This window comes from Gopherus flavomarginatus (genome assembly GCF_025201925.1).
Source record: "Gopherus flavomarginatus isolate rGopFla2 chromosome 13 unlocalized genomic scaffold, rGopFla2.mat.asm SUPER_13_unloc_2, whole genome shotgun sequence".
NCBI lineage: Eukaryota > Metazoa > Chordata > Testudines > Testudinidae > Gopherus > Gopherus flavomarginatus.
Genome location: NW_026114610.1, coordinates 4,521,297 through 4,591,476, shown reverse-complemented (window position 1 = coordinate 4,591,476; position 70,180 = coordinate 4,521,297). Strand labels below are relative to the sequence as shown.

The 70,180-nt window shown below is 50.8% G+C and overlaps 9 non-coding genes across 9 annotated transcripts; 4 read left to right on the top strand and 5 right to left on the bottom strand.

The window, feature by feature from the left end:
• The first annotated feature begins 2,779 nt into the window (after nucleotides 1-2,779).
• Nucleotides 2,780-2,861, top strand: TRNAS-UGA (transfer RNA serine (anticodon UGA)). The gene has a single exon. It is a non-coding gene; the product is annotated as a tRNA-Ser (tRNA).
• Nucleotides 2,862-10,347: 7,486 nt separating this feature from the next.
• On the bottom strand, nucleotides 10,348-10,441 carry TRNAI-UAU (transfer RNA isoleucine (anticodon UAU)). Its single transcript has 2 exons — nucleotides 10,404-10,441; nucleotides 10,348-10,383 (listed from the first exon to the last, which is right to left on the bottom strand). It is a non-coding gene; the product is annotated as a tRNA-Ile (tRNA).
• Nucleotides 10,442-28,402: 17,961 nt separating this feature from the next.
• Nucleotides 28,403-28,566, top strand: LOC127041356 (U1 spliceosomal RNA). The gene has a single exon (XR_007771640.1). It is a non-coding gene; the product is annotated as a U1 spliceosomal RNA (small nuclear RNA).
• A 5,820-nt stretch (nucleotides 28,567-34,386) lies between these two features.
• On the bottom strand, nucleotides 34,387-34,458 carry TRNAQ-CUG (transfer RNA glutamine (anticodon CUG)). The gene has a single exon. It is a non-coding gene; the product is annotated as a tRNA-Gln (tRNA).
• Nucleotides 34,459-37,213: 2,755 nt separating this feature from the next.
• On the top strand, nucleotides 37,214-37,286 carry TRNAF-GAA (transfer RNA phenylalanine (anticodon GAA)). Its single transcript has one exon. It is a non-coding gene; the product is annotated as a tRNA-Phe (tRNA).
• Nucleotides 37,287-42,382: 5,096 nt separating this feature from the next.
• On the bottom strand, nucleotides 42,383-42,454 carry TRNAS-GGA (transfer RNA serine (anticodon GGA)). Its single transcript has one exon. It is a non-coding gene; the product is annotated as a tRNA-Ser (tRNA).
• Nucleotides 42,455-44,303: 1,849 nt separating this feature from the next.
• On the top strand, nucleotides 44,304-44,385 carry TRNAS-AGA (transfer RNA serine (anticodon AGA)). The gene has a single exon. It is a non-coding gene; the product is annotated as a tRNA-Ser (tRNA).
• Nucleotides 44,386-57,982: 13,597 nt separating this feature from the next.
• On the bottom strand, nucleotides 57,983-58,055 carry TRNAV-GAC (transfer RNA valine (anticodon GAC)). Its single transcript has one exon. It is a non-coding gene; the product is annotated as a tRNA-Val (tRNA).
• Nucleotides 58,056-65,715: 7,660 nt separating this feature from the next.
• On the bottom strand, nucleotides 65,716-65,787 carry TRNAG-UCC (transfer RNA glycine (anticodon UCC)). Its single transcript has one exon. It is a non-coding gene; the product is annotated as a tRNA-Gly (tRNA).
• Nucleotides 65,788-70,180: the final 4,393 nt, after the last annotated feature.

The following is a 70,180-nucleotide window of genomic DNA, read 5'->3' as shown; positions in this document are numbered from 1 at the left end:
TGGGTACTTTGTTCCAATGTTTAATCACCAGATTGCAAATGTGTCCCTTATTTCTCATTTTAGTTTCTCTGCCATTAACTTCCAGCCACTGGTTCTTGTTCTGCCTTTTGCTGCTAGGTAAAAGAACCCTTCTGTACCCAGGATTTTCTCTTTGGGAGGGGATTTACGCATTGTCATCAAGTGATCTCTTGGTCTTCTCTGTGATAAACTGAGCAGACAGAGCTCTTATCTTGCACTGGAAGGCAACTTTTCCGCACTTTTTTTTCTCTTCTCTGCCCCCCATCCAATTTTTCATTCTTCATCTTAAAATGTGGCCAAGATGACTGTGTGCAAGAGTCCAGTGTTGGTCTGAACAATCTTGTACACAGAGATAACACTAGTGCCTGATATCTAGTCACTGTTCTCCTGTCTGTACATCCAAGGACGACCACAGCATCGCACGGGGATTTCATGCTGAGTTGTTTGTCCATTATGACACCTAAACCCTTCTCCGAGTCACAGCAGTCTGGCATTGCTCATTAGTAAAGCTCAATGTGTTTGAATGGCCACAGCTTCCCAAGTGCTCCGTAACATGCACAAGGGATTCCCCTCCTCAGTCACCTTCACCTGCTGCTGGTCTCTTGTCTCTTTTTTCTTCTCCAGGATCCGCATGTGTCATTGTGAGAGGAGTTCTCCTCCTCTCTTTGCCTGGGAGCGATGTGACCCCCCGGATGGACTGACCAAACCCAGGATTCCTTCAGCCTGAAAGCAGAGGGGAGCCTTCACCCGCTCCCTCTTTAAGGCTCCAGTCCCAGGTCCTAAATTCCCTGCCAAAGCACAAAAATCCACACTGAGCCAAACTCCTCTCTCAATGGTGATTTCCTTTCTCCCACAAATCTGTCTTGAGGACACAGCCCTGGGAACAGGTGAACACAACCCCTGAGATTTCCCTTCGCAGCCTGCAAGGGGCAGTTCGCCCTATTAAACAGCTCGGGAATGTCGTCTTTTTCTTTTCTCCTTTCAAAAGTAACTTCTTGTATTTCTAGTCTCTTTATATGATCCCCCTGATTTGCCGCTTCCAATTCTCTGCTGTACACGCCAGCACTGGAGCGGGTGAGGTGCCTGGACCCATCCTGTACTGAGTACGCGGGGGACTTGCAGGATCAGACCCTAAGATCACTTTGGAGGGAAATTCTAACCCCATTCAACCCAGACCTGTTTCTGGGAGGTGTCAGTACGGACCCAGGCCGCCGAGCACCATGGAGTGAAGTGATCAATTTTATCAGTAAGTCAGACCCCCCGGCTGCCCACTGCCTGGATCACCTCCCCCCAGGTGACGCGAGTCGCCCTCCAGAGCCATTGCTGGGCCCCGGGGGGCAGCCACACAAGCCATGGGGATGGGCAGCTTCCAGGAATCTCGGCAACGAATCTCCAGGCCGGAGGGTTTCCCCTAGTGCCGGATACACCCTCAGAGTCCAGCCAGCCAGCAGCTTCCACCCAAGGCTAGAGCGCTAACAGCAGCAGCGTGGCTGGGGGGCTCGGCCGGTGACTGGGGCCAGTTGCCTGAGCATGAACCCAGCCAATCTCAGGAGATGGACCCGGGTCACCAGCCCAACCCACCACGTGGCTGCTGCCGCTACCCCATTAGTGCATGAGCTCCCATGGCCACGCTGGGGAGATCCCCCAGCTGCAGGGTAGATGCCCCTGAGTGCCTGGCAGGGCACAGCTCCTGGCTGACCTGCCCTGCTGAGTTCTCTACTAGGCTGGGTGGATCCGGGGCCAAGGGTGCTCGGTGACAGGGGGGCGTTGGCTCTGGGCTCAGACTGTCAATTCCCCCCCACCCATCCAACAGGATCACAGCAAACGAAACCAGCTCAGCGTGCAGGAGAAGAGTTCAGTCCAGGGCCTGGTGCATTCTGGGAGCAGGGACGGTGCAGAGAAAGGGCAGATACAGGGCACCTCTGAACACTCTGCGCAGAACTGCTTGTCCTGACCCACAGCTCCTGTTATCCCAGCCCTGGGCTCCCCTCTCACTGCTCTGCCAGTGCCCCTCACTCCCGATCCACAGACCTCCCTGCTCTGTATCTGTGACTTCTGCTACTGAACCACTAGTGCGCTGACTCCTATTGTGAGACATTTCTCTGCACAATACTGCTGCTATTCCAGTTATTGACTCCAGGAAACATTTTCCTTAGCCTGGTTCCACATGTCACTGGTTTCTATAGCAAAGGCCAGTCCCTGGCCCCTTGGTCCAGACATCCTCATTCACATTAAGTTTCAAGTGGAGAATCATTTCCCATTCCAGCTCTGTGGGAGGGGAGACTTTTAAACGTGTTCTCTGTGCGACTGCACATGGCTAAGGCCTCGTCCAGACTAGGGGGGGAAAATCGATCTTAGATACGCAACTTCAGCTATGTGAATAACGTAGTTGAAGTCGAATATCTAAGATCGAATTACTCACCCGTCCAGACGGCGCGGGATCGATGTCCGCGGCTCTCCGTGTCGATTCCGGAACTCCGTTCGGGTTGATGGAGTTCCGGAATTGATGTAAGCGCGCTCGGGGATCGATATATCGTGTCTAGACTAGACACGATATATCGATCCCCGAGCAATCGATTTTAACCCACCGATACGGCGGGGTAGTCTGGACGTGGGCTAAGCAAAGAGAACAAACCCAAAATCCCCCCTGTGCTTTGGGAGCCAGGTTTGCGGTGGGAATTCTGTAGTTCAGATGACTTCATGCCTGAGCATTGTGATTCTTTACCAGTTTCTCTGGCAGTGGGGCAGTTTTGTACTCACAGCTGTGATGGCTGAGTGGTTAAGGTGTTGGAGTTGAAATCTAATAAGGTTTACCTGTGCAGGTTCAAATCCTGCTTACAGCAAGGCCAGTATTTTAGCCCGTCTCTAACCCGGGCAATACCTCTCTACAACCTCCTGAGGCACTCTCAATTCTCTCCCCAACCAAGTGAGTCCTGTTCTGCTCCTTTCATAGAGATCCCTGGGACACCACCTTGCACTGTGTCCCTGAGGTGTCAGGCAAACTCTCAGCACCTGAAGCCTATGCTGCTGCTCACCTGATGCCCCATAGATCAGCCATAGCCCTGGTTTTGCTCCTCTCTCTAGCGTGTGAAAGGAGCCAAGTCAGCGACTCCATGGGTGCTACAGGGCTGCAGAACCAACAGAGGAAAAAAAAAGGTGCCCAGCAAACACCACTGCCCCTGCACCTCCCACCTGTTAGCAGGCCTGGCTGACAAGCTCCTCCTCTTCTCCTTCAGTGCCTCCCGCCGGCCATTGATGGGGTGTGCTGGAGGAGTGAGGAGAGAAAGAAGTGGGGCAGGGTGGGGTGGGAAGAGATTTGATGGTTTGCGGGCAAGGCTTGAGGTGAAGCAGGCATTGAGCACTGCCCGGGAACTCTCAAAGTCAGCGGCTCTGAGTGCAGAAGCCTTCCCTGAGTCTGAGCTGCCAGGATCCCTGCCACAGGGCAGGTGCCACAAGTCTCAGCCTCTCTGGCCCACCCATGGCTCTGGGCACCATCAGGAATCATTTGGCTCCTGGCACACAAGGCAACTTAAAAGCTGATTCCCTGGACAGCAGCTCAAACCCTGGCCTCTCCCATTAAGAGCCAGACGCTCTACTGACTGAACTAGCCAGGCTTGCTAAAAGCCTCCACCCCTCCTCTTCTTCTCCACGGCCACTGCCAATTCCTCCTCCTCTTCCTACCTCCTGCACCTGAGGATCACTAAATCTCCTCACCTAGACAGCCAGCCTGTTCACTGCACCCCACTCCCCCATGCCTGAGCCTCCCTGCCAAAGTCCTGCACCTGGCTCCATAGAATTAATTCTCACGTGTCACTGGGAACTCTACATGTTGTGCCCAGAGAGTCTCGGCCTCGCTCAGTAGAACACCCGAGAAACACAGTGTCTGCCTTTTCTAAAGAAGTGCTTGGAGGAGGCTTTTCTCCCCTGACCATGTGGCCTAATGCTTAAGGTGTCTGACTTAAGATCAGGAGATTGAGGGGTTAAGTCTCTTCATGGTTGTGTTGCTACAGTTTTACCTTCGTGCTGAAAGTCCTGCTTCCTTCAGAGCTGGAACCTCTTCTTGGCTGCTCAGGCCAATGCTCTGGCTTCAGCTAGAGCCCCGGGAAGGAGTTGGGGTTGGATGTCACAAAGGCTGGGGCAGGAGCCCCAAGTCCTTCCAGTCTAGCCTTTGCCATTCCTGACTTGCCAAAGAAAATGGGCAGCTTCCCGGGCTAGCATGTAGAGCAATTTCCCTCTTCAAAGTGTGTGCCTGTCCCTCTGCTTGAGGGGGCTTGGTAAATAGCACCTTGGGAGCCTGGGTGTTTCTCTGCGTCTTGCCAGCTGGGTAAAAGCCTCTTGGGGTAAAATCTCCTGCCCCACTGCAAAAGTGAGCACTGTGAGTAGGAACAGACAGAGGCCACACCAGGGGACTGGTCCTGCTTTCCTACCTTCTTCTTATGTTGGCCACAGAGCATCAGCAGCTGCCCTGCACGCTGGTCTGCGGGTCGCATTCAGTGGGTGTTTGGCATGGCAGGAAGCAGCCTGGCTGGGGGTCTTTGTGGCTGTCTGCTGGCCATGCATAGGCATGGTCCTCCCCTCCTTTTGCCCCACCTTCAGTTGCTCTGTGGCTTATAAACCTTCCCTTGGAGTTGTCAGCACCAGCCGCCTCTGCTCTAGGTGTGCGGAGGAGGGAAGGTGTGAGGGGCTTCAGGCTGGGCTCCACGTCCCTCCTGCCAAGCCCTGACTATTAATCCCGGCCCTAGCACTCCTTTCTTCAAGCGCCGTGTGGGTCAGAGGAAAGGTGTGGCAGGAAGCACAAGGGCCAAACTTGTGGGCATCAGGTGAAGCAGTAAGAATCCCAACCAGGTCAAACCACAGGATTACAGGCAGCCATAGCCACCTCTACACCCCAATCCATTGCAGCCATCCCAACCAAAGACCTGGCTCCAGTGAGTGTGAGTCACCCAGCAGGAGGGAAAAGACTTACTCTTAAACAACTGGAGACAGGGAAATTGAGCACTTTGAGCTCCAGGGCTTTACCACAAACCAGCACAAGGTCCCACCGACATTTGAACTCAGACTGCAGGATTTAGAGTCCTGAGTGTTGCCTATTACACCATTGGACCGGCTTATGCTGCCTTCTCTGGCCATCAGTGACCCTCACGGGGCTGGCTCGTGTAAGGGACTGTGGGCTCTTTACTAAAACTTAGTGGGGTTTTTGGTTGGCTCGTTCCCAGTCCAAATAGAAGGGGGAAGGGTCAATGGGAAATCAGGACCCTGAGACTGACAGGCCCCTGGGGCAATGGTCACCAACTGGTAGAGAACAAGTAAGAATTTGTTAATGGAAAAAAATTCCTGGTGAAAATTGGCAAAGCTGTGGAGATTTTGAAAAGTTCCAGTGAATTTACACATGAAGATATAAACAGAGAGACAAACACACACAGAGAGAAAGAGAAAATCACACACTGCACAGACCCACACAGACATAACAAAAACCAAACCCACACAGCGCACAGAGCCATATACACAAAAGGGAAAGCCACACAAAACATAGAAAGAACAAATCCACACCAAAAAATACAGCAAAAGCCCACAACAAGAAAGCACAAAACCCACATACCAAAAGAATAGTGAGCAAAAAACCAATCTGCATGCAAAAGTCATACACACACACACCCAAAACTATGCCAGGCATCCACCAAAATCACACAGGACCCACATGCACATCAACACGACAGACGAAAACCACGCCAACATACAGAAAGCCAGGCAGAGTTTGAGTCTCACAGCAAAGAGGGTGAGCACAAAGGTGGTTTGGGGAGCAAAGATTGAGGGTGAGTCAGGGGCAGTGCTCTGGGCTCTGCTTGACCCCTGCTGACACAGGCGGCTGGTGGAGAGCAGAGCCTGGTAGATCTGTGGAATCTGCCCTGCTCTCTGTAAAGCAAGGGGACCTCGGTGTCTTCTGAGCTGTAATTGTATTTTCTGTAGGGCAAACTGAGTGGCAGAACCCATTTGCTTAAAGAAAGCTAGGGCTCCATGGGAGGTTTGAACTCACAGCTTCAGCATCACTCCACTCAGCACTGCTACTATTAGTTCTGGCGCACTAACCCATTGCACCTCTACTGCCTGATTGAGAGTCTTGTCTCCTTGATTCATGGCTGGATTAGGGGTTGAGGGGGTTGCATTAGCTAAAACAAATCCATATTAATGGCTGCAGAATGGCAGCAGCAGAGGTGGGGAGTCTCCTTCTGTGTGATAGAGCTGGTCCCCCCTTCCATTGCTGAGAGGAAGGTTGGTGCTTTGAACCCACCTGGTGCTGGAATGTCCCATGGGTGAGATTAACAAGACTTTTGAGAAGAGAAGGGAAGGGAAGTCTTTTCTAGTCCTGCCTAGCTCCATTGGTCTCCTGGGGCCCTTTTGGCTCTCTGCTCCCCTGCTGGGGAGATGCAGAGACAAGCCCCCATCTGGGTGAGTCACCGAGAGGCTGTGTCCCATGGAGTGTGTGTGGGAGAAGGGGAGGGTTGGATTGGGCTCAAGGGGAGAAGGTTGTGTGTGACAGTGTGTGGGGGAGGGGGAGGGTGTGTTCCTTAGGATATAAATGATGGAAAACACAGGGGCAGTGACAGTGAAGCCCCATGTCTCAGTGTTATGACCCTGTGTGGTGCTGCCGTTCACCTTCCTCTCCTATGGTCTCATCTTTCATTGAATCCAGCATTTTTTCACCTGTCATCATCCCAGAGGTGTCCCACATGCCTCAGATACAGTGTCCCTCTTAGAGACGCCGAGGACTGGAACTGAATTCAGCTGCAGGACAGCTCTGCAAGGTCTTTATTCATTTGAACAGTAAAATGCTGAGTGTTTAAATTCATCTCAAGCCCCCTGCCTCCATTCAGCAAACTTCTGAACATACTGGAGATGGGTCTGAAAATCGATTTTCATTAGAAAAGTTTTTCAAGGGAATAACTTGGATGGGAACTAGGAAGCCATTATCCTGCATAGGAACATTCACCCACTGATCTATACTCTCAACAGAGAGTGTCATGTATAGCTCAGAGTAGGAACAGCTTTGAACCTGGGGGTTAGTAACTTTCTCTCTATACAAACACCACAGCTTACAAACTCCCACCCACACTCTGTGTCACCAGAGCATAACAACAGCTCTCCTTGGAGCACACACAGCTCCCCAGCTCCATGCCCGTCAGTCTCTCCAGCATTGCTCCAATACCTTAAAGCAGGGCCTCAACCTCAATTTACCTTAGGGCCAGTGCCAATCCTCCAATCCTCCCAGTGGTTCAATAATGTCACTCATACCGCTCAGAACCTGCCCCCCAAAACTCTGCCCCTCAACTGCCTAAGGCTCTAGGAGGGAGTTTGGGTGTGGGGAGGAGGTCCAGGGTTCAGGCCCTGGGCTGGGGTTGGGGACTGGGGTGCAGGAGGGATGCAGGCTCTAGGGGGAGTTTGGGTGCAGAAAGGGTGAGAGGCTGGTCTCTGGGAGACAGTTTGGGTGGGGGAGGAGTTCTGGGTTGCAGGCTCTGGGATGGAGTTTGCAGCGCCATAACAAGGGCGAGGCGAGTGAGGCACTTGTCTCGGGTGCGCAAAGCGGAGGGGCACAGCTCTACCACGATCAGCGGCACTTCGGTGGCAGCTCTACCGCTACTGCTTCTTCGGTAGCAATTTGACAGTGGGTCCTTCTCTCCGAGAGGGACTCAGGGACCCGCTGCCGAATTGCCATCAAAGGATGAATGAAGCAGAGGAGGCAATTGGGCAGCAGGTCCTTCCCTCCAACAGGGACTCAGGGACCTGCCACCAAAGAGCCTGGAGGCGGCCCTTGCCTCGGTCACAAAAATTCCTTGTGATGGCTCTGGGAGTTTGGGTGCTGGGTGCAGGCTCTGGGCTGGGGCAGGGGGAACAGGAGGAGGGGTGGGGGTGCAGGCTTTGGGAGGGAGTTTGGGGGCAGGCAGGAGGGGGTGTAGAAGGAGGGAGGAGGTGCAGGCTGTGGGAGGGAGTCGGGGCAGGCATGTGTGGAGGGGGGTGCAGGCTGTGGGAGGGAGTTTGGGGGCTGAGGGGGTGTAGAAGGAGGGCATGCAGACTCTGGGAGGGGCCGGCAGCCACTGGAGCGAGCAGGCAGACACTGCTCAGCTTCGCTGCACTGCCAGGGCCCCTTACGGGGAGCGCCTGGGGGGTGGCAGGTGGGGCCAAGGGAGTGACCCAGTCCCAAAACTGCTGGAGCCCCACGGGCAAGACCTTGACTGCCAGCCAGACAAACACCTTTAAGAGGAGGCGTCCCTCTCCCTGTCAAAAGCTGATCTTCCTCCTTCAGTTCAGTGACAGCCTGAATTGTTCCTTATCCCGGCAGAGCCAGAGGACTGAAAGCAGCAACATCAAATCCGTGTGTAGCTCGCAGGGATGGACATAAACACTCCCTGGTATCTGAGGAGATGTTTCGCTTTGCCCTTGGTCAACTACAAGGCTAAAGGGAAAGGAGGTGGCGCCAGGTATAAAGAGTGAAACATGACACATCATAGTTATGCCCATGGTGGCTGCAAAATCTTTTTATATACCTCTTCTTATCATCAGTGTATTGTTTTCTCTGGAGTCTAGGCCTTGACCAAGAAATTTGTACCTCGATAAAATAATCAACTGCCCCTGGTGAAGGCAATGGACTTGACACCCACTGGGGTGTCCTTACACAGATACAAGTACTAACAACAATGGCTGCCTTTTAACCATAGATTTTAGCCATAAATTTTAATCAGGTCAATACATTGAAACAAACCCCGTTAAATCATTTCTCAGCCCGAGTCCTTTACCCACATTCCCTAGAGCATTGGGCCACCATGTGGACGTTTCATTTCCCTCCTCAGTTTCTCACAGAGACACAATTTCCTTTGCACAAATCCGTGAACAGCAAAACCTCCCTGTGTCTCTTGTCTGAGCCAGAGCATTCGATTCCAGTGAACCCTTCTCTCCTGCGATGGCGATGGGCAGACAGAGGGGTCGTGGCACCTGCATCCCTGCCAGGGAGATATTAGCTCAGCTCTTTCTTTCTGCTGCTGTTGTTAGTCCAGGAAACATCAAGGGTGAAATGCAAGGCTGAGTTCGCACACCAACTCCCTGAAATATTTCAGTGCCCCAGAGAAATCCTGCCCCCTGCTGTTGGAGTGATGTGCTGGAGATCTGAATAGAAAAACGACTGTCTGAATTGTCAGAGTGGGGAATGAACAACACTCTACAGCAATGTCGTTAACACAAACACACTCTCATCCTGCTCCAGCCGGAAGGGAAATGGGCAGGAATTCTCGCTGTTCAGCCAAGGACACACGTACACTGATGTGCAGCCGTGAGTGTGCTGGGGAAGCTGGTCTGAGCAAACAATTTGAAGTGACAATTCAGTGAGAACAGAATTATCGTCTTGTGAAACAATTGTACATCAAGTAGTTGTGGCCGAGTGGTTAAGGTGATGGACTTGAAATCCAGTTCAGAATGTGAGTAGTGACCTCGTCTCCTTCCTGCACCTGCTCTACATTGCTTCCCAGCAGCTTCTCCCCCTGCAGAGTCACCCCAGCACTGCAGTGTGACTGCCCAGGATTCAGCAGGGGCCCCTGGCAAGGACAGTGGGTGCAGCTAACAGGTCAGTATGCCTAGCAGTGAGGCAGCTGTAAAAAAGCAACACTCCCCACAGAAGTAGAGAGACAGAATTCTCCAACTTTAACATCATGATCCCCTGTAGAAAGCCACGTGAGTCAGTTGTATTTTCACAGGGAGATGCAAAAATCATGTGACACCAAATTTTAAGTTGAGTAAATAACGTTGGGGAGGTAGTTATTAACCTCATAAAAATATACAAAAGATCCCTCAACATAACACCTGAAAGCGAAATATGAACAGAGACAAACCTTGTCAGCAAAGGCTCATTTCCCAAACGGTCCTCAAAACGTTACTAATTCCCACCCCTCCTCCATAGCAGCTCTGTGCAGTGCAACTGTTCTGCAGGCAGCTTCCCATTAAATGCTGTTGTGGGACATTCCCAGGCCTGGAAATGTACCAACAACAGAATTTGAAGCCAAACCTGGCTCCCTGCACCAGGCGGGATTTGAGCGTTTTGTCCCCGTTACTTTGTCTTTGTCAATAGTACAGATGCCATGGTGGACTCTAGGCTCTTCTTGAGGGATCCTGACTCAGGGGCTGATGGGGGAGAAAGGATTGTAGATTCTGACCTGTGCTCTGGAGAAGAGGTAATAATTGAATGGGGTATTTTCAACTTCTCCCCTTCTCAGTGTCCCAGGGCTGGAATTCTACATTCTTCAGGGCCAAATGAGGGGGTGATGCCACTTGGGTAATGAAAACCAGTGCTCCAGGTGAGGTTTGAACTCACAACCTCAGCATAGCTTCTCTCAGCACTGCCCTATAAGTACTGTGCGCTAACCAATTGCACCACTGGAACACCTGTTAATTAGTATTTTCCGAGACCCCTAGGCTGATGAAACCAAGGAGTGACCCCAAAACATTCTCTGTGGAGCTGAGAGCAGGTAGCGACAAGTGTTGTACTCGGTAGGGTGGATTCTTCTTAAGGATTCCAGGCATTATTTGACCCTTTTGTTGTTCCCTGTGTAATAACAGAGCTGATTAAGACTCAATGTAGAGTCTTGCTGCAGACCAACAGATCTGAAATCACTGTTAACCAGGTCTAAGCATTAGTCCTGCTTTGGGACAGTGTTTCTCATGCAAGAAACTGCCGAGACTGTGCTAGCAGTGAGGCTTCCTCACTAACAGCTGAAATCAGGGAGAGCTGTGTGAAGTGCAGGGCCCCAGGGGTGCCTGACCAGGGGGGAACAACACCCCAGGACTTTTCAAAATGGAAGGGCTCTGCCTTGCCACTTTGTAATGACTGTAAGGGTGAATGATGAGGGGAGGGGACGGAGAGCAGTGAGAGGGAGGAGGGGTCTTGGGGGAAGAGGCAGCGTAGGAGCGGGGCCTTGGGGAGAAGGGGGAGCATGGGCGTGGCCTTGAGTGGAAGGGGTGGGGCTACTGTTTGGGCTCTGGTGGCCGCCACTTTTAGGCAGGGCCACCCGGGGGGGGGGCAAGTGGGGCAATTTGCCCTGGACCCTGGGCCCCGCAAGCCCTGGCTGAGAATTCCTTCCCTGGCTAGAGGCGCCTTTTTAAATTTTACTCACCCGGCAGTGGTCCGGGTCTTTGGATGCACTTCCGCGGCGGGTCCTTCAGTGCTGCCAAAGACACGGAGCGAGTGAAGGACCCGATGCCACTGAAGACTCGGACGCCACCCAATAAGTACAAGAGCCACAGGGGGTGGCCCCTTTTTTTATGTCCACTACCCCGCTTTGCCCCAGGCCCCCAAATCCTCTGGGTGGCCCTGCTTTTAGGGAGCCTGTTCCACTCCTGGTGGGACCACAAGATGTCCCAGAGCAGAGAGGGTGGCCAGGAGAGCGGTGACAAGGTGGAACGGCAAGTGACCGGCAATGTGGCCAGACAGCGGAAGGAGAAAGGGGCTATTCTCCCAGGAGGTAAGAGGTGAACTCTGGGTTTTCATTGACCCAGGACAGTAGCTGTGGGTGAGGTGCAGTGAAGGGAGGGGCACATCCACAGAGCTTTTGGTGTCTGGATTTAAGAGCCCGGGCCAAAAGGCCACTGCCCAGCACACTGTGGGGCAGGTGTTTTGCTCATAGTGTTGTGTTATGAATCCTCATTGTGGTGGAGTTTCCTCCTTTTTCTTAAAGTTTCTTTTCTACACTCAGTGGTTGTGAATGGGGAAAGTATTGCCTCTTAGAGGCACCCAGTGGCCAGGGCTAGTTTCCCCAGGTTACTGGGTGGGGGCTTAGGCAGATTGTGTGTTGTATTGTTGAAGAGGAGCCCCAAGGACCCAGACAGGGAATTGTAACTTCAACCTTCAGAGTAAGAGCCAGAGGTGTTGCCAGCTGAGCTAGCCAGGCCACCTAAACATATTAACCCCTTTCACCGCAAGAGCAAAACCAGGTACTTCTGTGCTTCTCAGCAGCTGGGAAAGAGCCTCTTGGGGAAAATATCTCTTGCCCCACCGCCAAAAGGAGCCCCTTGAGTGGGAACGGTCAGAGGCCCCACCTGCTTTCCAACCACCTTGTGATGCTGGCTGCAGAACGAATGCTGGTCTGTGTGTGGCCTTCAGTGGGGGTTTGGCATGGCAGAGAGCAGGCTGGCCGGGTGTCTTTGTGGCAGTCTGCTGGCCACACATAGGCATGGTTATCTCCTCCTCTTGCCCTGCCCTCGGTTGCTCTGTGGCTTTTAAGCCTTCCCTTGGAGCTGTCAGCACCAGCCGCCTCTGCTCTAGGTGCCCAGAGCAGGAAAGGTGTGTTGGGCTCCAGCCTGGGACTCTTCCTCCCTCTTGCCTAGACCTGACTATGAAGCCTGGCCCTGGCACTCCTTCCTTTGAATGCCATGTGGGCAAGAGGAAGAGTGTGGCAGCTGCAGGGACCAAAGTTGTGGACATCAGGTGAAGCAACGAGAAACAACCATATGGTCAACGCGCAGGGCTCTCCAGCCAGAGTGTTAAGGACCCCAACCTATAGCAGCCAGCCCATTGAACCGGCCGGACCAAAGACCTATCTCCAGTGGGCATCAGTCACCCAGCAGGAGGGAAAAAACTCACTCCAGTTCACCATGAGAGAGGGGAGCCAAGCACATTGAGCTCCATGGCTTTGCAGGAAACCAGAATTGCTCCAGTAGGCCCCACTGAGATTTAAACTCAGATTCCAGGATCCAAAGTCCTGAGTGCTGCCCATTACACCATGGGACCTGCTGCCATTTCATTTTCTAGACCCCTGTGACACTCAGCTGGCTGGTTTGTACCCTGCACTTATTGCTTCCCACTAGCAGCTTCCTCTTGCGGGACTCTCTCTCCTCCTCCATCGACTGTGGTCCTGCACTATCAGATCCGCAGGTCCTGCCCTGAGTCCCCGCATCCCCCTGCTTTGTCTCCATTCCCTGCAGGCAACAAAAATGTTAGGGGAGCTGCCTCTCCCTTCACTCAGTGCTCCCGCTCATATCGGCCAGCTGCAGCCTCATCTCCTGGAACTCAGCCAGCTGTCATTTGATCCGGTCACACAGTCACATGCTGACTGGCTCCTCAGCATGGATGCTCTTGTGGAAACCCCACAGGTGACGCTGCAGGACTTGGTACCATTGGTTTCTTTAATGTTGTGTTATTTACCCAGCAGCTGGAACAACGCCGCCAACAAAGCAGGGGGGGCGGTGGCAGGCTCCGGGATGGAGTTTGGGTGTGGTGCAGAATCTGGGCTGGGGGAGGGGGTTGGGGTGCAAGGGGGACAGTGGCAGGCTCTAGGAGGGATTTTGGGTGCATGAGGTGCAGGTTCTGGGCTGGAGCAGGGGGTTGGGATGTGGCACCTATCTCAGGCAGCTTCTGAAAGTGACCCACACCCCCATTTGGCACAATTCCTACATGGAGGAGGCTGGGGGAGTCCCCTGGCACCACTGCCCACAGGCACCACCCCTGCAGCTCCCATTGTCGCAGTTCCAATGGCAGAGTTGGCACTTGGGGCAGGCGCAGCGTGCAAGAGACACACCCCACAGGGGCCGCAGGGACGTGCCAGATGCTTCTGGGGGTGGTGCGCCGTGTGAAGCGAGGGTGGGCAGGAATCTGCTTTAGCCCCACTGTGCTGCCGGTAGTGGTGGCAGGAACCCCCAGGCCCTTTCCAATCACCTGGGGCCAGCTGCTCAGGCTTTCTGATGGGGAAGGAAAGGGAAGCCACAAGAGTGGTCATGCATCCCTCGTGAGCAGTTCTGGGGAGTCTTTTGGGAGCTCCTGGAGTAGGCAGCAGAGAGGTGCAGCCTCGCCACAGAGTCTGTTTCCCTGGAAGGGAGAGGAGGCTGCAGGGTGATATCCCACCTCTGAGCATCCAAGAGACTCTGCTCCCCACTGCCATGCTGGAGCCTCTACATTTATTTATTGGCAAATAAAATTTGCAGAATTTTAAACTACTGTGCACAGAATTTTTATTGTGCAGAATCTCCTGAGGAATGAAACCGACTCAGGGAACCTCCTTGAATTGTCACTGCTTGGTTAACCACTCAGCCACCACATCAATGCAGAGAGAGTGCCAAGCCCTACTGCTATGTGGGGGTGGGGGCTGGGGTCAGGTCATACACATTCAGACTGTACGCTCCTGTGATGCAGTAGGGACTGTCTGTGTGGGGAGTGGGAGAGCAGGGGAGGACTTTAGGGGATGGACGATGCCAGGGCCTGTAACCTGAGCTAGGTAAGGGCGGGGAAAGGTCAAACACCTTTGCCCGGGAAGGGGAACAAAGGAAGGGAGAGGCAGGAGGGAAGCAGTTGGAGTTTGGGCTTGGGGCTGTGTGGGTGGAATTCAGGGTATCCTAGCTAGGATCCAAGCACCCTGAAAGCCCAGAAGGACTCGGTGGAGGGGTCCTGACTGTGCCTGCAAGCTCTGCTGTAACCTGTGTTCCTGTTGTCCAATAAACCTTCTGTTTTACTGGCTGGCTAAGAGTCACTGTGGGTCCCAGGAAGAGGGGTGCAGGGCCGGACTCCCCCACACTCCGTGACAGCTCCCCCAGCTACAAACCACTGCTGATTTCCCATTTAGGACATTAGCCCTTACTGACAAGGTTTGTCTGTGGTCTCTTTTTATCTCATGTTGCTAGTTAGAAGGATATTTATTTATTTATTTATTTTTCAAAAATACACAACTCCCTAAACCTGCTTTTAGCAATCAGAAGAATTTAGTGTCACCTTATTTTTGCCTGCCCCAATACAAAAGAAGAGGCTTTTGTGGGTTTCCTGACTGAGAGGATGAAAACAAACGTGTCGGTCCCAGGGGTGGCTCTAGGCACCAGCAAAGCAAGCAGGTACTTGGGGCAGCCCGTTTGCAGGGGCAGCAGCTAAGAGAGATCGAGCCTGGGAGCGGTGACCTACAATCCTACTTTTGTCATCTCCGACTCAAAGAATACTTTCAACTCACCTCTGAACAACATCGTAACCCACAGAATCCTTCCTACCAACGTTATAATAAAAAGGATTCTGCATGGACTCCTCCTGAGGGTCGAAACAACAGACTGGACTTCTACATAGATTGCTTCCGTCAACGTGCACAGGCTGAAATTGTGGAAAAGTAGCATCACTTGCTCCATAACCTAAGCCGTACTGAACACAATGCCATCAACAGCCTCAAGAACAACTCCGACATCATAATAAAAAAGGCTGACAAAGGAGGTGCAGTCGTCATCTTGAATAGGTTGGAATATGGACAAGAGGCTGCTAGGCAGCTCTCTAACTCCACATTCTACAGGCCATTACCCTCTGATCCCACTGATGATTATCAAAAGAAACTACACCATCTGCTCAAAAAACTCCCTGAAAAAGCACAGGAACAGATCTGTACAGACACATGCCTAGAACCCCAACCAGGTGTATTCTATTTGCTACCCAAGAGCCATAAACCTGGAAATCCTGGATGCCCCATCATCTCAAGCATTGGCACCTTAACAGCAGGATTGTCTGGCTATGTGGACTCTCTCCTCAGGCCCTATGCTACCAGCACTCCTAGCTATCTTCAAGACACCACTGACTTCCTGAGGAAACTACAATCCGTCGATGATCTTCCAGAAAACACCATCCTGGCCACTATGGAGGTAGAAGCCCTCTACACCAACATTCCACACAAAGACAAGCTGTCAGGAACAGTATCCCCGATAATATCATGGCTAACCTGGTGGCTGAACTTTGTGACTTTGTACTCACCCACAACTATTTCACATTTGGGGACAATATATACCTTCAAGTCAGCAGCACTGTTATGGGTACCCGCATGGCCCCACAGTATGCCAACAACCTTATGACTGAATTAGAGCAACGCCTCCTTAGCTCTCGTTCCCTAACGCTCCTACTCTACTTGTGCTACATTGATGACATCTTCATCATCTGGACTCATGGAAAAGAACCCCTCGAGGAATTCCACTGTGATTTTAACAATTTCCATCCCATCATCAACCTCAGCCTAGACCAATCCACACAAGCGGTCCATTTCCTAGACACTACTGTGCTGATAAGCGATGGTCACATAAACACCACCCTATACTTGAAACCCACTGACCTCTATACTTACCTACATGCCTCCAGCTTCCATCCAGGACGCACCACATGATCCATTGACTACAGCCAAGCTCTAAGATACAACCGTATTTGCTCCAATCCCTCAGACGGAGAGAAACACCTACAAGATCTCTATCAAGCATTCTTAACACTACAATACCCACCTGCTGAAGTGAAAAAACAGATTGAAAGAGCCAGAAGAGTACTCAGATACCACCTACTACAGGACAGGCCCAACAAAGAAAATAACAGAATGCCACTAGCCGTCACCTACAGCCCCCAACTAAAACCTCTCCAGCGCATCATCAAAGATCTACAACCTATCCTGAAAGATGATCCCTCACTCTCACAGATCTTGGGAGACAGGCCAGTCCTCGCTTATAGACAGCCTCCCAACCCGAAGCAAATACTCACCAGCAACCGCACACCATACAACATAAACACTAACCCAGGAACCTAACCTTGCAACAAAGCCCAATGCCAGCTCTGTTCACATATCTATTCAAGTGACACCATCATAAGATCTAATCACATCAGCCACGCCATCAGGGGCTCGTTCACCTGCACATCTACCAACGTGATATATGCCATCATGTGCCAGCAATGGCCCTCTGTCATGTACATTGGCCAAACTGGACAGTCTCTACACAAAAGAATAAGTGGACACAAATCTAACATCGGGAATCATAACATTCAAAAACCAGTGGGACAACACTTCAACCTCTCTAACCACTCACTGACAGACTTGAAGGTGGCAATTTTGCAACCAAAAAACTTCAAAAACAGACTCCAAAGAGAGACTGCTGAACTTGAATTAATATGCAAATTAGATATAATTAACTCAGGCTTAAACAGAGACTGGGAACGGTTGGGTCATTACACTAATTGAATCTATTTCCCTATGTTAAGTTCTCCTCACACCTTCTATGGGTCATCTTAATTATCACTTCAAAAGGTTTTTGTTTTTCTCCTGCTGACGATAGCTCATCTCAATTGATTAGACTCTTCCTGTTGGTATGCATACTTCCATCTTTTCATGTTCTCTGTATGTATAAATATCTCCTGTCTGTGTGTTCCATTCTGTGCATCCGAAGAAGTGAGCTGTAGCTCAGGAAAGCTCATGCTGAAATAAATTTGTTAGGCTCTAAGGTGCCACAAGTACTCCTGTTCTTTGCGGATACAGACTAACACGGCTGCTACTCTGAAGCCTGGGAGCTGAGAACCAACAGGGGGCCCTGGGAGCTGTAGTTCCTTGGTTAGCTCCCTGCCTATAGAGCCAGCCCTGGAGCAGGGAAAGAACTACATTTCCCAATATTCCCTTGGGTGCTATCAACAGGGAAGGGAGGTGGAGGGAGTATGGTAGCTGAAACCTCATGCTGCAGCTTGCTGTGAATGGAGAGCTCACTGCTAGAGCGGGGTGGCACTATGAATGGGGAACAAATGTGCCCAATAAGTAGAAGGCTTTGGCCCAGATACTCCCTTCATAAGACATCCCCAGACTGGCTTAGGGACACTGGTGTGACCTCACCTTGCAGCCCCCAAAGAAGGAATTGGGTGGACTAAATGGACAGTGCCCCTCTCTATCTGAAGCCTAGCAAGGGAGGTATGTGGGTCCCACTAGAATTTAAAATGAAAAGTAAGGGAGGGGAGGCTCTACTGGACCTGGGCAGCTTTAGATACAGTACCAGGCACGTAGGAGTGTTGGTGTCACTCTGGCATAACCCTAGATAACTCGGAAAGGTGATAGACCACAAGTGTCAATGAAGCCCTCCTGTTGTAGGCCTCAATGAACCAGTGTTCCTCCATGTTAAACACTTTGTGTAACCTAGTGTAACCTAATATGTTAAGAGCTGTAAAATGTAGTGTTAGCAGTTAGTTTTGGTTGTAACAGCCAGTTCTCTGCTGTAATACACTGAAGCTTGGCTAAAGCCCGCTCAAGGCCGTTTTAAGATACTGTGTACATGTCTCAGCAGTGGAGAGGGGGGAGGAAGGGGGAAGTCAAAAGATTGACTGAGAAAGGATACTGCAGCTGGATGGGAAAGTACAGGGGAGTGAAAGATCAGCTAGTCAGCATCTGAAGAGGAATACAAGAAGAAGGGTATAAATATTCCTGCCCTGCCTGTGTGCTGTGTGCAGGATCTGAGATTGTTATTTCTCCCTGGCACCTTATTTGAGCTCAAATAAATTTGGTTGTTTGCTTCTCCACCCTAGTGTGTTTATTGGCGCTTAAGCACTCTAGGCAACGAACCACTGTTGCTTGCCTCTGGCACTGCTGTGTCTGCAACAGTTTTTGGCGTCCCTGGGTGGGCTGAGGCGAAAATTAGCCTTGCCTGGATCCCTTCTAGAGGTCAACGGATCGCGGTGACGACCGATGCCCAGTGCACACCGGTGACTTTACCGGGGGCCTCGGCGGAGACGCGGTGTGAGCGACCCCAGAGGGCACAACGGTGCAACGCGCTCAAATAGTGGAGAAGCAGTTGTGGGCGACGGTGTGGAACTGGTCCCGGGCAACGGTGAGGAACTGGTCCCTTGGATAAGGTAGGAACAGTCCGGTTGTCCGGACTTTCTCTGTTAGGATCTGGGGACGCCCAGCATCCACCTGCGACACGGGGCAGGGGCAGAGCAAGGGGGGGAAGGCAAGGTGCTCCCCCCTAGAATGCATTCTGGAGAATTGGAAGGTGTTTGGATCGGATCCGTTATCCAAAAACAGGTTACAAAGGTTTTGTACAGTGGACTGGCCTCAGTACAAATTAAAGGGTCAGGAAAGGTGGCCACCTGAAGGATCAGTAAATTACAGTACAATTACTCCTGTTTTGTCAGTGAACAGGTAGGTTCTGAAACTGTTTGTATGAAAAGCTCTGGTTAAAAAAAAAAAAAAAAAGGGAGGGGGCAGTATGAGTGACTGTTACCGGAAGACGCCCAGAGTACCCTGTGAAGCAAAAGCTCGTGACCAGGACTACTCTAACGCAAGCCCGGTAACTAGTGGATCTTTAGGAGGTCCGACCCATGGTGGGCTGACTCGGCCTGGCATTGTCCGGTGAGGAAGCTACCTGGGTCTACGAGTGTGTGTACCCATCTTCCCTTCCCCTTTCCTTTCCGTGTGGGCTACTGACAGTCTGATCATCTCGCTGGATGCAATCAGAGTAAGTGGCGCCGTCTCCCAGAGACTAGCCGACGCTCTTTGCTGAAGGGAGGTGTAGGAGGGTCGTGGCCATCCTCGTTAGCCTCTCCTGTGTGAGTACCCTGTAGGGAAAAATCCTTAGTTTATGAGCTGCTAGTGCGGACAGGGCACCCTCCCTGTGTGTGTAAGTGGAAAATGGGTGAGGGGCAGTCTAAACATTCCACCTCACCCCCAAAGAGTACCCCAGCATATTACATGTACGTACATTATGGTTCAACAACCTGCAGGTATTTAGAGAATTGGAATATTTACATGCGTGAAAATCCATCTAAACAATGCCCACTAGAAGGTACTTCAATCTAGATAAGATCATACATCTAAGAGGAGCGTTTAATCACCAAAAAGCCCTGACACAGCGTGAGCAAATTTGTCTATTGAGGAAAGGAATGGGTTAATTTAAAAATCATCTTGGCCCAGGGATGGAAGGGTGGGGGGGTTGCTCTGCATTCAGGGTCAGGAATCGGCGCGGACTGTGCTTGGTGCAGGGAGGGGCTGCTTTCAGCCCCAGCTGGCTGTGAAAAAAAAATATAGACAGAGGTGAACCAAAGGCAATACAAGTTACAGAACTGAGATTACATTTGCAAAGCTTAACTGTCCAGTAAGTGTGCCTTTGTGACCCTGGAGTCGGTGTGGCTTGGTGACACTGAAGAAGCCACAAGCAGCCGATCTGGAATGGAATCTCTGAAAGAGACACCACAGGAGATTCCAGGGTGTAAGAGAACAGCCCTCCCAAGAGCAAAAGCATGTTGGAAATTCTGGACAAGCTGTATACAGGATAATCTCCTGTCCACCTCTCCCCTTCCTCTGAACATTATACACAGAAGTGGCCAGTCTGGACGTACGTTTGTGGGTATGAAAGGGGCTTGGGCATTAATGTTTTCCTGAGTGATGTGGGAGCGTTCCCAACACTCTCTGTTGTTTTATTATTTTATTAATGAAGCTTTAACATTCAGTTATATGGTGTGTTTTCTTTATCTTCCCCCAACGATCCTGTAGTGTCAACCTGATCACCTGACACGAGGGATAGATTGGTAACAGAAATTTGTCACAGTTTGGTGAGCAATTAAGAAGGGGGGAGTCCCGCAGAATTTACACCATCTATTTGTTTTACCCTTGTTATTTTATGTTTGCTTTGATTGGTACTGTTGGTGTTATATGTTGAGAATTGCATGAGTAAAAGTGAGCCCTAATAGGATAAGGAAACACTATCTGGTTCTGGTTCTGTTCTGTTTAACTGTTACTGTTGTTTTTCTGCTCTGTTAATTTGAACGTTGGGAGTGTGGGTGGAGCTGACCCCCTCGTAATTCTTCGGAGTGGAGGCCATGCGTGTGAGAAAGCTCTGAGGTTGAATTGAGATACTTCTGTCCTGTCCCCTGTAGCGGTCAGTGTATAGAAGTGGGAAAGTCTGGCTTTGACTGTAATTCCCTCTGCTCTCTGTGTAATTCTCTTTTCTGTTTAAGTGTCAGCAGACAGATGCATGGGTCTCTGGGTAAACTCTCTAGAGGGGTTTGGATTATATGTTAAGTAAATGGCCTTTGCCCAATGGGTCATGTGTTTTTGTCCAGGTGACAAGCCTCATGAAGGAGGACTCGGGTAGTCTTGTGAGTAAGAATGTTTAAGGGAAAAGACCAGGAAGGGTGGGGGCTAGTTGAGAAGCCCACCCTCCTAGCTAAACTGGTAGTGGAACAAGTTGGTGCCCATGGAAGGGACGGTTCAGTGAGAAAGGCAGGATCGGGCCCAGGCAGGCAGGCAACAGACAGAGAGATTGGAATATGAGTTGGAAAACTTTAAGGGTGTAGTGGAAGGAAGGATTCAGTAAGTGTAAGCATGGGGATTTCAAATGCCCAGGACTTACTTGGAATGGTGATTTGAGTTGATAAAAGTGGCTGTTGGGAGACAAGCAAGTAATTTAAGGGAGAGTGAGAAGTTAACTCTGTAGTTGCTGGAGAAAACAGCAGTTGAACTTTGTAAAAATGCTAAAGAAAAAAAGGTTTTTGGTGTCTGTGAAATGTTTGTAAATAAATTCAGGCAAAGAAATTATTGGATTGCAATCATTTGGTTTGGCTATGAACAATTTAGTTAAATTAGCTGAAGAATGTATACAGTGTTATGTAATTGAAAACCTGGGCTGCCTATGAAACAAATACAAGAAAATATGGGTTAATTCCTCTGTTTTTGCCTGAAGTCAACAAGGGTATTTGTATATTTCAAGTGATGATTGTCTGCCCAGAAAGGGTGGGTAGACCTCTGTTTTTTTTGTCTTTCAGATAATCAGAGAAAACTGATGCCAGCTGAACAGCATTCAACATACCATGCATTTACTGGCACAATAGAAATTATGTTTTGTGTTCTTTGTTCTGTCTTGTGGTGTTTGTCTTGTGGCCGGAATTTTTGTGTTTAATATTTTTATAAAATAGTCTAGTTTAAAATCAAACAAAAAGGTTAAATTAAAATGCAGATACTTGTTTTGTTCAACTTGGAATACAAAGTGTTTGGGTAAATCAGAAGAATGTGATATACTAAAGTCTAATGCATTTCCTTAAGTAAGGAAAAGAAACTTCATTGGTCAAACCGTTAATTGCAAAAATTGTTGTTAAAATTTGCATACCAACAGTCTTTGAAAGCAAGGACATGAAAAGTTAACCCACTCCCCATATTGTATATGGGATCTTTCTGGCTACCTCAAATTTCTAGCCAGAGGGCTGGGGATGGTGGAAAGCTATTGGACTAGAGGTTAAATTGAATGAACTCCTCAAAGTGGGTGTGCTTGTCCTGGCTTGTTGCTCCAAAGCTCCGTAATAAGGTTATTTTAGTAAAAGGTTGTGTGTGGCATATATTAAATAATAAGACTAATGTACTGTATAATGACAATGTTTATGTCTTCATTGTTGAGAAAAAGGTGTATGAGTAAAAAGTGGAAGTTTCCTTTGCAGGTTAAAAGAAGACAAGAAAGGAAGAAGAACAAAGCACAGAATGAGTTAACGGGAAAAAAAAAAGAATTAGCTAGCAAGCTCAGGCTATAGATAAGACACTGACTCCATTCAAGGACACTGCTCACAGTTAAGACTTGGCTAACAACTAGGAAAAGGAGGGCTTGAATTTGCCCACACAGCTATGAGATCTGAAAAACACTGCCAGGCACTAATGAAATGTGTAAGTTTCTTTTCTCACAGGTAAAGAAGCGCTACCCAAAGACCCTAGCAGCCCTGCCACTCCTTGGAACCAGGAGACGGGATTGATGTAAAGGTCCACCGACGAAAGACTGCCTTGGCTCCACCCTGGAAAGGCCCTTAAGTCCCGGTGACTACCAACATTGCTGTAAAATGTCAAAGACTGAGTGCTTGGACCCAAGATTCTCACTGCAAAAAGACCCCTTCACATCGGGAGAATTCTCCTACTGATGATTAGCTTATTTCACCTTCTAGCTCCACTGTGCCTTTTGGACAGCAGGGAAAAAGTACAAGGTGACGTGCTAGTAACCTCTCCCTTATCCACTGACAGATCTACTGTGCCTTTGAATTTTTCTAGAAGAATCAAAACCATTACAGGGTTATGTGCTAGTAACCTCTGCCCTGTAGGATGCTGTACCACGACTGTTTTGGGAAAGAAGAAGGAACACTCGCTCCACTGAAATTGCCAAAGTCCAGGAATTCCTGACTAGAAAGGACATTAAGAACTGACCCTGGTGAAGAAACAAAGAATTATACACTGGTGGGAGAACATTTGTGGGACCCATGTTTGGGAATGTGGTATTGAATAGATTTTGGGGTTTATTCTACAGGCTGCACCCTGTGTTTTGGATAAATCCTTAAGCATATATAGCTCTCTCTAATTAGATTTTAAATAACAAATACCCAAAAAGTTTGTTTTGCTACTAGTAATTTCACCCATATTGAAACCATGCCAGTGACTAATAATGTATGCTATTAATGGCAATGCCTTTTGATAGTACCTGAGAATAGTTAAACAACAGGTGTATTATAGTACTACACCAAGAAGGGATGGTATTGAATATAACTGAGGCTGGGAAGGCATTGCAGTGGGATCTAGTATGTTTAGGAATTCGGGATTTCCTGAATGACCAGCTGATGGCCGTTCGGAGTGATCTTGAGTACCAGACTTGGCCCACTGCCCTTACAGATGCATCAGGAATACCATCTGATCTGTGATCATGAAGACATATGTGGACACTTCCTGGGTGGAAGTGTGGCTTCCCAGGGCGGGGTGTGCGCCCTTATAGGGGATGAATACTGTACTTATGTCCCAGAAAGCGCACAGGATATTAACAAGCACATCCTGTCAGCCAAACAGGCTTTTGAACAGTGGAAGGCCCAGGAAAGGAAACCCACTATTTCTGATTCCCCCTGGGGCTGGTTGCTCAACCTGGGAGAACTAAGGGAAGGTATTGTTCACCTCCTGCTCACTGGTGTGGTGTTGTGTATCGTTACTCTTTTTTTGCTTGCTTGCTATAAAGCACTCCAGCTCCCTAGAGCTTAATCACATGTTATCCTTTAAATGTGAGAACACTCAGCCAAAAGTTTGTCGAGTATTCTCAAAGGAGGGAGTTGTTGGTGTCACTCTGGCATAACCCTAGATAACTCGGAAAGGTGATAGACCACAAGTGTCAATGAAGCCCTCCTGTTGTAGGCCTCAATGAACCAGTGTTCCTCCATGTTAAACACTTTGTGTAACCTAGTGTAACCTAATGTACTAATAGCTGCAAAAATGTAGTGTTAGCAGTTAGTTTTGGTTGTAACAGCCAGTTCTCTGCTGTAATACACTGAAGCTCGGCTAAAGCCCGCTCAAGGCCGTTTTAAGATACTGTGTACATGTCTCAGCAGTGGAGGGGGGGAGGAAGGGGGAAGTCAAAAGATTGACTGAGAAAGGATACTGCAGCTGGATGGGAAAGTACAGGGGAGTGAAAGATCAGCTAGTCAGCATCAGAAGAGGAATACAAGAAGAAGGGTATAAATATTCCTGCCCTGCCTGTGTGCTGTGTGCAGGATCTGAGATTGTTATTTCTCCCTGGCACCTTATTTGAGCTCAAATAAATTTGGTTGTTTGCTTCTCCACCCTAGTGTGTTTATTGGCGCTTAAGCACTCTAGGCAACGAACCACTGTTGCTTGCCTCTGGCACTGCTGTGTCTGCAACAGAAGGAACCGAAAAGAGCACTGGGGCTGCGGTACAGCGCTTGCATACACTTTCTTTGGCCTGTTTTGCTGGTAGAGTTAGCAGGGCGAAATTCTTAGTCACAAGTCAGCAGGCGGGTTTATGCAAATTCTGGACTCTGGGACCTGAGCTGAGATTGGCAGTGGCGGGGGGCTAATTTTTGTGGCACATGCACCACCTCTTCAACACCATCCTTTACTACCTCACTCCATAACACCACACACACAGCAGCCTTTTACTTCTCAGGAACCAAACCATACCCTGGCCAGGTCCACACTACAGCATTAAATCGATTTAATGCTGTACCGGTCCACACTACAAGGCACTTAAAATCGATTTCTGTACTCCTGCTCAACGAGAGGAGTAACCCTAAAATCGATATTACTATATCAATTTAGGGCTAGTGTGGACGGAAATCAAAGTTAATTGTCCCATTCTTTTACTGAGCTACCCAGAGTGCACTGCTCGAGAAATCAATGGTAGCCTGGGACCTGGACGCACACCACTGAAATAATGTGCCCTAGTGTAGACACATAAAATCAATTTTATTAATTTCAATTTTACTCTGTAACATGGATGTGACCTGAGTGGTATAAGCTTAAAGCAAATGACTGCAACACTAAAAACAACACAAAGAGATTCAAAAACCTCTGTCTTTACAGACCAGAGACAGCAGAAAGGAAACGTACAAGCACAGACCAGCCCAAACCAAACAAACATCCATTTCAACCTCCCAAAACCTTTTGGTCTTTGGAACCCAGACCCCTTAAACAGTGAGTACTTTTCAGGGGAGGGTGAAGCTCTCAGGTCTCAAATGCCAGGTACAGTTACTCTCTCCTTGATCCAGAACGAACAGGAAAAGACACTGCGTTACTCCTGCTCCAATAACAAAGAGACTGGGGATCCCACAGCAGCTGAAATGACTGTTTGGACAAGCCCTCCAATCATGCAATCCGGAGTGGGTGGAACCATGCAAATGACATCAGCCTCAAAAGTCCTTTTCAACGGATCACCAACAGATGACAGGGTAGAGTTCATAGCGACCCTGCTTAACCTAGGCTACGTCTACATTACAGCATAAAATCAAAATTATTAAAACCGGTTGTATAAAATCGATTTTATGCGTCTACACTAGGGCACATTAATTCGGTGGTGAGCGTCCATGGTCCTAGGCTACCATAGATTTCCAGAGCGGTGCACTCTGGGTAGCTACGGTAAAAGAATAAGACCAATAACTTCGATTTCCGTCCACGCTAACCCTAAATCGAAATAGGAATATCAATTTTAGGGTTACTCCTCTCGTTGGGGAGGAGTACAGAAATCGATTTTAAGAGCCCTTAAAATCGATTTAAAGTGCCTTGTAGTGTGGACGGGTACAACGTTAAATCAATTTAATGCTGTTTAAATTGATTTAACGCTGTAGTGTGGACCAGGCCTCAGGGTTGGAAGGGACCTCAGGAGGTCATCTAGTCCAACCCAATCCCCAACTAAATCATCCCGGCCAGGGCTTTGTCAAGCCTGACCTTGAAAACCTCTAAGGAAGGAGATTCCACCACCTCCATTGGAATAGGGAACCCATTCCAATGCTTCACCACCCTCCTCGTGAAAAAGGGTTTTCCTAATATCCAACCGCCACCTTCCCAACCACAACTTGGAACCATTGCTCCTTGTTCTGTCATCTGGTACCACTGAGAACAGTTTAGATCCATCCTCTTTGGAACCCCCTTTCAGGTAGCTGGAAGCAGCGATCAATCCCCCCTCATTCTTCTCTTCTGCAGACTAAACAATCCCAGTTCCCTCAGCCTCTCCTCATAAGTCATGTCTTCCAGGCCCCGCACCCCGCCCGCCCCCGCAATAATTTTTCTTGCCCTAGGCTGGACTCTTTTCAGTTTTTCCACATCCTTCTTGTAGTGTGGGGGCCAAAACTGGACACGGTACTCCAATGTCGAATAGAAGGGAACGATCACATCCCTCCATCTGCTGGCAATGCCCCTACGTATGCAGTCCAAAATGCCGTTAGCCTTCTTGGCAACAAGGGCACACTGTCGACTCATAGGCAGCTTCTCGTCCATTGTAACCCCTGGGTCCTTTTCTGCAGAATTGCTGCCTAGCCATTCGGTCCCTAGTCTGGAACAGTGCGTGGGATTCTTCCATCCTAAGTGTAGGACTGGGCAATTGTCCTTGTTGAACCTCATCAGGTGTCTTTTGGCCCTGTCCTCTAATTTGTCTAGGTCCCTCTGTATCCTATCCCTACCCTCCAGCGTATCGACCGCTCCTCCCAGTTTAGTGTCATCTGCAAACTTGCTGAGAGGGCAGTCCACGCCATCCTCCAGAACATTAATGAAGATATTGAACACAACCGGCCCCAGGACCAACCCTTGGGGCACGCTGCTTGATATCGGCTGCCAATTAGACATGGAGCCATCGATCACTACCTGACGACCTAGCCAGCTTTCTCTCCACCTTATAGTCCATTCATCCAGCCCATACATCTTGAACTTGCTGACAAGAATACTGTGGGAGATGATTGTGTCAAAAGCTTTGATAAAATCAAGGAATAACACGTCCATTGCTTTCCTCTCATCCACAGACCCAGTTATCTCCTCACAGAAGGCAATTCGGTTAGTCAGGCATGACTTGCCTTTGCTGAATCCATGCTGACTGCTGCTTATCACTTGCCTCTCCTCTCAGTGCTTCAGAATTGATTCCTCAAGGACCTGCTCCATGATTTTTCCAGGGACTGAGGTGAGGCTGACTGGCCTGTAGTTCCCCGCATCCTCCTTCTTTCTTCCCTTTTTTAACGATGGGCACTACATTAGCCTTTTTCCAGTCATCCGGGACCTCCCCCGATCACCATGAGTTTTCAAAGATAATAGCCAATGGCCCTGCAATAACACCCGCCAACTCCTTTAGCACCCTCGGATGCAGCGCATCCAGCCCCACGGATTCATGCTCCTCCAGCTTTTCTAAATAGTCTCAAACCACTTCTTTCTCCACAGGGGGCCGGTCACCTCCTCTCCATGCTGTGCTGCCCAGTGCAGCAGTCTGGGAGCTGATTTTGTTCGTGAAGACGGGGGTGGGGTGGGGGAAAGCATTGAGTACCTTAGCTTTTTTCACACCCTCTGTCACTAGGTTGCCTCTCTCATTCAGTAAGGGGCCCACAGTTTCCTTGACTTTCTTCTTCTTGCTAACATACCTGAAGAAACCCTTCTTCTTGTTACTCTTAACATCTCTTGCTAGCTGCAACTCCAAGCCTGAGTTGTCCTTCCTGATTTCGCTCCTGCCTGCCCGAGCAATAGTTTTATACTCCTCCCTGGTCATTTGTCCAATCTTCCACTTCTTCCGACGGCGCTGCCTGCCAGTGCACTCAGCCTCACTTGGCAGGTAACAAAAGGGATGGAGTGGCCTTCCAGTTTCTGGAGAGCGGCTGACAACACCCGACCTTCTGCACTGAGGAAAAACTGACGTGAAGCAAGGCAGGGGAGGTCGTTCTTGTATTGGACCAACTTCCGGTGGGGAGAGAGAGCAGCAAAATGCAAGCTGCACTCTTTCCCCAGCAGCAGCTGGTCCATGTCGTCTCTCTGATAGCCTGGATGCCTGGGACAGGACCCGGCTTCAACTCCAAGGCACGCAAGAGCCCTGGCCCGGGCAGGCAGGGGGAGGGGCCCGAGCGGAGGGGTGGAGCCGCATGAGCATGGATGCAGATCTGTGTGCGAGCAGAGCATTGTGGGAGCAGAGACAGGCTGCCTGGCAGGGCCCGCCTTTGGCCCCACGAGCTCGGCATGGAGAAGGAAGGGGCCTCGGGGACGCAGCGGGGCAGCTGTCGGCAGTGGGGGCCGGTGTGGGCGAGGCCGGGGGCTCGGGGCGCGGCGGTCCGTCCCATGTCTTATAAGTCTGGGGAGAGCGAGGGCAGGTGGCAGCTGGGCAGTAGGACCTCATACTTACCTGGCAGGGGAAATACCATGATCATGGAGGTGGTTTTCCCAGGATGAGGCTCATCCATTGCACTGTGGGTGTGCTGACCCCTGCGATTTCCCCAAATGCGGGAAACTCAACTGCATAATTTGTGGTAGTGGGGGACTGCGTCTGCGCTCTCCCCTGGTGATTGGTTGAAAAGACAGGAAAACGAGATGCCTTGGGGAGTGCTGCTCAATGGGCTGGGGAGGCTTGGTCCAGCATGTAGTTGTGTGCTTGGTTGGTTTTGACAAAAGCAGTTTTGCTCTTCTGTCTTTGTGACTGCTCTTTTCCTCAGGTGCTGTTGCTCTTGGTACCTTTGTCATTGCTGCTGATAATGAGGTTAAGGAAGAGAAAGCAAAGCTCAGTTCTGAAATTTTACTTGTGGCTTCCAAGGCTCTGTGCTTTCTTGATCTTCCCTGGTCTTTTGCAGCTGATCTGCTCTCTAGTCTGCTTTTGGGGGCGGGGCTTGGACCAATGCCTTCTTTTGCTCTAAGGGGAGCTGCCCGCCCGCCTGCTCTGCTTCTTTCCCTGCTTGTAGCTTCTTGCCCAGCCCTCCTTCTTGGGCTCTTCCTCCTTTGATGGGAGGACGGCCTGTCCAAAAGGCCTGTCCTGCCGGGTCCCCTCGTCCACCAGGCAGCCTCGCCCCCTGCCCTGGGGCCGTTTTGGCTTTTGCTGTCTGTTCTTGTCTCTTGGTGGCCTCCCTGTCTGTACTACGATGACCAGGCTGTCACAACCCTGTGCTGGAGGAGGTCTTTCCATCGCTTTAGGCCCACCGCCTCCCCGAATGCCCTTAGCTACGCTGGGGGTTAGGGCGGCGTGGCCGTGACGCCCAGGAGCGGGGTTCCCTTTTGCGCACCCCTGATGGACGGAGCTGTTTTGACTTAACTCTTCGGGACGCTCAAACTCTCGGGCCTGGTCTGCACGGGGAACGTAAATCGGCGCGGCTACGTCAGTCCACGCCTTGGTGGGAAGAATTCTTCCGTCGACCTAGCTCTCGCCTTTCAGGGAGGTGGATGGCCTGCACCAGCGAGGAAAACCCTCTCCAGGACCCTTCTCCGGGAACAGTGCCCTTCCATTTGGGGAGATTATGCTGACCTGTGACTACCAATCTCTCACTGTTAACTCTTACAGCAAACCAGGGCAAAGAAAGCCTATGCAAGTGCTATTCTGCAGCCCCGATGCTCTTTTCTGCTCCTTCCCACCGTAGGTTAAGCAGGGTTACTATGAACTCTAGCTTGCCATCTTTTGGTGATCTGTTGTAAAGGCCTTTTGAGGCTGATGTCATTTGCATGGTTCCACCCACTCCGGATTGCATGATGGGAGTGCTTGTCCAAATGGTCATTTCAGCTACTGTGGGATCCCCAGTCTCTTTGTAATTGGGGCAGGAGTAATGCAGTGTATTTTCCTGTTCGTTCTGGATCAAGGAGAGAGTAACTGTACCTGGCATTTGAGGTCTGAGAGCTTCTCCCTTGCCTGAAAAGTACTCACCCATTAAGGGGTCTGGGTTCCAAAGACCCAAAGCTGGGGGGATGTTTATGTTTGTTTGGGTCTTGCTGGTCTGTGCTTGTGGCTGCTGGTTTTTTCCCTGGTGTGTAAAGGCAGAGATGTGTTTGAATCTCTTTGAGTTGTTGTTAGTGCTGCAGTCATTTGCCTTAAGCTTATGCCACTCAATCTTTTTCAGGGTATGCTTTGGTTCCTGAGAGTTAAAAGACTGCTGCATGTGTGGTGTTATGGAGTGAGGTAGCAAAGGTTGGTGTTGCAGAGGGGGTGCATGTGCCACAAAAATTCCACCCCCTGCCAACCCCAGCTCTGGTCCAAGAGTCCAGAATTTGCATAAACCCTCATGCTGACCTGTGATTAAGAATTTGGTTGCAGAGGTAGTTCATGTGTCACAGCTGATCTCCCAGTGTGCAATCTGCAAAATTTCCTTGCTGTTGTTTGTTCCAGTGTTGGTACAGGTTTAATTTTGCTTCTGTGTAGGTTTGTTTCAGGCTGTGACCATTTTGGTTTATTGGGTTGTTTTGGTTTTTTTAGTTGGACTGGAGCTTTTAATTGACATTTTCTGGATCGAATGGCTGTGCTACAACACCAGTTTTGACATAGTTCTGCATATTTTATACAGATTTGACCAGTATTCAAGGATTCAATTCCTTTATAGGAGGTTTTAGTGGTCATGCTTATTTATTTGATGTTATTTTATCATTCTGCTGCAGCACACTTTTTTGATAAAATGTTGAAATTATTAATTTACAGCATTTGTTAGTTTTTATTTTTACAAACAAAGTTTTTCTTAATGTTTGGGTTTTAAATTAAGCCTTGTTTTTGGTTTCCTATTATGTTTTTGTTACTGACCGGAACTTTAAGAGAACTTTGGATTCAGTACTAAAATTTGGACAGATTTAGAATATTTAAAGTAAACCCTGTTTACTATTTTATTTTAATAAAGTTTGTATTGCTGTAAACCCTAGCCCGGGGGAGAGGAGATGAGCCTGGCCTTTAACTGAGAAGGAGCAGAGTCATGGCCTCCATGAAGGGTGGGGCCAGGTGATGGGGGGCACAGCCCCCCAATTTTTTTGTCTAGCCCATCTCAGTCCCCCGCTAAAGGAGAAGAGTCTGATGCCACCCCTTCTGGTTACTGGGTGTGACTGCTGCCCCAAGGGAAACATGCTCTGTGCCTTAGCCAGACTGGTGGGAAACACACTCTGTGCCTTATCGTGACTGGTCCGTGGGTTTCACTGCTCGTAGAGCGCAGACGCATGCTGTGCATTATGCCACCTGACCAGTGGGTGTCACTGCTGTATCAAGGGAAACACCTTCTGTGCATTACCTTGAATGACCAGAAGGCGTCACTGCTGCTCCAAGGGAGACATAAGAACGGCCAGACTGGTTCAGACGCAAAGTCCATCTAGCCCAGTATCCTCCTGTCTGCTGACAGTGGCCAGTGCCAGGTGCCCCAGAGGGAATGAACAGAGCAGGGAATCATCAAGTGATCCATCCCCTGTTGCCCATTCCCAACTTCTGGCAAACAGAGGGTACAGGCAGAATCCCTGCCCACCCTGGCTAATAGCCCTTGATGGATCTATCCACCATAAACTTATCTAGTTCTTTTTTGAACCCTGTTATACTCTTGGCCGTCACAACATGCTCTTGCAAGGAGTTCCACAGGTTAACTATGCAACTTCCCTGACTTTACCCCCACTCTCCCCTGGCCAGGTTGTATATGGAAAAGAGGATGAGGATGAGGAGAGCCATGATGTGTCTGTCAGTGGCTGGTGCCTCACTTTCCTCTAGGCAGCAGTGCTGCAGGCTCCTTTGGTCTGTGCCCATGCAACTGTGTCTGGGGCAGGGGGAGTAAAGGCTCATTTTTCCCAGCCCCACGCCCCACCCCCAGCAGCTGGGGAATCCAGGCCAAATTTAACCCTGGTAGCTGGGCTGGGATTAGCCTGGGCTGGGGTAGGGCTGGGGAGGAATTGGGAGGGAGACAGACACACCTGGTGTGAGGGAAGATCCTCCCATTCCCTGCCAACCCCCTTCACTCCTTGCAGCATAGCACCCCCTTGCGTTTCTTTCTCTGTCATGGGAGCTGTCTGCTGCCTGCTTCTCCCTTAGCATCGTCTCTCCCCATCCTGGGGCACTGGCATTGCTCATCCTGTGCAAACAGGCAGGCCCTGGTGTGCCCCATGGCACTGCTCTGCAATTGTGGGGGCAGCTGTTGGATGGAGCCATATCAAAATATGGGAGTGGGCAAGGCTGGGACCAGGACTCCTGGGTTCTCCCCTCAAATGTGGGAGGGGAGTGGAGGTTAGGGGGTAGAGTCGGGGAGGGACAGGGCTGGGACCAGGGATACTGCTTTTTCTGGTTTTCTCCACCTCCTGCAGCTGCCTCGGTCCTTTCAGTGCGTTTCTTGTTCCAAATTCATTTGCTGACTTGTGTAACTCACCCCAGAGGTGGCTGCATCTCAGTGTTGGGTGAGGCACCCTTGGCTGCATCACCTCTTAACTGCGTCTCTCTCCACCTTCGGGTGACCCTGCAGCACTCAGAAAACATCCACAAGATCATGGGGCACGTTGAGCACTGGGCAGGCAGGGGTCAGGCTCCCAGCCCTCCCTCCAGAGAATGGGACTCAGCACCCCCTAATTTTACAGGGATTAAAAAGGGGCAAAGGGGGGCAAATCAGAGGAGGAGGTGGCCAGGATCTGAGCAGCGGGTGGAAATTGACTGGTCGGGGGGTCAAGCAGCTGGAGGCAGAGTTAGGAGAGGGACTGAAGGGCAAAGTCAGGGAGCGGGGAGGAGCCAGAGTTAAGCCCAGAGGGAGGCACTGCCAGAGGGTTAAATCCTGGCACAGGAAGGGGCAGAGGGGTAACAGTTATCCCGGTGGGCTGAGACTCCAGTGTTTGCAAACACGGGTGGGGGGAGCAGAGGGCTTTTTTATTTCCCCTCTCACAGGCAGCACCTCTCAGCATGGGCTTCCCAGGGCTGGGCTCTTAAAGGCACAGGCATCCCACTGCCTAGACACTGCAGCTCCTCTCTGATGTAACCTACTGAGGTGCTGCAGTAGGAGACTCAATTCAGTGAAACTGGGCATTCCCTATACGCCCCCCAGCCAGGGGGCTGTGCACCCCCTTCCCCGAATTTCCCCAACAACCCCTCCCTCAGTGGTCAGGTAGTTACATGCAGCGCTGCCAATGTTGTCATTGGTTGCAAATTTGAATGGAAATGGAAACGTTAACACACACTTTAAAAGCAGATACAACGTCTGAAAACTACTTGTACCAGAGAAAGTAAAATAGGTTTGGAACGTCTGGACAAAGCCGGGTTTCCTCACCCAGCTGTTGTGTTTGCTGACAATGTTGGTGCATTGGCTTCGGCAGTGTTGGCCAACCTTAGAATTTCAAATGATGATTTTTAAGCAAGGTGTGAATGAGCTCTCCCCTGACAGCTACTGATGACCAGGGTTGTGTGGAGGCTTTGGGACCAGACTGTATTTACGTGAACTCACCTACTCTGCCGATGTATCCAGCGGACAGAGCTGGGCTGCCTCTGCTCTAGGTGCCCGGCGGAGGGAAGGTGTGTGGGGCTCCAGCCTGGGACTCTTCCTCCCTCCTGCCAAGACCTGACTATTAATTGCTATCCTGGCACTCTTTTCTTCAAGTGCCATGTGAGCCAGAGGAAAAGTGTGGTAAAAGTGTGGTAGGAAGCACAAGGGCCAAGCTTGTGAACATCAGGTGCAGCAGCAAGAATCCCAACTATCAGGGTAGCAAGTTCTAGAGCCCTAACCCATTGTAGCCACCCCAGCCAAAGACCTGGCTCTAGGAGGTGTGAGTCACCCAGCAGGAGGGGAAAGATTCACTCTTACACAGCTTGAGACAGGGAAGTTGAGCTCTGGGGCTTTACCACAAGCATGGGTGGCAGGTTTATAGAAATTTTGTTGGAGCCCAGAACCCGCACCCCAACTCTGCCCCCCAAAATCCACCCCCACCTGCCTAAGGCTCTGGGGGGGAGGTCTGAGGTGCTGATCCTGGGCTGGGGATTAGGGTGCAGGCTTTGGGATGGAATTTGGGTGCTGGGTTCAGGCTCCAGCAGGGGGTGGGGTTGTACGAAGGGGTGAGAGGTGCACCCTCTGGGAGGGAGTTTGGGAATAGGAGGGAGTGCAGAGCTGAGGGCATTGGAGAGGCTCAGGGCAGCCTGCCTTGCCCTTAGTAGATGGCAGGCATTGGACCCTGGGGCAGCAGACAGCAGTTCTGCCCCAATCCCTCTACTCCAGCAGCAGGAGCAGGCAGGGGACAAGCGCACGCTGCTTTTTGTCAGGCAGGGACGTAGCGCCGCACATGCAGGGGTGGCAGACACAGGCCAAGAGACCCAGCTCCAAATATTGCTGCAGCAGGGCCCCCAGCCCTGAATATTCCTGGAGCCCGAGCACCACAAATGTATATAACCTGCTGCCTATGACCACAAGCTGACACAAGGTCCCACTGAGATTTGAACTCAGATTACAGGATTCAGAGTCCTGAGTGCTGTCCATTACACCATGGGACCAGCTTGTGCTGCCTTCTCTGCACATCGGTGACCCTCATGGGGCTGGCTTGTGTAAGGGGGCTCTTGGCCCTTTACTAAAACTTAGTGTGTGTGGGGGGGTGTTGGTTGGCTAGTTCCCAGCACCAATAGAAGGGGGAAGGATCAATGGGAAATCAGAACCCTGAGACTGACAGTCCCCAGGGACAATGGGGAGAGGCCAAAGCTCCAAGTTAGCTGCACTGACAGGCCAGGCAGTGTAATGAGGGAGTCACCAGGCCAGGGGGTCCCATCCTCCATGTGAGCTGGAACTGTCTGGGCGAGAGTGGGGCAGAGCTAAGGAGAGAGCAGGAGCCCGAGAAGAGCTGGGGAGCAAAGCTGTGCAGGTGTAGTGCCAGAAACTGCTGCATATAGGAATTTGCAACCTGTAGCAGTTACTGATACCTGAAGTTGTTCTTATTTGCTGACTTGTCCTAATTGGCTAAAACTTGACAGTGGTTTCTCTACCAAAGGCGAGTCCCTGGCCCCTTGGTCCAGACATCCTCCTTCATATCAGGCTAGGGTGACCAGATGTCAAAGATGAAATATCAGGATGCGGGGGGTGGAGCAAAAAAATAAGCTGGAGGGCCCCCCCGCCACCAAGCGGCAGTGGCACAGCCCCATCTCCAACCAACTCTCGTCTCCAACCCCTGCTGCACCCCCAGCTCCCAAATCCCCTCACTCCTGGACCCAGCCTGGGCTCCGAGCTCTGCAGCTGAGCCATGATCCTGGCCCCTCCTGCAGCTCCCGGGCAAGGGGTGAACCAGGCAGCTCCCGGCAGGAGCGTGTCCACCCCACGTGTGTCTCCGCCCCCTGCCCACCTGGGCCCTGCCTGCTTCATGCTGCCCCCAGCCCCACTGCGCTGCCCCACAGGCTGCAGGGCTGGAGCAGCTTCTGCGCTGCGCTCCCGGCCATGGCCATGGCCCGTGTGCAAACCTGGAAGGGAGGAAGAATGCTGCATGCTTGGGGAGGAGGCAGGGCCAGGGCGATTTTTTGGGGAGGGATCCAATCGGGGAATGAGGGGGCGGAGTTTGGGTGGGGCAAGTATCCCTCCAGACTATGCCTGTGTGCCAGAGAAGAGGACAAAGTTATTTGTTTGTCCAGGGTCCCGACCAAACATCGGTCGGGATGCGGGACAAACAAGCAAATATCAGGACAGTCCCAATAAGATCGGGACGTCTGGTCACCCTACATCAGGCTTCAAGTTGAGAATCATTTCCCATTCCCGCTCTGTGGGAGGGGAGACTTTTAAAAGTGCTCTCTGTGCGACTGCACATGGCTAAGCACAGAGAACAAACCCCAAATCCCCCCTGTGCTTTGGGAACCAGGTTTGTCGTGGGAATTCTGTAGTTCAGATGACTTCAAGCCTGGGCATTGGGATTCTTTACCAGTTTCTCTGGCATTGGGGCAGTTTGTCACTCTCAGCTGTGATGGCCGAGTGGTGGGAGTTAAAATCTAAGAGAGTTTCCCTGTGCGGGTTTGACTCCTGCTCACAGTGAGGCCTGTGTTTTAGCCAGTCTCTCACCCGGGCAACACCTCTGGGCAACCCCCTGAGACACTCTCAATTCTCTCCCCACCCCAAGTAAATCCTGTTCTGCTCCTTTCATAGAGATCCTGGGGGCACCATCTCACACTGTGTCCCTGAGAGGTCAGGCAAACTCTCTGCACCTGAAGCCTCTGCCACTCACCTGGTGCCCCATAGATCAGCCGTAGCCCTGGTTCTGCTCCTCTCTCTAGAGTACGAAGGAAGCCAAGTCAGCGACTCCATGGGAGCTATGGGACTGCAGAACCAACAGATAAAAAATAGGTGCTCAGTGCCCACTGGCAGCCAGCTCCCCCCCACACACGCTACAGGCCTTGCTGACAAGCTCCTCCTCTTCCCTTTCAGTGCCTTCCACTTGCCAGTGATCAGCTGTTCAGTGGGGTGCAGGAGGCATTGGGTGGGGAGGGGAAGGATCAGGGACGGGAAGAGTTGGGGGTGGGAGAGGAATGGGGCAGGAAGGTGCAGGAAGGGAAGAGATGAGACGGGATGGGGTGGGGACTTGGGGGAAGGGGTGGAGTGGGGGCAGGGCCTGAGGAGGAAAGGGGGGGATTTGTCCTAGACCCCTCTAGGGGTGGCCCTGAAGGGAAGCACTGACTATCACAGTGACAATACAACTGATCAGCATTGCAGAGGAGGCTGAGGGAGATCCACACTCATCAGGTCTCTTCTCTTCCCCACGGTAAGCCAGACACTGCTCTCTCCTGGTTCTCACTCTAGCAGCAGGACGTCAAGGAAACACTTCCCCACAGGAAGTTCATTGAGTGCCCCTGTGGTGCTGGGGGGGCTGGTGCTGCTGCTGGCTCTGGGGCTGGCAGGGGGGTTGATGTCTGCACAGACTCTCAGCTGCCAGGCCGGAGGGGGCACTTGGGACCTTACCAGACTGGCTCAGTGAAGACGGGGGGTTGACAGAGCAATACAGACGCTCTCCAGAGCACGGAGCAGCATCCACCTATGCAGCCAGGCAATGAGCATTTCCCACAGCCTGGAGCCGAGGGGGAGGTGGTAGCTGCTGTTCCAGCTCCTAGGGGACAGGCCCTGTCAGCCAACAGAGACTTCTTACTCACCACAGCTAACGGTGCCAGATTCCTCCAGTGTGGGTGTGGAGCAGCCTTTTGTTTTTCTGTCCTTTTTGTCTGCAACTGCTGACAAAAACATCCCAGACAGAGAAGCAACAGGCCAAAATGTTCTCATGCAATTGCCAAAGTAGCTCAGTTGGGAGCGCGTTAGACTGAAGGTCTAAAGGTCCCTGGTTCAATCCCAGGCTTTGGCAGGCCCTATCATCCCTCTTTGTGCAGGGGTGGCTTGTTTTCTGGGAGCACAGCAGTGCTTGCACCCAAGGTGAGTTCCTGAGCTTGGGCTCTCCAATAGGAAAACATAGAACAGGCTTCTGCCCCTAGTTGGCCCACCTAACCTTTAATAATGAGAACTGTCTTTCCCAACATGGTAGGAAGAAAGTGAGGCAGAGTAGTCCTCAGGAATGGTGCCAGAGGGCTGCTGGGCAGTGACAGGCAGGGATTGGGGATGGAAGCTCCTCTGTGCAGGTCAGCAAGGGCAGTACCAGGGAAGGGGCATCTGTAAAAGTGACCCAGCACACCTCTCCTCCTCTGGGCATCTAGAGCAGAGGCAGCTGGTGCTTACGGCTCCAAATGAAGGCTTAAAAGCCACAGAGCAACTGAGGTCAGGGCTAGAGGACAGCAGGACCATGCCTATGTGTGGCCTTCAGACAGGCACAAAAACACCCAGCCAGGCTGCTCCCTGCCATGCCAAACACCCACTGAAGGTCACCAGCATGCGGGGCAGCTGCAGATGCTCTGTGGATAACATCACAAGTGGGTAGGAAAGCAGGGCCAGCCCCCACGGTGGGGCCTCTGACTGCTCCCAATCAGGGTGCTCACTTTTGCAGTGGGGCAGGAGATTTTACCCCAAGAGGCTTTTCCTGAACTGGCAAGAAGTAGAGAAACACCCAGGCTCTGAAGACCGTATGTAGCAAGCATCCTCCAGCACAGGGACAGGCGCACAAGCTAGCCCGGGCAGCCACCCATTTTCTTTGGCAAACCAGGAATGGCAAAGGCTAGACTGGAAGCACCTGGGGCTCCTGCCCCAGCCTTTGTGATGCCCAACCCCCAACTCCTTCCCAGGGCTCTAGCTGAAGCCAGAGCATTGGCCTGAGCAGCCAAGAAGAGGTTCCAGCCCTGAAGGGAGCAGAACTTTCAGCACAATGGTAGAACTGCAGAAACACAACCACCAAGGGACTCAAGCCCTCAATCTTCTGATCCACACTCAGACACCTTATCCATTAGGCCACATGGTAACACCAAAAGAAACCCCTCCAAGCCCTTCTTTGGAAAAGTCGGACATTGTGTTTCTCAGGTCATCTGCTGAGGGGGGCCGAGACTCTCTGGGCACAAGAAGTCGAGTTCCCAGCAACACGTGAGAATTCTATGGAGCCAGGTGCAGGGCTTTGGCAGGGAGGCTCAGGCATGGGGGGATTGGGGTGCAGCGGATGGACCAGCTGTCTAGGTGTGGAGATTTAGTCACACTGAGGCACAGGAGGGAGGAGGAGAAGGAATCCTTCTGACAGGCAGTAGATGTGCAGAAAAAGAGGAGAGGTTCCTGGGACTTTTTTTGCCTCTCTTTTGCCTACCTGCTAGCTCTTGGGGTGAACGGTGAAAATGGTCTCAACTAACTCAGTTGGTAGAACATCAGGCTTTTAATCTGAAGATCCAGCGTTTAAGCCCCTGTCTAAGCACTCAGCTTTTAAGTGGCCTTGTGTGCCAGGAGCCAAATGATTCCTGCTGCTGTCCACCAGCCACATGCAGATTCCCAGAATCCATGGCCATTTCCTGGAAAGGTTCCTTTCCTCAGGAATCAGGAGAGAGGCCACATCCACAGGAGCAGGCCTAGAACAAGCAGTCTCTGGCTGGCAGGAAGCGCTGTGGGGCCAGGTGCTGAGAAAGCTCAGAGAGAGACCAGCAGAGATGAAGGGAAGAGAGACAGAGAAGCAATGAGTACAGAGGGCAAGTGTACATGGGATTCAAGTCCGGCTATTGTGGGGAACTTCCCTGATTTATACATGACTCTGGTGCAACTGGCCAGAGAAAGGATCTGAGTCCCCACCCCCTTACCCAGAGGCCTGTCTGACCCCAAGGATGCTCTTTCTACTCTCATGTGTGGCAGAGTCCTCGTAACCCCAACAAGGCTGGGCCCAGGAATCCTGGGGGGCTTGACCCCCAGTCTTGTCGTGCTCACTTGAAAAGGGCTACAGTGTCCCCACTCTGGGGTACTCTCTCCACTCTGGGCACTTTCCTGACCCACTCATCATCGCATTGCATTGCTTCAAGCAAATACAATTTATTACACAGCAATTAATGTAAAACATAAGGAAAGATTAAAGGAAAACATGTCACCCTGCTCTGTGGTGCAGGGAGAGCACAACCAGCGTCTCTGGAGTGTCAGGGCAGGTCACAGTCTTTCCCTCACCTGTCCCAGGCCTCCTTCCCAGGTCCTGGCTGTGTGCAGGGACACCACGGGCCGGACACTTGCTCTGGCAGTGGCCACATGCTCTAGGTGACAGGACCCTTGTTCCCAGTGTCAGCCCCCATGTAGGGGATATGATCCCCCCACCCCCGAAGGTCTGGCCTGCAAGGCCTCTGGATTGGTGGCATCTCCTTGTGCTGGGCCTTCTGCCCAGGGTCCCTCTCACTCTCCCAAGCTGCTCACTGCACCCACCTCCAGCCCCAGTGCTGCTGTGGCTCTGCCTCCATCTCCCTGGGCTGCTCCTCTGTCCTCTCTGGCTCCGCTTGCTGCAGCTCTTCTCCCAGCACAGATCTGCTCCCTGGGCAGCTTCTGTGGCTCATGCTGCTCCAGCTCAGTTCCTAGCATGGATCTGCTCTCGTTCCCCCTGGCTGGCGCAGCTCTTCTCCCCGCCTCTTCTTGGGCTCCTGCTTTCTCCTTAGCTGGGTCCCACTCTGGCCCAGGTAGTTCCAGCTCACACAGATGATGGGATCCCCTGCCCTGGTGACTTCCTCATTACACTGCCTGGCCTGTCAGTCGGGCTAACTTTGGAGCTTTGGCCTCTCCCCATTGCTCCTGGAGACTGTCAGTCTTAGGGTCCTGATTTCCTATTGATCCTTCCCTCTTCTATAGGTACTGGGAACTAGCCAACCAAAAACCCACTGAGCTTTAGTAAGGGGCCAACAGTCCCTTACACGAGCTGGCCCCATGAGGGTCACCGATGTGCAGAGACAACAGCACAAGCTGGTACCATGGTGTAACGGGCAGCACTCAGGACTCTGAATCCTGCAATCTGAGTTCAAATCTCAGTGGGACCTTGTGGCAAACCCCTAGAGCTCACAGTGCTCAACTTCCATGTTTCCAGCTAGATAAGATCAAATCTTTCTCCTCCTGCTGGGTGACTTGCCCTCTAGAGCCCTGTTGTGAAGGCCACAATGGGTTGGGGCTCTAGAACTTACTACTCTGGTTGCTGCTGCCTGCAGTCCTGTGGTTTGACCAGCTGCTTGGGGTTTTCACAACTTCTCCTGATGCCCACAAGTTTGGCCATTTTGCTTGCAGCCACATGTTGCCTCTTGTCCACATGACGCTTGAAGGAAGGAGTGCCAGGGCCAGGCTTGATAGTCAGGGCTAGGCAGGATGGAGGAAGAGTCTCAGGCCGGAGCCCAACACACTTTTCCTGCTCTGGACACCTAAAGCAGAGGCGGCTGGTGCTGACAGCTCCAAGGGAAGGCTTAAAAGCTAGAGAGCAACTGAGGGAGGGGCAAGAGGAGGGGAGGACCATGCTTATGTGTGGCCAGCAGACAGCCACAAAGACACCCGGTCAGCCTGCTTCCTGGCATGCCAAATACCCACTGAAGACGTGCTTAATACACTCAGTGATCAGGAGGAAAACCTGTCAAAATGTGTGTGTGAGGAGAACTTGCTTGGCTTGGAAGGGAGTGAGAAAAAAGAGCGAGTGAAAAAAATAACCAGCGAGAGAGCGAGAGCGAAAAGAACATGGAAGGCAGAGAAAGAAATAAAGGGAGAGGGAAAAATAGAAAAAGAAGGAAAGAAAGGAAGAGCATGAAAGGTAGAGGGGGAAAAAGAAAGCAAGAACATACAAGCTAGAGAAGGAAAGGAATGAAAAAGAACGAATGAACCACAAGCGCTAGTTGAAGCTTATTTAATTTTCAGAGGATTAAATCAATGCAGCTTCCATTTCTCCGTCTTTCCCAAGGAAATAATGTTTCTGTGTGAAGTACTCAAACCTTTTAATAATAAGAAGTGAAATGAAATGGCCACATGATAGCAACAGAATCTAAGAAATTTGTTAGTTTCTAGGGTGCCACACATACTCTTGTTCTTTTTGAGGAAACAGACTAACACAGCTGCTCCTCTGAAACCTAAGAGATGAGAAGCCATGTTCTTGTTCAATGAGCATTGAAGCTGAAAAGGGAGATGTTTTCTCTTTGACTTCTAGGCCCCCACTTCTAATCCACTATACACCTCTTTCCTCCCACAGCCAGGAAGAGAACCCCACAGTCATGCTAGTAGCACCCTCTGACCCTGCGATGAAAGAGAAGCTCTGAGACCCCTGTGCTGTCCCATCACCTCTTTGCTCAAACTGCCCTTGAAACCCAATGGGGTTTCCTTGGGCAGTTTTGACTCACTCCCAGAAAGGTGCACTTTTAGGAGCAAGTTCCAAATAGTGCAATTAACCAGCCAGAAGGGGCAGCAGATGTCAGTGTAGGAGCCATTGAAATAACTCTGCACTTACTTAGATGCAGACATAACAAGCTCTGTGGTTGGTAAACTTACAGAGGCTCTGCTCTTGCTCATGAACTAGCAGCCCATGACCTGTAAACAGCTGCCATTTGAATGCATCTGAAAGTTACAAGGAACAATGACCTGTGTTACAGGAAGGTTAACATTTGTTAGAGCCCCAATTAATACTGTGCGCATGAAGAGAGGTTTGAATGTGTCACAGGGAGTTTGGTAAATCTTGGTTATTTTATTTTTGTAACAGGCTCCTATCCATCTCCAGTAGAGTTTTCAGTCCCCATGGCAACTTATTTACCAAATGTAATAGAAACTAGTCCATTCCTCCCAAGTGGATGTGGTTCTTGTTCTTCTGCACATTGCAGCCCATGGAGGCCAAGGAGCTGCAAATGTGTCTTCATTTAATTGATGAAAACAAACCTAGACACTTAGAGGATTGGAAGTGATTTCAACTGGGAGACATGTTTGCTAGGTTTTTACACACTTGTACTGGAAAGCATTGAGTGTGTTTATTCATTTCAGGGACCCCTATTTAGTGGAGCTCCTGAACATACTGGAAACAAAATTATTTTTAATTGGAAGAACAGGTTTGTAAGGGAGCACTTGGATTTGAACCAAGGACCACTTGATCTCCAGTCAAACACTCTACCACTGAGCTATACCCCCATGCCATTTACAAAGGCAAGTCAGTGATCTTAAGGATTTTGAAAGACAGGCTCCGCCTCAGAGAGCTCCTTTTCTATTCCCAGACCACAGGGGTTTTAAAAATGGGGTTTGATTAAACTTTATATATACATGTAGACACCACAGCTTGCACACCCACCAACATAGCTTCCCCCAGTGACATAGCTACCACCTCTCGGGGAGATGGATTAACTGCACGGACGGAACAGCTCTCTACCCTCCACTTAGAGCATCTTCATTATTTATAAAGAGGTGGGAAATAACCTCCTGAATGGACAGGAACCAATTTATCAAATATTGCTGTGTCTGCATTCAATATGGGGAACTGGTCAGATTGGGCTAGGTTAGTAGGAGCATTGCAAGCAGATCGAGGGAAGTGATTATTCAGCACTGGTGAGGCCACATCTGGAGCATTGTGTCCAGTTTTTGCGCCCCCCGCCCCAATACAGAAACAAATTGGAGAAAGTCTAAGGGAAGAGCAACAAAAATGATTAGGGGACAGAGGACTTACAAGAAGAGGCTGAGGGCAGGGCCGCCCAGAGGGGTGGCAGGTGGGGCAATTTGCCCCAGGCCCTGCAGGGGCCCCCATGAGAATATAGTATTCTATAGTATTGCAACTTTTTTTTTATGGAAGGGGCCCTGAAATTATTTTGCCCCAGGCCCCCTGAATCCGGTGGGCGGCCCTGCCCAGACCATTGCTGTCCCCCCACTCCACCCCCTTCACTCATTCTCCTCCCTCTGAGGCCCCACCTGTGCTCTGCCCTCACTCCCATTTGGCCACTTCCCACACCTGCTCTTCCTCTTTGGCTGAGGCCTGCTGGTCCACCTTTCGCTCACTCCTCTCCTCCCCCAAGGCCTCCTCACGCCTCTCCACCCTCTACCCCAAGATCTGCCTGCTGCCCACACCTCTCTGCCCCCTCCCCTGAGACTCACCCTGCCCATTGCCCACACCTCTCTGAGCCCTCCTCCGAGACCTGTCCTGCCCACACCTCTGTGCCCTCTCCCCTGAGACTCACCCTGCTCATTGCCCACACCTCTCTGCCCCCTCCCCTGAGACTCACCCTGCCCATTGCCCACACCTCTCTGAGCCCTCCCCTGAGACCCCCCTGCCCACAACTCTCTGCCTCCTCCCCTGAGACTCACCCTGCTCACCACCCACACCTCTCTGCCCCCTCCCCTGAGAGTCACCCTGCCCACTCCTCTCTGCTCCCTCCCCCGAGACTCACCCTGCCCACCACCCACACATCTCTGCCCCCTCCCCTAAGACTAGCCCTGCCCACCACTTGCACCTCTCTGACCCTCCCCTGAGACCTGCCCTGCCCACTGCTTGTACCTCTCTGACCCCTCCCCTGAGGCCGGCCCTGCCCACCACCCACATCTCTCTGCCTGCTCCCCTGGCCTGACCTGCCCACCGCCCACACCTCTCTGCCCCTCCCCTGAGACCCACCCTGTCCACCTCTTTCTTTGGTCATCTGTTGTTATTCATTGAAACATCAAGGATGGAATAAAAAGCTGAGTTTACTCCAGGGTGAGGAAAGAAAGGAGCCACCAACCCTCTGGCAAAGCCCTGGGGATATGGCGGGAAGGGGACTGTCTGAATGATCAAGGCAGGAAATGGACAAGGTACAGCAACGTCATTAACCACGAACACACTCTCCTCATGCTCCAGCCAGAAGGGAAAGGAGCAGGAATTCTTGCTGTTCAGCCATGGACACACTTACACAACGGCACAGCAGTGTGTGCGTTGTGGAAGCTGGTCTGAGGAAACAACTGGAATTGATCACTCAGTGAGAACAGAACTAGAGGGCAGTGAGAGCCACATGTCAAGCAAGTAGTTGTGGCTGAGTGGTTAAGGTGATGGGCTAGAAATCCATTGGGGTCTCCCTGTGCAGGTTCAAATCCTGCCAATTATGGAGGAAGCTGTGGTTCTTCTGCTTTGATGGAGCTGAGTCTTGTCTCATTCTTAAGCTATGTCTAGATGAAAGAGTAACATGGCTTTAGTTAAAGTGTTTTAATTGAACAGCTGTTGCATGTCCACCCTATGCCCTGTGTCACCAGAGCACATCCATGCTAGCATCTCTTGGATGGCCACAGAGAGTAGTGCATTGTGGTAGCTATCCCATTGTGCAACTGGCTGCAGGGTGCTTTGGGAAGGGTTTGCAATGCCTCACAGGCTGGTACAGCATCACATGATACAGTTTTCTGTTCCATGGGCATCCTACTAGATTGCCAGCTGCTTTTCCACTGCAATGTGTGTGCTGGGGTAGAGAGCATGTGTGTGTGGGGAGGAGAGACAGTGTGTGCATTGCAGAAGAGTGAGTATGTCGGCACACTGTCTCTAAGTTCAGACAGCTGCTGGAAGCAACCAGTCCTGAGGCAGGAGACAGCCCCGACATCAGCCCCTCTTCTCTCACTGGCTCAGTTCAGCACAGCACAGCACTCTCTGTCACACACACACACATACACGTACACACTGCTGCCTGCTTAGCTCTGTGTCAGGGGTGCTGGAACAGGGGGGTTAGAGGGCCATGGACCCACCACTCTTTATTGGTTAGGACAAATGATGGAGGCGGGGAAGGGTGCAGTCTTGGGGAAGAGGCGTTCTGTGGGTGTGGCCTCGAGGGGAGAGGAGCTGTGAGTGGAGGTCCTTAGGGAAGGAGTGTCATGGGGGTGCCACAGTTCGGATAACAGTGCCCCCCCCCACTGTAAGGAAGCTTCTGCCACCCCTGCTCTGTGTTCGCAGAGCGGGAGAAAGCAGCATCCACGGCAGTGATTTGCTCACCGGGGCTCCGGCAGGGGGGCTTGGGAGATGATCTAAAGGGCCCGGGGTCCAACTGCACCAGGGAGCCCTGGGCCCTTTAAATCACCAGCCTGGGGAAGACGGGCCGGGCCGGCACAGCGTACTGGCTCTTGCCAGTACCTCATACTGTAACATACCGGCTTACTTTCACCTCCGGAAGGTCCTCACGTGGATCAATAACTGGTTAAAAGATAGGAAACAAAGGATAGGACTAGATGATCAGTTTTCAGGATGGAAACAGGTATCTTGTGGTGTCTGTACTGGGACCAGGACTAGTCAACATATTAATAAATGATCTGCTGAACAGTGAGGTGACAAAATTTGCAGATGATCCAAAACTACTGGCTTGCTTCCTAGAACGAACGCTCCTTGAGTGAGGTGATCCACAGGGAGCAGCTCAAACCTCCAAAGTGCCTGGCCACGGGCAGGACATTAGCACAGCAAGGGAGGGGTGTGGCAGTGACATCACAAAAGCCTTTTGCAGGACCTCAGACTATTGGTCAAAAGTGGTGGGGAGGTGATGACCTCACAGAGAGATGCTGACATCAGCCAGGCAGGAGAGGGGTGAGGGGCCAGGGTAACCTCAGAGACCCCTGTGGCTTTGCTTTAGCAAGTCTCCTTCTCCACGTCTCTCTTTGAGGACTGAGAGAGTATTCGGGTTCACGTACGTGAGCGCCAGGAGGAATCTCTTTCAAGTTTTCTCCTTCCCTTTGCCTGATTTTACTAGAAAACAGCCATTCCTGTTTAGAAGGTAAGAGCCACCTCGAGGTTTGAAACCTGTTCAGTCTGATCATTCTGGTGACAGCTGAATGCTAGGCATGGAAAACATGAGGTTAAGGAGGCAGAATTTTATTCCACACCTGAGATTTTGTCCCTTAGAATCACTGGGGACATTAGAGTTTGTCCTTTTTGTTTCACTTTTCCTCCATCCATCCCTTCCTCCTTTCTCTTTGTCTCTTGCTTTTGTCCTTTCACCTGTTCCCCTCCCAACACCAAGAGTAAAGTGTGTGTGTGTGTGTGTGTGTGTGTGTGTGTGTGTGTGTGTGTGTGTGTGTGTGTGTGTTGCGGGGGAGTGCTCTGTAGCTCCCACTCTGGGAGGTCCACCCAAAAATGTGCGGCTGAGATAATGCTCAGGCAGTGATCCCCACCGGTGACCTGGGCCATCCTTTGGGCTCTCTGGTGAGAACCCTCAGCCTCCCATCCTAAGTCTCTACCCTGATTGGCTGAGCAGGGGGTTGTTGACAAGAAGGAGACTCAGGTCCTTGTTCTTCTCTTTTAAGACCAAGTAAATAAGTCGTAACCAGTCATATGTTTGAAGAATTTTGCTGCTTCTCTGCATTAATGGTCTCTGAGCAGTTCGTGATTCTCTCTAACATTGCAGTTCTCCTCAGATACTTGCTGAATAATTACTGTGCACTGTTGTTGGTCTTGAGCTCACGTGAGAGCACTTTACTCAGGTCATTCCATGTATGAAATTCAAGATCTGATGGTTAGTTTCAAAATCAGGGCTCTTGAGTCCTTTTCCCTACTCTGCCACTGACTGGCTGTGAGACCTAAGACAAGTCAATTCTCCTTTCTCAGCCTTAGCTTCTCCCTCTTTCAAGTAGGGATAATAATGATTCGGTCTTACCTACCTCAACACACACACTGTCTCTCCTCGCACACAAACAGTCTCTGCAGTTGAAAGGCAGCTGGCAATCTAGTAGGATGCCCGTGGAACAATGGGGTAGAGAAACCTGCATCACTGAAAGTACAGCCATGAAGACAAGACACACCAGCCTTTCCTAGCTGGCAAAAATCAAACTTCCACAGAAAGAGCCCTATGGTGTCATACCCCAGCTCCCTAAGCCCTCAGCCACAACCACTTAAGACAGGGGCCTTTCTACACTCTGGTTCTGTTCTCACTGAAGAGTCATTTCCAATTGTTTGCTCAGACCAGCTTCCCCAGCACACTCACTGCTGTGCAGCTCTGTACATGTGGCCATGGCTGAACAGCAAGAATTCCTGCCCATTTCCCTACTGGCTGGATCATGGTTAGAGTGTGTTTGTGGTTAATGATGTCGCTGTAGATTGTTCGTTTCCTGCCTTGGGAATTCAGACAGTCCCTTTCCCAACATATCTCCAGCACATCAGTCCCTGGCTGGGTCTCCTAGGTAGTGGAAAACATCCCTTGTTTGGTGCTGCCAAGGGGAACGTGCAGAGCTGAGATGTCCCTCGGCTTGGATCAAAGGGGGATGTTAGATGGAATTTATCACACAACGCTCCCTGCTCCCCAGAGCCCCACGGGGAGAATCCAGAGAAGGGGGAGTCATTTCTCCCCTGCACTCCCAGAAGAGCTGCTAGGACTCCTTCCTGCCAGCTACTCACCCCTGGATTCATCCTCAGCTCCTGGGATCTTTCTGCTCCAAAGGCTCCAGAGGCCTGGGGTGGGGAGGGCGTCACTGCACAGTCTGAAACACAAGGGAGGTTTCTGGAATTGAAGGAAGGGGCAGAAAATGGAGAGGAAAGAAACAGAGAGAAAACGCCTCATCTCTCTCCCCTCCCCCTCCCCCTCCCAGCAAGAAATGTTCTCAAGGATCAGCGTTAGGGGAACTGGTGCCCTGGGCAAAACTTGTACTTTAGCACTTCCCCATCGCCCCTGGATGATCCCCCTCCCCCTTTCCCCGCAGCTCCTGCACTCCCAACCCTTGCACCTCCTTAACCCCATCTCCTGCCCCCTCCTGTGCCCTAACCCCTACACTGTGTCCCCTTTGCCCTTAAGTCCCACACTCCCTTCCTGCGCTACCAGCCACTGCCCCTCTGCTGCATCCCCTTCACCCCTATCTCCTGCCCCCTCCTGTGCCCTAACCCCTACACTGTATCCACTTTGCCCTTAAGTCCCACACTCCCTTCCTGTGCTACCAGGCACTGCCCCTCTGCTGCATCCCCTTCACCCCTAACCCCTGCACCCCCTCCTGCACCCACGTGGGGACAGTGACCTGTGTGCACGGAGCAACTCGCGTTGCTGCCCACTCCTCCCTGGAAGGCTGCTCCTCCGGGCACCCCTAGGACCTGCGGGGGTGGGGTGCGGGGGCAAGAAGCGACATCATCCGAGCTCCCTGCACCAGGTCGCTTTCCTCAGCCAGGCTGCATAAGGGGAGGGAAGAGAGCAGCAGCTTCTGATGCTTCCCTCACAGCTGAGCCCAGGTGGGGAAAGTGACCAGGATGCATGGAGCACATAGTGTTGCTCCTCTCTCCCCCCAACCTCCTATGGGGCCACGGAGGAGCACTGGGGCAGGGGAGAGCAGTGAGCACCTTTGCACTGGCACATAGTGCCCTTTGACCCCCTGGAGCCCTGGGCGGCTGCTGGGGGACCCCACCCCTAAGGCCAGCCAGGCTCCCCAGCACAAATAGCAGAGAACACAGAGAGACTGGCCACACACTGAGCAGCGGTAGCCTGGGCAGCACATAATGGAGACTCGGGGGGGCTCAGCCTCCCCAAACCTTGTGTCACCAAGGGGCAGTGGAGCCCATGACTAGGGGCCCTGGAGAAATTAGGTCCCCCTGGAAAAGTCTCCTCCATGTCAGCCCCAGGGCTGGAGGAGCTCTCACTCCGTGCTATGGCCCGGGGGCTGCAGCAGGGGCAGAGAGCTTCTCTGGTCTTGGGGCCACAGCGGGGCAGGGGTAAAGGAGTGACAGGGTGGGGCTAGTGGGGGAAGGGGTGGAACAGAGGTGACATAGTAGATGGGGCTGTGGGTGGAAGGTATCGCAGGGGGCAGAGCCACAGACAGAAGTGAGGGGGCCTAGTTCCAGTGCTGGGGGCCCTGCAATTGTTCTCCCTTTCCCTGGGCTTTGGCATCACTAGCCCTTGCTTAACGTGTAGGGTTCAGTGGTCCCCAAAATGTGGGGCATGACTCCTAGGGGAACAAAGAGGAAGATTCATAGGGGCACCTCAGGGGCTGAGTCAGCCCCCATGGAGGGAGCACCAGTCAGCCCAACTCTGTCCCAGCTCTTTTCCAACTCCACCCTCAGCCTGGGCCCCTGACTGCCAGCTCGGCCTCGACCCACTTGCCCCTGTCTGCAACCCTTTCTTCAGCAAGCAACACCCCACTCCCAGCCCCAGTTTTCAACTGTGGCTCAGAGGGCCCACAGCCATGGATAAGAGGGCACAGTGTGAAAAGTTTGGGGACCACTGCTTTAGGGTGACGTTCTGAATCACTTCCATGCAGTCCAATAAATGCTATTCCTCACCCATCAGGACCGACTAAGTATGTTCTGCTGCCCTTCACTCATGCAGGAAGGATAATAACATTTCATACCACTCAGTGCTAAAGTGATTTGTAACCCGCCACCAGCTAAAAATGGTCATTTTGGGGAAGCGGCCCCATGATGCTGCATACCTAGGCAGAGTAGGTGTGTCTATGCAAACATGGTCTGTTCCTGAAGCCTTTCCCACAGCTGGTCAGTACATGTGAGGGGGGAGCTCATTCAGCCCCTGCTTCCGCTTAGTATTTAAGAACACCTTAGTGTCCCTGTCTCTGCTGGCCTTAGATTTCTCATCCTGTCCATTTCCTGACATCTCAGATGAGGTGGCCGAGTGGTTAAGGTGATGGACTGCTAATCCATTGTGCTTTGCACACATCGATTCAAATCCCATTCTCATCGGATGCATTTAGTCTTCACTCTTCCTTTGTAGACAACCATCTCCCCCTTTGGTACAATGACAGATCAAACAATGTTGCTTCTTGCAAAGAAAACCCTGCTCAGAAACTCCCTTGCTTTAAATAAAATGTCTAAGTCTCAGATTTCTAAAAAAAAAAATCTCTAGTCCTGTATGTCTTAGTTTTATCTCAAAAGGAAACATCCTCATAATCTCCTCCAAACACCCTGAGACCTCCCCAAATTATTAAAATACCCCAGTTCTCAGCAAAGCCATGACAGTGACCCAAAGCTAGAGTGTCTAGGCTAAGCTGTTCTGAAGGAGGCAACTCAAACATTTTCTCCCTGCTTCCCTTGGCAAGGTCTGACTGCGAAAACAAAATTCCCCAAACTGAAAATTTTCGGCTGAAAAACCAGTACTAGCTATTTGAGGACTTTGGTTTGAATGTATTGTTATTGTTCTCTTCTGATTTATGAATCAGTTTTGTCATCCAGGTGTGTTTCCAGCTGTTGATTTGTGGGGGAGAGATGCCAAGTCATGATGTCTCTTCCCCCCTTTCATAGTTTCTTCCAACTTTCTAGAAAGCTCCTTTGCTATGATGTGAGTCAAGCGATGTCCATTGTTGCTGTGTTATCTCGGCGAAGTCTGCATTGTACACGGTTCCTGGGATAGTCCTTGGGACTGTAGCCACCTTTAATAGGCCAGCAGTGAGTCTGGCTCCTCCCTTGTCGCACCTGATAGGCTGGTGGGGGGCATTTCCCAACTTCATAACATATTTCTGTAATGCACACAGAGCAAACTTCATAACTTCCCAAACCAATGTGAGCACATAGAATGCAAGAAGACATTAAGGTTCAACAGATGAACAGTTCAAGATTTTTAAAATGATACCTCACCAGGCAGACTTTGTTCAAAACGTATCATCACTATATGAGAGTGGTGAATATGGGGCTTGCAGGGTGCTGCTTTAAGCACAGCGTGCCACACCTGGGCTTCCATTGCAATGGGAACGTACCCTTAGAATCCATCTGTCCCGGGATAAAGATGGCAGCATGGCTGGCCTGGGTCATCTGACTTGGGCTCATGTAGCTAGAACTGAGAGGCTAAAAACTGTGGTGCAGATATTTGTGTTCACACTGAAGCCTGGGTTCAGAAACCCTCACCCCTTGTGGGGTCTCAGAGGTTGGCTTTGAGTCCATATGTCTGCACTGTAATTTTATAGTCTTGCAGTCCAAGTCCCATAACCCTGAGTCAGCTGACCTGGGCTTTGAGACAGGTGACCTGGGTGTTTTAATCATAGTGTAGACATAACATTAGGGCAGGTCTAGGAGCCCAGAAGGTTGGGAGGGAGTTTAGCAAGTGGAAATGGTAAAACCGCAGGGAAGTATTACCCTGGACTCATGGCAGTTCTCCATTGGTCTGTCTGCTTTTGAGGCAGGGATAATAACTGCCAGTGGTGCCCTGTTGAGTGGCTTTTGGGGCACTTGCTCTTGGCTGTTGTCAGAAGGACCTTTGGTCTAGCCCAGTGTGGTTTTTCTTATGGTTTAAATTACACTCACAGGCACTGATAACAGAGTTACTGAACGTTTGGGAGTTAGAAGCTGGTAAGTCAGCGGTCCAGTCCCCTCATGGATGACCCCCTCCCTCTGGGACAGGGGCAGGTCTGAGCTCTCACACCAAATGCTCATTGTGGCTGCCAGAATCTGTGGCCAGCTCATTTAGTTTATGCCGAAGGTTGAGTCCTGCTTTGTGCCCAGTGTCTGAGAATGAAAATTCTAAACCACCCTATGAAATAATGAATGCAGCAGGATGTGCTATTGTCCCTGCCCCAAAGCAGGCAGACCAATGGAGAAATGCCACTGAATCCATGGTAGCACTTCATTGCGGTTTTACCTTTTTTGCTTGCTAAACTCCCTCCCAACTTTGAGGGGGCCCAGAGCCCAGTATTGAGGTTGAGCTGAGACATCTACACTGCAAATTTACCACCCCACGGCCAAAGCCTCGGGAGCCTGAGCTGGCATGGGGCAGCCCTGGGTGTTTCATTGCAGCGTGGACATAGCGTAGTATTATGTCTGCACTGTCATAAACACACCCAAGTCACTATTCTCAAACCCTGGGTCAGTTGATTCAGGCTTGTGGGGCTTGTGCTGCTGGGTTATAAAATTACAGTGTAGACACTTGGGCTTGAGCCCAGCCTCCGAGATCCCACAAAGGGTGAGGGTCTCCGAACCTGGGCTCCAGTCTGAGCCTAAATGTCTGCACTGCAGTTTTTAGCCTCACAACCTGAGCCCCAGGAGTTCAAGTCAGATGATCCAGGCCAGCCGGGCCACACTGCTTTTATTACGTTATAGATGCCCTCTCAGGGTATGTCTACATTGCAATGTAAGCCCAGGGTTAGCAGAAGTCATGTCAGCAGCCCCAACGCATAAATATAAACCAAGAGGAAAAGACTCACCCTCCAAATAAGCTGGGCAGTGTCCTTCTCCCTACGGTTCATAAGTCCAGCAACCACAAGTCCTTTAACATGAGCCATCCCCTCTCTGCACCCCACTCACAGCTGTTGTCCTTAGTCAGTGCAAGCCCAGAGGTGCCTCTGTAGAGTTCACTTGACATCCTGGGTGGACAAGGGGGAAAATAAGAAGGCACTATTCTCACTAACTTGTCTGCGGACTCACTCATCCCTCCACAGCCACCCTGTCCTAACACTGATCTAACCCCTAAATTTTAGTATTAGGACCCATGCACCAGCCAATTTGGCTTTCAAACCCCTGTCCCCTGCCTAGCAAGTGCTATTGAACTAAGCGTGAGTCCCTCAGTCGGGGTCTGCCGAGCACAGTTGTGCTGCCCTCAATTTACACAAGGATAACAACGCTTTATTTCTCCCACCCCAATAACAAGGAGACTGGGAATCCAACACCAGGCAAAAGTGATCATGTCAGCAAGGAACCCAGCATATTTCCAATATACTGTAAAATCCACATGCAGACGAAACCTTGCAAGAAAATCTTCCTGAGGGAGTCTGAAGCACTTGCTGCTGGAGGGAAGGAGGGAGCTGCGGGTTGGGATTGAGAGGCACTGGGAATAGGAGGGGGCTGTGGGTTGGGATTGAGGAGCAGCGTGAGGAGGAGGGGCCTGTGGGTTGGGATTGAGGGGGCTGTGAGTAGGGACAGAGGAGAAGGGTGAAGAGGAGTAGGCTCTGGTTCGGAGTGAGAAGCAGTGTGCATAGAAGGGACTGAAGTTTGGGACTGAGGGGCACTGGGAAAAGAGGGGATATGGGTTTAGGCTGAAGAGCATCGTCATTTGGGGATCCAGCAGGAAAGGGGAAAGCAGCAGGTGATTCTAATTCCTAGGGATATTCTATGTGTTTGTATGTATGTGTGTGTGTGTGTGCAGGGAAGGAACATGCTATATGCCCAGAGGCCTTTATTCCTCCAGGCTGCAAGGACAAGAGGGGCTGTCAGGAAGTTGCCCCTTCAAACACACACAGAAAAAGGCCCTTCTGAGGAAAGGGAAAATCCTGACGAGAGAAAGTTATGTCAAAGAGGACTCCAGAAAGACAGTTTAAGATCTTGGGGAGTAGTTTATCACCTGACCAGGGACTTGAACCCTGGACCATCCAATTAAAAGTCTGATGCTCTGCCAACTGAGTTTGCCAGACTCACAAAGTAAAAGAGCAACTTGGTGTGGAGGAGAACTAGTCAAGAAAACAAGAGCAGGAAACAGTAGGGAAAACCTGCTGCTCTCTCTGGCCTGGTCAACACTACAAGTTTATATCTAATTTAGCAGCATAAAATCACATTAACCCTGCACCTGTCCACACAACGAAGCCCTTTATATCGATATAAAGGGCTCTTAATACCGATATCTGTACCAACGAGGGGAGTAGTGCTGAAATCGGTATTTGCCATGTCGGATTAGGGTTAGTGTGGCCGCAATTCTGCGGCTTTGGCCCCCTTTGAGCTCTGCTTGCAGAGGCAATAAAGTCAGTGTTGTTTCAAATTCCTGCATTCTTTATTACTTCATCACATAAACAGGGGGATCACTGCCACAGTAGCCCAGGAAGGGTGGGGGACGAGGGAAGCAATGGGTGGGGTTATTGCAGGGGAACCCCCTGGAATGGCATGCAGCTCATCATTTCTGCGGGATGCCTGGGGCTCTCACCCAGAGTGGCTGTTTGACTCTCATGTTCTTTAGTAGGCTTGCCTGATAGTCTAGACAGGACTGACTCTCCCTTTAGACAAAACTCAAAGAAGGGAATGACCTGGGGAGTCATTCCCATTTTTGTCCATGCGCCCCTGGCCAGCCTCACCGAGGCCGGCCAGGAGCATCCATGACAGCAGCAGACGGTTTAGTATAACTGGTAACTGTCATTGTCAACTTGCAAAGCAGCAGATGGGACGGTATGGCTGGTAACCATCTGTCATGGTATAATCCCCACTCTGAACGTTAGCGTCCAAAAGATGGGGTACCAGCATGAATTCCTCTAAGCTTAATTACCAGCTTAGAACCTGTAGCGCTGCCACCAACCAGGAATTCCAGTGCCTGGTACACTCTGGTCCCCCCAAAACCTTGCCCGGGGACCCCCAAGACCCAGACCCTCTGGATCTTAACACAAGGAAAGTAAACCCTTTCCCTCACCATTGCCTCTCCCAGACTTCCCCTCCCTGGGTTACCCTGGAAGATCACTGTGATTCAAACTCCTTGAATCACAAAACAGAGAGGACAATTCACCTTCCTCCCTCCTTCTCTTTCCCCCTCCCAGACTCTTCCTGAGAGAAAGTAATCCTGGCACAGAGAGAAATCAGCCTCTCTCTCCCTCTTCCCTCCTTTCTCCCCACCAATTCCCTGGTGAACCCAGACCCAGTCCCCTGGGGTCTCAACAGAATAAAAAACAATCAGGTTCTTAAACAAGAAAAGCTTTTAATTAAAGAAAGAAAAAACAGTTAAAATTATCTTTGTAAATTTAAAAAAATGAAATAAGTGCAGGGTCTTTCAGCTGTAGACACTGGGAGCACCCTCCCAGCCTAAGTATACAAGTACAAATTAAAATCTTTTCAGCAAAATACCAATTTGAACTCCTTCCAACCAAATACACATTTGCAAATAAAGAAAACAAACATAAGCCTAACTCGCTTTATCTATCCAGTACTCACTACTTGGAATCCATAAGAACCGGTATCAGGGAGATTGGAGAGAAACCTGGTTGCACGTCTGGTCCCTCTGAGCCCCCAGAGTGAACAACAGCCAAAATTAACAGCACAGCACAAAAACTTCCCTCCCTCAAGATTCGAAAGTATCCTGTCCTCTGATCGGTCCTCTGGTCAGGTGACAGCCAGGCTCACTGTTCTTGTTAACCCTTTCCAGGCAAAAGAGATATGAAGCACTTCTGTGCTATTAACTCTTACTTATCTGTTTATGACACCATCTTTGCTAACTTGAAAAGGCAAGGGGATGCTGCTGTGTAGTGCTGCAGTACCGCGTCTGTCAGCACCATCCAGTAGTCATACGGTGACAGTGAAAAAAGGCTGAATGGGCTCCATGGTTGTTGTGCTATGGCGTCTGCCCACGCAATACAGGGAAAAGGGCGCGAAATGATGGTCTGCCATTGCTTTCACGGAGGAAGGACTGAGTGACGACATGTACCCAGAATCACCCACGACACTGTTTTTGCCCCATCAGGCATTGGGACCTCAACCCAGATTTCCAATGGGTGGGAGAGACTGCAGAAACTATGGGATAGCTATGGGATAGCTTCCCACAATGCAACGCTCCGGAAATTGACACTAGCCTCGGTATATGGACGCACACCGCCGAACTAATGTGCTTAGTGTGTCCGTGTGCACTTGACTTTATACAATCTGTTTCCAAAAACTGGTTTCTGTAAAATCGGAATAATCCCCTAGTGTAGACATACCTTGTGATTAACATCTTTGGTGGCTAATTGAACGGCTGATGGTTCAAACCCAAGTGAAGATGGAGGTGGTTTTTTTTAGTGATGAGAATCCAGTTCATTTTAATGGGCAGAAAATCTCCTCAATGCTTGTCTAGCCTCATTGGGCAACCATAAGTGACCCTTCCACCAGATGCATTGGTGGTATAGTGGTGAGTATTGCTGCCTTCCTAATAGTCAACTGGGGTTTGATTCCCAGCCAGTGCAGTGATGTGGTGTTTCCTCTGCTGGGAATTAGTTTAATTTCAGTCACATTGTATCAGTTTAGTAATGGAATGAGAGAATCAATGTTCTGCAGGTCATTCAACACACAATGGAGGAAGAAAGGGGTGGGACTATACAATGAGCAGGTGGAGTTATCCTGGTATTACGCTTGGTTTATTTTTTTAAAAAAACTTCCTTTATTTTCCTCTCCCTTTTAGACTCAGAGCCTTTAAGGTCAGAAAGGACCAATGTGATCATCTAGTCCGACCTGCTGCACCTTACAGGCCAAAAGACCCCCCTCCCCTCCTGTAATAGACCCAGTAGGGGAGGCAGCTCTGTGCACTGCCCCTACCCCAGGCAGCACATGGACGACCTCTGCCCCCTTCCCCTAATGGGTGTGCAGACATTTGCCAGCAGCACTAAGGTGGCTCCCTGCCCACTCTGCCTCCGTCCCTCTGTGTCACTCCCAGAAATGGCCGGCATGTCCCAGCATCCTCTGGATTGGGGGGAGTGTCTCCATTCACTACTCCTGCCTCGAGTACCAACTCCACAGCTCCCATTGGCCAGGAACTGCAGCCAATGGGAGCTCTGGGGGCAGCGCTTGCAAGCAGCGGCACACAGAGACCCCCTGGCACGGCCCACCTAGGACCTGCTCCCCAGGGTTGTGTGTACCAGTCACTTTGGGAGCTGCAGTGCCCGGGGTAAGCGCGACACCTCCTGCTCCCCAGCCCGCTCCCCCAGCACAGAGCCTGCATCCCACACCCAAATTTCCTCCCAGAGCTTTGCTTGTTTTCCTTTCACCCAGAACCATCCTTCTCCTGGGATGCAAGTAGCCATCCCTGGGAAGCCAAGAGGTAGGCACAGGATTCTACCTCCCAGCAGCCAACCGCACCTCCCCAGGCTTTTCAGGCTTTGCGGAACAAATGGGCTTAGCTTCTGCCCTGCCTTCCTCAGCTAGACTTTCGTCTTTTGCACCATTCCTGCCTCACTCCCTCCTTTGGCAAGTCACACAAAGGAAGCCAGCAGGAAGAGCCGGCCGCCATAGACCAACATCCAAGGGCAGAGGAGACCAAGCCACAAGGCTTCAAAAGTTGACTGGCCAAGGTCCTCTAGCTTTCACCTGCTGATGCTAAGGCTTTTTCCCAGCTCATTTCACCACCCTCTGTCCTGCAAGGGTTGAGCTTATTGCAGCTCTTACCCAAAATTGGGCCAGCTAGTAAGCGTAGGGAGGACGAATGACCCACCAGAGTTTGGCAGAAAGCAGCGGGTTTATTATACTGACAGCTAAGTTCAAAAGAAGAAGCGGGGGTGTCACACTCACACTTGCATACTCATGCTCCCAGGACAGGCACAGCACTGGAGATGTCAGGATTCTGCAAGGTAAGTGTCCCACAGTGCAGCTATGGATGGTGCGATGTAGGTAAGTCTTCCTGAGGCACAATGAAATACAACTCAGAGAACCACTGGCCATGCGGTCCGGGCAAAGGGCATTCACTGGAGATACAAGCTTGTGAGTGACTCCTGAGCACATGGCCCCTTCTCCTTTTAAGGACCTGCACCTAATGGCCTGCGACTAGAGATGACTTGGCTGCATCTGGTTGGTCACGCTCCACTTTGGGCAGTGTCCATGCTCTGAGTGTGTGAGTGCTGCCTAATTAGAGTCCCAGACACCTTGTCTACCTGGAAGCTCTTCTGCTCTTCTAGCTGTTCAACCAGCCCATTCATCCCACAAGCATTCCAGGAGGGGGACAGGGAAAACCACTTCACAGGTATTCAGAGAGGGAGAGGAGACAAAAGCAGGAGGGAGAGAAGTATAACACACCTATTGAGCATACAGGTTATACATTGCATAGAAATCACTGCTGCTCCTACAACAGCAGAGACAGGCCAGTAGGAGCTGGGGAAAGGAAGCCATCATGTTTCTCCCTGGTTTTAAACCAGGGACCTTTTGCATGTCAAGCAAACACGATAACCACTACACTACAGAAACTCTGTTGCAGTGCTCTGCCCCTCCCTTCATAAGAATATAAGAATGGCCATACTGGGTCAGACTAAAGGTCCATCCAACCCCATATCCTATCTGCCAACAGTGGCCAATGCCAGGTGCCCCAGAGGGACTGAACCTAACAGGTAATGATCAAGTGACCTCTCTCCTACCATCCATCTCCACCTTCTGACAAACAGAGGCTAGGGATCCCATTCCTTACCCATCCTGGCTAATAGCCATTCATGGACTTAACCTCCATTAATTTATCTGCAAAAAGAACAAGGAGTAATTGTGGCACTTTAGAGACTAACAAATGTATTTGAGCATAAGATTTCATGGGTTAAAACCCACTTCATCGGATGCATGCAGTGGAAAATACAGCAGGAAGATATATAGCTATAGATACACACACACACACACACACACACACAGAGAACATGAAAAAATGAGTGTTGCCATACACACTATAACAAGAGTGAACAGTTAAGGTGAGCTATTATCAGCAGGAGAAAAAAACCTCTTGCAGTGATAATCAGGATGGCCTATTTCCAACAGTTGACAGGAAGATGTGAGTAACAGTAGGGGGACAAATAAACATGGGGAAATAGTTTTACTTTGTGTAATAACCCTTCCACTCCCAGGCTTTATTCAAGCCTAATTTAATGGTGTCCAGTTTGCAAATTAATTCCAATTCAGCAGTTTCTCATGGGAGCCTGTTGTTGAAGGGTTTTTGTTGTAATATTGCGACTTTTAGGTCTGTAATCAAATGACCAGGAAGATTGAAGTGTTCTCAGACTGATTTTTAAATGTTATAATTCTTGATGTCTGATTTGCGTCCTTTTATGCTTTTATGTAGGCACTGTCTGGTTTGGCCAATGTACATGGCAGAGAGGCATTGCTAGCACATGATGGCATATATCCCATTGGTAGATATGCAGGTGAATGAACCTCTGATAGTGTGGCTGATGTGATTAGGTCCTATGATGGTGTCCCCTGAATAGATATGTGGACAGAGTTGGCAACGGGCTTTGTTGCAAGGTTAGGTTCCTGGGTTAGTGTTTATGTTGTTTGGTTGCTGGTAAGTATTTGCTTGAGGTTAGGGGGCTGTCTGTAAGCAAGGACTGTCCTTTCTCCCAAGATCTGTGACAGTGAGGGATCATCCTTCACGATAGATTGTTGATCCTTGATGATGCACTGGAGAGGTTTTAGTTGGGGGGCTGAAGGTGACAGCTAGTGAGGTTGTATTACTTTCTTCATTGGACTTGTCCTGTAGTAGGTGACTTCTGGGTACTCTTCTGGCTCTGTCAATCTGTTTCTTCACTTCAGCAGGTGGGTAGTGTACTTGTAAGAACGCTTGATAGAGATCTTGTAGGTGTTTGTCTCTGTCTGAGGAGTTGGAGCAAATGTGGTTGTATCTTAGAGCTTGGCTGTAGACAATGGATTGTGTGATGTGGTCTGGGTGAAAGCTGGAGGCACGTAGGTAAGTACAGCGGTCAGTATGTTTCCAGTATAGGATGGTGTTTATGTGACCATTGCTTATTAGCACAGTTGTGTCCAGGAAGTGGATCTCTTGTGTGGACTGGTCCAGGCTGACATTGTAGGTGGGATGGAAATTGTTGAAATCATGGTAGAATTCCTCAAGGGTTTTCTTTTCCATGAGTCCAGAAGATGAAGATGTCATCAGTGTAGGGCGAGTAGAGTGGGGGCATTAGGGGATGAGAGCCGAGGAAGCGTTGTTCTAAGTCAGCCATAAAAATGTTGGCATGCTCTGTGGCAATGCGAGTACCCATAGCAGTGCTGCTGACTTAAAGGTATACATTGTCCCCAAATGTGAAATAGTTGTGGGTGAGGACAAAGTCACAAAGTTCAGCCACCAGGTTTGCCGTGACATTATCGGGGATACTGTTCCTGACAGCCTGTAATCCATTTTTGTGTGGAATGTTGGTGTAGAGGGCTTCTACCTCCATACTGGCCAGGATGGTGTTTTCTGGAAGATCACCAATGGATTGTAGTTTCCTCAGGAAGTCAGTGGCATCTCGAAGATAGCTGGGAGTGCTGGTAGCATAGGGCCTGAGGAGGAAGTCTACACAGCCAGACTATCCTGCTGTCAGGGTGCCGTTGCCTGAAATGATGGGGCATCCAGGATTTCCAGGTTTATGGATCTTGGATAGCAGACAGAATAACCCTGCTGCTTTTTTAGCCTGCTGCTTCTCTGTCTGGGATATTTTTGTCAGACCTGGCACACAAAAATGGCATCACTGTGAGCGCCCACAAAGGCAAGATGAATTTTGGCTGCCTTGCTCAGCTTGACTTGCTTCCTCACCCCATTCCTGCCTTAGATCCTGGCTCACCTTGTGGCTGAAGATGGTCCATTGTCTCAAGCGGTGCCAGAGCCTGACACAGTGCCCCTGGGCAGCCTTTGCTCTGCACATGCCGACCATGCACATTTGCAAATACTTTAAAGTGCCTGTCAGTAAGTTCTGGGGACAGTTGCTCACCTTCAGAGGAAGCTCCCTAAAATTGGCCTGTCTCACCCAGTAGTACATTGACCTCTGTTCAGATTGAGCCAAAGAGGGCGGGGGGGCTAGCTGCTGTGGCCGCAGCTGCTGAGAGGGCAGCCACTGTTGCGGATGAAGCCATCCTGCAAGAACCTTCCACCTAGCCACCCACTGAAAATCGTGTAGGGTGTAAGGTGAGAGTAGAACACTAGAGTGGGGGCCTCCCCCTTCCCTCATCATTGGCCATCCCATACCCGGTGCTGCACCCAGTGGGGTAAAAATAATACAACCATATTGGAAGAGTCAGTTGCATTCTTTGTGGTTGCCCCACCATTTCCCTTGGGCCTGACCTGCCTTCCAGCTCAGACACCACTGAGAGAGCCGTACAAGACTTCAAAGCCCACCAAACCCAACCCCCCTTCTAATACGGCAGAAAAGCCACATGTCTCCTGACTAGGCAGGGATGTCCTATTGCCCCACAGGAAGTGGAAGGCCCTCGTGTTCGGTCTCAGCAGCACTCATGGAGCAGGGGGAAACACATGGCTGAGGAAATTCCCTACAGCCAAAAGATAGGTCTTGAGCATCACAACTTTGTAGGCTAATGACAAGGTCCACTTATGCCATTGGCTGAGCCTTTCCTCACAGGCCAGCAACCGCTTCTCCCAGTTCGCGTACCCCACCTCGTCCCCAACCAAATGCTAGAAGGCCAGCTCATCAGCCTGCCCACTCTTGCAGCCCTCCTCTTCTGCCCTGACTGATAGGGAGGAGTATTGAGCCTCCCTCCCTTAGGCCCTTCAGCATTCCTGTGGACACCAACACTGCCCAAGTGACTTTGGGCCAGTAGGTCAACCAATAGGGCTGCCTCCTAGGCCAGGCTGCAGCCCAGCTTCAGGACTCAGAGGAAATGCAGCTCGCATCCCTACCTACAGGACTCCAGGCACAGCCAGACTTCTGGATCAAACATCCCCTCTTGTGCTCAAGTCACAACAGCTAGCGGGCAAAAGACAGACTTTCATGGCCTTTGAGAAAGCAAGACAGAGCCTTGGAAGATCCAGTAGGGTTAAGTGCCACAGGAATTGCTCTCAGATCCCATTGAGACTTCAACTCATATTGCAGGATTCAAAGTCCTGGCTGCTGGCCCTTACACCATGGGACCAATAAGGAACACCCAGACCTCTGCTGAGTTCTGGTAAGGATGACCCTGTGTAGGCAACCCTGCATTTGCTCACCAAGTTGTTCTGCAGCAGTTTGCTGCAGCTCCCAGAGGCCTTTCTTAAACCAGACTGAGAGACCAGTAGGCATGTGAGGAAGTTGTCCCTTCAGTCCTAGGCAATACATGGCCCTTACTAGGAAAGGAGAAGCTGAAGTCAAGGAGAGTCCTCAAGAGATACCTTCTGAAGATCTTGGAGGATATTACAGGGAAAACTGTCTTTTTCATTTACCAGTGACTTGAAGCCTAGACCCTAGATTAAAAGCCTGATGCTCTACCAACTGAACTAGCCAGGCTCACATGGACAAATGGCAAATTTCATGCAGAAGAGAAATTAGTCATGAAAATGAGGGCAGGAAACAATACAGAAAACTTGCTACTCTTGCTTTCTTAGCAGTCCTAGCCCCAGCCTGCTCCTCCATCTGGCGCCCTGAGGCCTTATTCTTTCTTTAGTTAAATATCAAATCCAGGAGAAAACACAGTTATACAGAAATGTCATTGGAAATACAAAAATTAAAAAGGAAAATGCAATTCCCATCACTTTAGCGTATCTAGGCCATTCCTGTATCGAGAGGACCTGCTAAGGTCCCTGTGTGCTTAAGAGAAATCTGGAGGAACTCATACCACAGCCTGAACATGAAACTCAGCTGCTTCCAGGTGCCGCAGTAAAACCCTTTTCCTGCTGTGACTTTGAACTCCATAGGATTTTATGAAAATATGCTAATGAGTGTGAATATAAAGTAACTGAAATATGCTTCATGCAAAAGGTCTCTTGTAAGGTATCATTACAAAGCTTATAATCTACTGTGTGTGTTCATCCTATTTGTATGAACCGATCATTCCTGTATCTGAAACTAGAAATATGAAATATAACTCTGAGGTCCTATTGTAATGAGTCAAAGTGTGGGCCATTAATAGTGGTTTGGACTCTTGATGGCTCCCATTAACCAGAACAATTGACTGGAGATGGCTCTGTCCTGCACCATCTGTGAGTCAGGCCAGGAAGAATGAAGGCTTGGGGTCTCCCAGGACATATGACCATGTCACCTGGTACAGGAATCCATCTTAAACCTGGGGCTTTTCCCCAGGAGAGAGACAAAAGTTTCCTGCCTTGTAGCAAAGCTGTATAAGGGATGGAACAGAAGAAAGGTGGGTGCAGTCATGAGAAATCCCCTAGCTACCTTGAGCTGGAACAAGGACTATACCTGGTGAAAAGATTGGGCCCAGACAAGAAATAAGTCTAGTCTGCAAAAAAAGCGTATTGGAAGATCTCTGAGGGTGAGACTTGATCTGTATTGAGTTTCATACTGTATTAGGCTTGGACTTGCATGTTTTTGTTTTATTTTGCTCTATGGAGAATACAAATGGCACAGAGAAGGAAAAGATAATGCCATAGAAAAGCCTCTGTGTGTGTGTTAGATGGCTGGAGGGTGTCTAGAAACCACTCTCCTCTAGTTTTTTTTCTCTGATTTCCTTTCGAGAATCTGAAGCAGGGAGCAGAAGCCATTGCTACCTCTGAGGCTTGAACTCATAATCTTCAGATTATGAGACTGACACGCTGTCAACTGCACTAAGAAGACTTGGTAAAGCTTTAGGCTCCGTGCATATAGGACCCTCCTAGATCAGTGACTGGGGCAGGGAAGGAGCCAGGGGTGTGCTGGAAGAAGCAGGGAGCTCTGGTGCCCACAGACCTGTCCTGGCAGCTTTCTCAGCAGCAAAGAAATCAATTTGCCCTGCCAGTGAACAATGTCCTGGAACTAATGGCAGCACAGGGGGGATGTTTCCAAGCTGTGCACCTACTGCCACATTTTGGAACTTACTCTCCTTTTCCTAGCAGGGCACTTTCCATGGGAATTCAGCAAAGCAAACTACACAGGTACGAGGAACAAGCTGGGGAAGGTACATGGGGAACAGAATCCAGTGCTCCAGATAAGGACTGAATTTATAATCCCAGCAGCTTGCCCTTCTGCACTAACCAATTGCACCATTGCAGATGCTGTTTAGATGGATTTGGGAAGCAGGCAGTTCCCAGTCTCTGTGGTTCACACCTTTGCCTGGTAATTGAAAAGCAGCTGGTTCAAACCTAATTCAAGATGCGGCTTTTCAGTGATGAGACTCCAGTACGTTTTAACAGGAAGAAAATCTCCTCTATTCTGGTTTAGCCCCATTTGACTCCTTCTGACCATCTTCTCTGCCCCCCCCCAGTCTCTTTCCTTCCCCACTGGGGCCATGCAGAGAGGAGCCGCAGTCAGTCTCTGTCACAGAGAGTCTGTATCCTACAAACAGAGGAAGGGGTCACTCTAAAACATTGATAACGGGGAGAGGAGGGGTGTGCGTGGTTAGGGGGAGAAAGGATGGAGACCTAACAGTGGGGCCCAGAGAGATTCCTCCAAACAGGGGAGATCCCCTGCTGCCCCCCATCTGCGGGAAGAACAACTGTGTGTGGGGGGTCTCCACATGCTGTTCCCGCCCCAAGAGCCAACTGTGGCAATGGGAGCTGCAGGGCTGGAGTCTGTGGGCAGCAGTGCTCAGAGATGCCCCCAGCCCTCCTGCTTAGGGGCTGCTGCCAGAGGAGGGTGCGGGTTGCTTTTGAGAGATGCCCGAGGTAAATGCTGCACCCTTCATCCTCTCCTGTACCCCCAACCCAGACCCCACACCTGCACCCAAACTCCTTCCAGGACCCTGCTCCTGGCACATCCTTCTGCACCTCAACCACCTGACTAAGCCCAGACCCTGCACCCAAACTCTCTCCCAGAGCCCAGCCCCTCTCCCTCCCACACCCAAACTCCCTCCCAGAGCCTTAGGCAGGTGTGGGGTGGGGGGGCAGGACTTGGTCCCATTCTGGGCACCACCAAAAATTATACAAACCTGCCGCCTCTGTCCAGCCCAACCTTCTGCTGATGCACCTCAGCCCAGACCCGTGCAGAGTTTGAAGCTTCCATTGCTTAAATTCCAGGACACTGAGGGATTTCAGCTCCATTTTGCCCAGAGGGAAACTTCATCCCACTTCCAACCAGGTTCTTGTCCATGGGATCACTGTTATGGGGGCTGAGTCCCTCGGTGTCTTTTCTCTCTCTACGACAGGCCAGGGTGCAATAACTGGGGTATCAGAGCACCCAGGACCTTCTGTGGGGCTGCCATTCCCCTTCCCCTTCTCTGGTCTCATCTGTCATTGACTCCAGCCTTTTTTCTATCCATCCTCAGCACCTCCCAAGCAAGCTGCACTCACCTCAAAAAGACATAAAGTCCTGTGGCACCTTATAGACTAACAGACGTATTGGAGCATAAGCTTTCGCAGGTGAATAACTGCTTCGTCGGATGCATGTGGCGGAAATTTGCAGTGGCAGGTATAAATATGCAGGTAAGAATCAGTCTAGAGATAAGGAGGTTAGTTCAATCAGGGAGGATAAGGCCCTCTTCTAGCAGCTGAGGTGTGAACGCCAAGGGAGAAGAAATTGCTTTTGTAGTCGGCTAGCCAGGCACAGAATTCCCACTACATTCATCCGATGAAGTGGGGATTCACCCCTCAAAGCTTATGCTCCTGTACATCTGTTAGTCTATAAGGTGCCACAGGATTCTTGCTTTTTACAAATCCTGGTTAACGCAGCTACCCCTGTGATACTCAAAAAGACAGTGTCCCCTGTCGGGTGTACATCACTGACCTCTCTCCTGTCCGAGCACTGACTGCCCCTCTGTTTCCTTGCCTCTCAGTCTGAGCAGATGGGACCTTTCCCTCCAGTGCTGGAGGATTCACCCTTCTCATCTACCCTTGTCCCAAGCAGCACAGCGAGAGGGAATCTTAAATGTACCAAGGTGACTTTGCAGCACAAACCCCCCAGACCTTCCATGCAATTGGCACTTGCCCCTCACTAACAGGACTGAAACTGGTGCAGGGATACTGGTGGGCCACATCCCCTCTGGGCATGAGCAAAGCAGCAAGGTGAAAAAATGAACCTGGAGATGCTAGGGATTGAACCCATGGCCTCATACATGGAAAGCATGTGCTCTACCACTGAGCTACAACCCCAGATTGGCTGTGTTTGCTATGGGTTATACTCAAAGCCTTCCTGTTCTCACTGCATCCAGTGACCTATAAGCTTCACAAGAAGCCCATTCCCCTCTCTGAGGACCAGGCCTGCTCTCCTGGAGGTTACTTGTTCATAGGAGTCACTTTGCAGCAGGGCAAGATTCTATGTGTGGGGCAGAGAGAGTTTGTGCCCTGGACTCAGGGGGCAGAGATACACTAAGCCCTCTCCCCTGCATTGGGTGGTGGGGGTGCTGCAATCCCCTGCTGTAAGGTTATTGTGGGGTATGCTGTGAGCAGCTCAACACCTCACCCTGGTGGCAGAAGTGGGGTGGGGAGTTCTAGGTGTTTCCACCTACCTGTGAAGTTCAACTTTCCCCAGCACATTCACTGCGGTGCAATTGGGTCATTGTTTCCATGGCTGAACAGGAAAGAATCACTCCCAGTTTCCCTTCTAGCTGCAGCAGGATTAGCCTGTGTCAGGGGTTAATGAGGTGGATCTGGTTGTAGATTGTTATTCATTCCCCACCTTGACAATTCACATAGTCCCTTTCCTAATCAAATCGCCAGCACCTCAGCGATCCTGGTAGCAGGGGTTGGGGCCTGAGACTTTGAGGGTCCTTTTTACCCTTCACCTGGAGTGAACTCAGCTTTTCCCCCATCCCAGACAATCCATGAAATAACAACAGGAGCATAAAGAAAGAGGGGAGGGAACAGCTCACTGCCAGGGCTGGATGTGCCCAGGGCCCCAACTCATCCATTGTTTCCATGGAATTTGGCCCCCTGCTTTGCACAAGGGACAGAGAAAGATCTTGCTGTTCCTGTGGCTATGCAAGGTAAATTGTGCTTCTGTATGAAAGAGAGGATGGAAATGGCCCCATGATGGGACAATATCTTCAGGATTAAGACCTAAGGACTCAGGCTGAGTCCTTTAACAAATTGTCTTCCATGGAACAGGGCCAGATTCAGCATTTTTGCCACCCCAAGCGGAAACAAAAAATAAAAAAGCTGCAATCAGCAGCAGCTCTACCTCTGCCACTTTTGGCAGTGAGTATTTCCCTCCAAGAGAGACTGAGAGGACCCAATAGCCACAGAAGCCTCCCCATTCCATTGGCCATCCCTAGTGCCTGGAGCCAGCCCTGCCATGGAGACACTGGGAAGATGGGGGAATCAGGAAACAGCCACAAATTTATTTACATTGCAAGTGAAGAATGACTGAAGCTTTTTTTAATGGAAGTCAGTTTTTCCTGACTGGGAATTGAAGCCAGGGCTTGGTAATGAAAGTGCCAAATCCTAACCACTAGACCACCAGGTAGCTGATAATGTTGTTTTTTTTCTCACTTATGCTACACTTTCTTAGGCTACTTTCTATCCACTTTCTGACAGTACTCCATTGTCCACTCCCTGAGGGGTTAAGAACAGAGAGTGCAGGAACCCCTGTACTCAGGGTCACAACCTCAGCCCAACACAAGCCACTGAAATAAACTCTAAGGATGCTTCCTCCAGCAGGATCACAGAGCCACGCAAAAAAAAACCCAGGAGGAACAATCCTCCTCTGTCTTCATTTACCCCATCGCAACCCTCTCAGCAGCCGACTCTTGCAGGAAGGACACTCAGACGATAGGAGCTCTGGCATAGAGACCAAGGGACGGGTGTTGCTTCCTCTCACTGTGAGCTGATCACAGTCTGACTCCGTGCAACAGAGCTCTGAACTTTGTCACCTTGTGTGTTCTGAGAGCAGAGCTCCCCGGACCCTTCTGCTGAGAGCATGGTGATTGCACAACAGCTGCAAGGCCTTTTTCCCTCTCCTTGGCTTCCCCAGACTTTCCCCACAAATGGTTCTATCAGGTGCTGGAGGGATCTAAGGACCTGCAGGTTTCCCTCACCCATCTCTTAAAGCAAACAGTGATTCCCTTCTCTGACACTCTATGCATCCATGCAGCTTAGAGGGAACTTAGCCCCCCAGTGCTATCTGTGAGTCTAAAGCACTCTATTTTACAGCATAAGAGTAGAGAGATGCCTAGTCACTAGAAATGACCTTTTCAGCCTCTCTCACTAGTCAGCATGAATTCACTGCCTGTTCAGCTGCAGGCCAGGGGGCTGCACCAAGCCAAAACCAATCTGCTCCAGTAAGGAGCACTGAGGCAACCGGTGATGGCAAGATGGCTCCATCCCTTGCACCAGCCTGATCCATCTTGAGTAATAAGACAACCTTGCTCTCAGCGTCAGCTACTAGAGTACAGATTTTGCTATCCAGACAGAAACAGTGTATGCAAAACTCAGCATGCTCAGGAGCAGGTACCTCATTGGCTGCAGGAGGTACAGCAAGCAAGAAAGAGAGTGGAGCAGCAGCAGTGGCAACAGCAGAAGCTTTAGATAGGGGGGTGGGGTCCTGGGGGGCAGTTGGGGCAAGGGTCCTGGGAGAGGGTGATCAGGGGACAGGGAGCGGGGGGAGGGAGTTGGATGGGTTGGGGTTTCTGTGGGGGGGCAGTCGGAGGGAGTGGATGGGGGCAGGGTGGGGCTTTCCTCCCCCTGGAGTGTCCTGTGTTTTGAATGTTAAAATATGGTCTCCCTCCATTCACAGTGCAACTCTCCACTCACAGCACGCTGCCGCATGAGGCCCCCCTCCTTCTTTTCCAGTTGGTAGTGGCCAAGGGAATGCTGGGAAATGTAGTTCTTTCCCTGCTCCAGGGCTGGCTCTATAGGCAAGGAGCTAACGAAGAAACTACAGCTCCCAGAGCCCCCTATTGGTTCCCAGCTCCCATGCCGCCCTTGCAAATGGGCTGCCCCAAGCAGGTGCTTGCTTTGCTGGTGCCTAGAGCCGCCCTACGGGGGTGACGCTCCGGCTCCCCAGCGGCAGGGCAGCCTGAACTGCAGTCCAGCCTGTGCACCTCAGGCTGCCGTGAGCGACATCCTGCTACTGAAGCCAGAACTGCAGGGTCAGTTCCAGCTCAGCCTGAAAGCCTCAGCTGACAGGGAACATCTTGGTTCAGGGCTGGCTCCTGGCTTTTTGTGTGCCCCCCCTCCAAAAAAAGGGGGGGCAGGGGCTGGAGTGCCACCGCCAAGCACATGCTTGGAGCACTGGTGCCTGATCTCAGCACTGGAAATGGAACCCAGGAGTCCTGGCTCCTCTAACCACTAGACCCCACTCCCCCCCCTTTTTCTGGGTTCTAGCCCCATCTCTGGGAGCAGAGTGGGGTCTAGTGGTTAGAGCAGGAGGAGCCAAGACTCCTGGGTTCTACTCTCAGAGCTGCTGGGTGATCCTGGACCTCTGTTTCTCCTCCCACTTTTTGGATATGGAGCCTGTAAACTCTCTGGGGCATGGCCTATCACTCGCTGTGTCTGGGCAGCGCCCGGCCCAACAGGGCCCTGATCTCACCTGGGGCAGGGACTGTCTCTGTGTCTGTGCAGCCCCTGGCACAACAGGGGTTTGAGTCTGCCCTGCTCTCTGTAGGTGCTGCTATTGTACAGATAAATAGTCATGGTACTAAAAGGCGTGGCAGTGTGTGAGTGCACCACCATTGCCATGCAAGGGGAAAGCCGGTACAGATTACTGGGGCCTGGTGGTCCAGAAGAGGGACCAGGGCCTGGCTTCCCTGGCTTCATTGCCCCGTTTAGCTGGTCCACTCTTGCTGGGGAGCCTGAAAATTTTTTCATTGGGGCCTGAACCCGCTTTCAGCGGCCCTGAGGGTATGGGGGGACTTGCCGCCCTTCACAGAGCATGGGAGTGCCAATAGGCACCTATGCATGGTCCCCCCAAGCAGGGCCAGGATGGAAATAGGGGGCCTGTGCCCCCAAACATGGAGAATCTGGGGTGCAACCTTGCTTAACGGGTCAGTCTGTCCTTTCTCTGACTGTCCCATTCCACCTTCAACTAGCGCTTGTGGTTCATTCGTTCTTTTTCATTCCTTTCCTTCTCTAGCTTGTATGTTCTCACTTTCTTTTTTCCCCTCTATCTTCCATGCTCTTCCTTTCTTTCCTTCTTTTTCTATTTTTCTCTCTCCCTTTATTTCTTTCTCTGCCTTCCATGTTCTTTTCGCTCTCGCTCTCTCCCTGGTTATTTTTTTCACTCGCTCTTTTTCCTCGCTCCCTTCCAAGCCAAGCAGGTTCTCCTCGCACACACATTTTGACAGGTTTCCCTCCTGATCACTGAGTGTATTAAGCACGTTTCAGGGGGGTTGGCATGCCAGGCAGCAGGGAGCAGGCTGACCGGGTGTCTTTGTGGCTGTCTGCTGGCCACGCATAAGCATGGTCCTTCCCAGGGCCGGCTTTAGGCCGATTCGACTGATTCCGCGGAATCAGGCCCCAAGCCTAAGAGGGCCCCGCACCTTAGGCACCTTTTTAATTTTTTTTTAACTTACCCTGGTCCCCGGCTGCGGTCTGCTCCGGGGTCTTC